This window comes from Eublepharis macularius, chromosome 10 (genome assembly GCF_028583425.1).
Source record: "Eublepharis macularius isolate TG4126 chromosome 10, MPM_Emac_v1.0, whole genome shotgun sequence".
NCBI lineage: Eukaryota > Metazoa > Chordata > Lepidosauria > Squamata > Eublepharidae > Eublepharis > Eublepharis macularius.
In genome coordinates, this window is record NC_072799.1 from 23,481,081 (window position 1) to 23,549,042 (window position 67,962).

Here is a 67,962-nt window from a genome sequence, read left to right on the forward strand (position 1 = left end):
GTCTAGTTCACCTATATGGTCAGGCTAGTCTTGAGTTCCATGGTATTTTAAAAGCCTAAATACAGCAATGGCCTGATTGTAAGAATGTTAATTCATAAGCTTGTCCTAATGTTTCCATTATTTAGCAATTCAAAAATTAAAATCCTGGGACTTGTTCACAAATAAACATGCAAAGGACTGCAGCCAATGGTGAGCAAAACAATTGCATGTTAAGAGGAACAAGAAAATTATTAGTACATATTGGGGGTGGTGGAATGTTACAGGCAATTTATGGCAGTCCCATAGGGTTTTCAAGGCAAGAGATGTTAAGAGGTTTCCCATTGCTGGCCTCTGCATAACTACCCTGGATTTCCTTGGTGGCCTCCCATCTAAGTACGAAATACAAATGACCCTATTTAGCTGACCAGACTGGGCTAGCCTGGGCTATCCAATTCAGGCTTAACAACAACAAAAACATTTAATTTATATATCACCCTTCAGGACAACTTAACACCCACTCAGAGTGGTTTACAAAGTGTGTTATTATTTTGACACTGAGAGATCTCTCTTTCGGTGCTATACCTTTGAAGATGCCAGTCACAGCTGCTGGCAAAATATCAGGAACTACAATGCCAAGACCATGGCGATACAGCCCGGAAAATCCACAACAACCATTGTGTTATTATTATCCTCACAACAATCACCCTGTGAGGTGGGTGGGGCTGAGAGAGCCCCGAAGAGCTGTGACTGACCCAAGGTCACCCAGCTAGCTTCAAGCGGATGAGTGGGGAATCAAACCCAATTCTCCAGATTTGAGTCTTGCCACTCTGTCTTAACCACTACACCAAACTGGCTCCAAATACATATTGCCTATATTAAAAAATTAACTGCTTCCTTTTAGCTTTGGATTTAACTGTTATCTGAGTCTCTCTTACAGTGTTGCCTTCCAATTGTTTGCAATGAACATAAAATAATTTGGTCATTCCTCCCTTTCTTCCTCCCAGGGAGTATTCTTACTCACTTGATAGATAGTAATTGTATTAGGAGAAAAGCTGGGAGCAGAGAAGTGGATTTTTCCTTTTCCTGTATGAGTTGTAAATCATTCTTCTAGAAGAGAATTTCGCTTTCCATGGGCCAGCACCCAAATGTTCTACCTGCCGCTTACAAATAGCATCACGGCAGTTTTTTAATTCTAGTGACACCATTACCTATGATCAGGCTCCATGCTGCATAAGGCATTTGATTAAACTAATTCTTGTTATGTTCACTCTTTATATAACAGATGAAATGGAAAATGTTGCCTTGAAATTTTAAACGGTGACTTATTTGAATCTACTGTTAGTGGAAAGGCATTTAATATTTTTAGCTTTATACTCCGATTACTGATGCAGACCAGTTAACATCCTATGGCTTGTTTGGAATATGAAGCTTAGAACCCCAATATAGTGACTGATGATACAATCCTAATAAAATTTTCCTGGGAGTAAGCCCACTGAATAGACCTAAGTAGGATTCTGAGTAGACCTCCTTAGGATTGTTCCCTGAACCTTTTAATAATAACCCCTTTGAAAGATTCCTGTTTTTATATATGCTGATTTAATAATGGTCTTTTTATTAATAATACTAATGGTTAATTAATAAATTTCTTTTATAGAATCATTCTTACTGTTATATTGTTAAATTTTACTTTTTTAAGAAATAAAGTACAATAGCATGTCTATAGTACTTGAGAATATTCTACGTGCTTTATATGTGTGTGTTATGTGCCGTCAACTTGCCTCTGACTGATGACGAGTCCCAATGAATGAAAAACCTACATTAACAGATTTGCTCAGATCCTGCAAACTGGAAGACGTGGCTTCCTTTATTGAGTGAAGCCATATCGTTTTAGGTCTTCCTCTTTTCCTATTGCCTTCCACTTTTTCTAGCATTATTGACTTTTCCAGAGAATCTGTCTTCACATGATATGACCAAAGTACGATAGTCTCAGTCTTGTCATTATAGCTTCTAGGGAGAATTCAGGCTAGATTTGATCTAGTACTCATTTATTTGTCTTTTTGGCTGTCCATGGTATCTGCAAAACTCTTCTCCAGCACCACCATAAGTTTTCTTCCTGTCATCTTTCTTCACTGTCCAACTTTCACATCCATACATGGCAATAGGGAATACCATAGTCCGGATTATCTTGATTTTGGTTCCCAGAGAGACGTCTTTATCTTTAAGGATCTTACCTAGCTCCCTCACAGCTGCTCTTCCAAGTCTTAATCTTCTGATTTCTTCATTGCAGTCTCCCTTTTGGTTGTTGATTGAGCCAATGAATAGAAAATCTTGAACTATTTCAATTTCCTCATTGTCAACTTTAAAATATTATCTCAAAAATGCATGCAACAACCATGAAAGGATTTTTCTCACAATTTTCATGGAGAAGTGGATTGAGGCTTAGAAATAGTAGCTTGCCTGAGGATAAATTTGAACTAGGGAATTTCCAGCCCACTCTCTTTGTCCTTGAGTATAACTCTACTGGGGAAGGAACATTACATATATAAACACAAGGAAACAAAATTTATTTATTTATTTATGTCATTTATAGTCTGCCTTTCTCACAGACTCTTTATCTACTTTAAAGCAAAATGTTAATCTCTAAACCACAGAAACATATTAAAAGGGTTGTTCTCTTTCTTAACCTTTTTTTTACAGCCAAACAGCTTGACTAAAGAGGAATCAAAAGTTTGTTTTTATGCCAGGTGTAAAATAAAAACTACGTATCCTAGCCCAAAATCACTATTTATTGTCCTTTAGACTTTATTTGAAATCAGTGTAATCACTCTTGAAATAGTCAAATATATAGAGATCAGAAATATGCAAATAGAGGTTCCATATGTAAAACATATGCATACATGTCATAATCCCTTGTCTTAGATCTAAAATACAATTTTAAGCATCTCACCAAAGCACATTCTGAAAGATCAGACAACTAAAGTCCGGGAGATTCAAGGGGCTTGGGGTGTGTGGCTATCTAATATAGACTAAATGATGTGAAACCATGATGGTCATACAAAAATTGACCAGTTTGTCACTTCCAATGGCCTGAGATGAGTTTCTCTCTGAGCTTAAGGCTTGTCTCATGGAATAAATTACAAATCAGAGGTCTATTTGTTCTTCATGTTTTAAAGTTTTATTCTGGGCATCGATCCAACTATAGAAACTTATCTGTTCAAGAATTTAACTGAGCAACTCGCCTTGCAAATATGAAAATTAAGCAATTATCAAACTTACCTTTTTTCAATTAACATTTTATTATCAGACAAGGGTCTGCAACATCTTAGTGTCAAAGTGCAAATTAGAAAGACTGTTTCCACACAGGGGAGGGGAAGGACACTCTGGCTGTTGAAGCAAGCTGGTGTGATAGAGTGATAGAGCAAGAGTGATAGAGGTAGCAAGGACAGCCAGGCCTAGTGCAACATAAGTTTCATGACTCAGAGCCAAGCTACAAGTGACACCTGACCCAGGCTGGACACTTGTCAGCTCCCCTCAAGTTTTGATGGGAAATGTAGGCGTCCTGTCTTTACAGCTTGGCTCTCCATTACAGCTGCAAGACCAGGAGGCCTACATTTCCCATCAAAACTTGAGGGAAGCTGACAAGTGTCCAACCTGTGTCAGGCATCACTTGTAGCTTAGCTCTCACTCAGGCCCAGCTTCTCACTACTGTTCATTAGCAGTCACCACATGGAATCCACTGAGATATAGTGGTTAGAGTTTCAGACTACAATCTGAGGGACCCGGGTTTAAATCCCTACTCTGCCATGGAAGCACATGGGGTGACCTTGGGCCAGTCACACGCTCTCAACCTCACCTACGTCACAGGGTTGTGAGGATAAAATGTAAGAGAATTAAGTAAGCTACTTTGGATCCACATTATGGAGAAAGATAGAGTATAAATTTAGTAAAAATATAATAAAGCTGAAGATGGGGGAGGCAGATAAAATGTAGGTGGGAAGGAGAGAAGGAAGCAGGAAAGGTAAGAATGGGGGGGGGCTGGAGGAAAGGAAAATGAAATAGTGTGGGGAGGGGGGTGCAGGGGAAACTGAGGTGCCCCTTGCAAGTCCTCACAGTTTCCTCACTATACTACTGGGCTTGGGCCTGGCAGCCAGCACTGCACACTTCAGCCCAGGGAGAGGCTGCCAGGGGTAAAGGAGGGAAAACTAAAGATGGGATGGAGATAAAGGTACATTGTTATGTGGGTTAAAGGACAGAAGGAAGCAGAAAAATGGGAGAGGCTATGGGGTCTTTCAGGGAAGTGGGAGGGGGAAATGAGATGCCACCTTCAAGTCCATGCAGGTCTCCCACTTCCTTGATCTATGCGCTCCTTTCATTTCACTGTAGACTATAGGATCTGGCTCAAGATTGAAACTCTGTCTATTACACTCAGGGCTTTTTTTCTGGGAAAAGAGGTGGTGGAACTCCGTGGGTTGCCCTCGGAGAAAATGGTCACATGGCTGGTGGCCCCGCCCCCTGATCTCCAGACAGAGGGGAGTTGAGATGGCCCTCCGTGCCGCTCCAATGGCGCGGAGGGCAATCTCAACTCCCCTCTGTCTGGAGATCAGGGGGCGGGGCCACCAGCCATGTGACCATTTTCAAGAGGTTCCGGAACTCCGTTCCACCACGTTCCAGCTGAAAAAAAGCCCTGATTACACTAATCATTCTTACTAGGAACTGCAGTCTGCTGAACTCAGTGGGATTTCTAAATAAGCATATTATGCTTGGATTGTAAAATACCAGTGAAATGTTTCCATCAGTGGTTTTCTTAGGAAGCACTCATCCATAGAAACTTTGATTTTGGTGTATTCTAAAACTTAATAGGAAAGGTCATGCATTTGAGCTTTGTCAAGTCAGCTGCTACTATGTTATTGAATTGGGTTTTTAAAATCCAATCTCTCTGTATGCCCTGACTTTACATAGAACAACATCAGAAAGCAAAATAAGTGACCTTGATGAGCTGCAATGCATTTTGCTAAATGTAAAATGCTTTGTGTTCATGCTCATATAAATTCACGAACACAAATTCTGTCAAAGTCATATTAGGATGTCTTTGAAAGGGATTAGGAAACAAATGATTGAACACAGTAGTTTTCCAACTGCCAGCATGAAATGAAGAAGCATAAATGGAATTTATTGTTCAGATAGAAAACACATTCACCAAGTACTGGTAAAAGACACTGTCCCCCAATTGCTATGAATTTCCCAAGATACTGTTGGCAACCCTATAGTTGGGCTACAACACAAGTACTTCGAAGCAGACATTCAGTGGGGATTTTGTGCCTCCCAGCTGGAGCACAGAGGCAGTGGCTATCTTTCCCCTCTCTGCTGCTTCTAGTCAAATCATCCTGCAGAGCAAATAGTAACTCTGAGAAATCATGTTATTTATGTAGCTACACACAAATGTTGTAATGGAGCCAGTAGCAGCTTCATTTTTTAATAAAGGGAATTTTTAAAAAGTTTTGTAATGGTTTTTGTTTGTTTGAGATATTTTTTGTTGTATTGATAGTTTTTAATTTTTGTAATCCATCTTGAGTCTCAGTGGGAAAAACAGACTATAGTTTGGAAGGTCACAAATAACATAATTATGGGAGAACATAAGTCAGATGGTGCACAAGAAGCTTAGAAGAAACTGCTAGGACTGCCACAAACCTGTAATAATCTATCATTAACATGTTTCAAGGAATCATGTGCTAAGGTTTTTAAGAATTTGGATGAATGTGGCTGCTGCCATAAGGAGACTTTCCTCGGAGTAAGCCCTTTTGAATAACATGAGACTTCTGAGTATGCTAATTTACTTAGCTTTTGAAATTTTGTAGCAAAGTTCCTATTGATCTCAGCTCCTTGGCCTCAATATGGACTGATTCTCAGAACAATTTTTCCATAGAAAAGTCACTCTAGTGTGATTGTATCATAAAACAGCTTTCATGTGGAGAAGTAATTTGATTAACATGTTTTGCAGTAGACAGCCCATCTAATTACATCCCAAAATTGGCTTTACTTTCTGAAAGTTGCCTACAAGATTAACTTTGTGCCCACATAGGGTTGCCAGCTCCGAGTTGGGAAATTGTTGTTTTCCAGAGTGACTGCTGCTATTCCTGTACTCTTTCTTAGACTAGGCTATGTCCATATACAAAAGAGCTGGACAGCTCTTCTGCTGGGAGATGAGTCATCCCGCCTCACTTTTCCTTTGGAGTCCTCTTATGTGTGCATTCGTGTGTGTGTTTGTGGGTATGTGTATTTGTGTGTGTGTGCGCATGCACATGCATGCTCACATGCCAGCCATGAGGTCACAGCCAACCTATGGTACCCCCGTAGGCTTGGGTAAAATTTAGACCCATTTATAGCAAACGTTTATGGGAATTCTAGGTGCAAGGCATTTCTTTCACAGTTGGTTTTACAGTCCCTGTATCTTTCAGGATCTGTGTACATTGTTTTACCTTGTTATTAACAGTTTACAGATGAGGTATTGGGATAGGAGATATTTATTTTAAGAGGCCAGGGGTATTTGTCTTGTTTTTGTCATGCTCTACTAAGTTAATGTAGAAATGCAAAATAGATTTTTAAAAAATGCAACAATTCAATTGTAAAATGTGGGGGAAATCCAGCATAAAGAATACTATCAACAGCAGTATACTAGGAATCTTGCACACAAGGCCCCCAAGAGAATTCTAAGATGACCTGTAATTTGAGCCCACTTCCAAGTTAAGTGTTTCATTCTCCCAATGAATCAAATGTTATGTCTTTCATGCTTTGTTATCAAAAACCATAAAGGATTTAGTGGGCAAATTAAATATGTATCCAAAGCTTCTTTAATGGCAGGTACAACATTGATTTCAATGGCAGCTCCAAATCTGCAGACTTATTAATGACCTGAACCAATTTTGCATCTTTTGATTTCACTTATGAAAAGTGTTTGGATTTCCATTTTTTTACAGCCTCATTTTGTGTGTGTGTGTGTGTGTGAGTGAGTGAGTGAGTGAGTGAGTGAGTAAGTGAGTGAGTGAGAGAGAGAGAGAGAGAGAGAGAGAGAGAGAGAGAGAGAGAGAGAGAGAGAGAGAGAGAGAGAGTAGGGGGGGTGGTATTTGCAAGAGATGCTGCTCAAAGGAAGTTGCCTGTCATTTTCCACTCTGATAACAGCAAGGGGAGGGTTTGTTTGTTTTTTCAACTGGTAAAACCATGTAGGTTTTAAGAGTTAAACCCCTTTCCTCCGCTATCCCTATGATCCCAATCCTAATTGGGACCTTGCATCCATGAATGCATGTCCTAATACTTGCTCCTGACCTTGCTGTGTTTGCATGGGGAGTGATTAAATCCAAACAGGCCCTGAGAGACCATTATTTTTCATTATAGATAGGAAACTCATGCGTGAATGTGCAAGGACAGCATCGTCTGGGTCAATCGCAGCTTTCCCCTGAGAGCATATTAACTCTCCTTTTCCTATGAAAGAAGCAGCACATGTTCATGGTGCATATTATAATAATTCATTTGACTTACATACAAATCCTCGAGGAGAGCTGTATCACATGCTTGAATTATTTCCTTCAGCAAAATGAGTCTCTCTAGCACATTTTTTAATCCTTCTCTTCCTCCAAGGGGCTACAGGGTATACAGGGTTTCCATCTGTTGCTTTATCCTCTCAACAACCCTGCAAGGTAGGTTAGACTAGAGAGAAAAAGTAATGGCCTAAGGTTACCAAGTGAGATAGGGCCAAGCTACAAGTGATGAATGACACAGGTTGGACACTTGTCAGCTTCCCTCAAGTTTTGATGTGAAATGTAGGCATCCTGGTCTTGCAGCTTGGCTCTCCAGCTACTGTCCAATGGCCTTTTCAACTGTCACTTGTCCAACATTCCACCATGCTGCCTACATTTCCCATCAAAACTTGAGGGAAGCTGACAAGTGTCCAACTAGTGTCAGGCGTAATTTGGCCCATAGGTTAGTTGAAATCCGAACCAGTGTCTGCCCGATCCTAAAATGATCTGATACATAGCACTGACAATCATGATTATTACCATCAACATTTGGTTTCCTCTGTTGCTTTCTTTCAGATACAGAATATGGAAACTCAGCACCGAACCAAAGTAGATGTTCCTGACCATGTTCTTTACACTGTAGGCTCCTGTGTTCTTGTAATTGGCTCTATTGGAATTACAGGAAATCTCCTGGTTCTTTATGCATTTTACAGGTACTGGTTTACTGGGTTAGGGATTATAGTGAAGAATGGTTTTTGTACTGTATAAAAAGGGGGTGAAGAACTCGAAGAGCTGTTTGGACAAAACTTTCCTGCTCTCATCCATACATGTTAAGATGAATCTTGGATCGTTGCACTCAGTTCAGTGGGTTCAGTACCATGGGAGATCCCATCTTGGATCTCCTTGCCCAAGGAGTAAGAGGCATTTCCAGTTTGGTGTAGTGGTTAAGAGTGGCAGGACTCTAATCTGGAGATCTGGGTTTGACCTTGGGTCAGTCACAGCTCTTTCAGATAGAGTTGCCAGGCCCCCTCAACCTCCCGGTGGGGGATTGGGGCCTGGCACTTATCTGCGGATGAGTGGGGGGGGGGTGCATGCAAGCATGTGTACGCTCCTGCAAGTGTGATGATGTCACTTCCGGGAAGTGACATCATCACACTGCCCCTGGGAGCATGCCCACGCTCCGCAAGGGACCAGATTGGGGACAATACGGAGCACAGAAGCTCTCCTGCCCTCCACAGCAGCCCAAAACATGCCTGTTTGGGCCCAGTTTGGGCTCATTTTGAGCCCATTTTGGTGCAGACCAGGCCCATTTTGAGCCACTGTGGAGTGGGGGAGTGCTCCTGCGCACCGCAGTAGCCTGAAATGGGCCCGATCCATGCCAAAACAGGCCTGAAACAAGTCTGATCTGGGCCGAAATGGGTGCGTTTTGGTCCGCTGTGGAGGGCAGGAGCGCTCCTGCACTCCACAGCAGCCCCAATCCGGGCCTAATCTTGGCCAAAACGGGCCCAATCCAGGCAGCTGCAGCACACGCAAGCGCGTAGCACCTCAGGGGAGCATGCATGGAAGGTGCGCTCCCCCCCGCTGGCCAGGTAAGTGGGGGCGAGGGGTGGGAGTGGGGGCAGGGGATCCCCAACCCCTGGCAGGGGTCTGGCATCCCTGCTTTCAGAGCTCTCTCAGCTCCATCCACCTCACAGGGTGATAGTTGTGGGGATAATAACAACATACTTTGTAAACCACTCTGAGTGGGTGTTAAGTTGTCCTGAAGGGCGTTATAGAAATCAAATGTTGTTGCTGTTGTTGTTATTAATATTATTATTATTATTATTATTATTTCTGAACTTATCATATCGAGAGGAAGAGCATTTCTGCAATACAGAGTGCTTGAATACCTGTTGATTGTTTGACTTATGTGCATCAGCAGTAGGCAACTTTCTTTGGTATAAGTACCCCCCTCAGTGCAGTGCCTTCCTGTGAAGATGTTGGCACCTGGGGAAACAAAATAGCAGTGGGGGTAGGAGATTATTGCACTTGGCCACATATGCTTGGGTCAAGTCAAACCTCAGTGGTGCTGCCAGCATCTCAGGGATTTGGCTTGTACTTGTGCTGTGCAGGGCTAGGAGGTGATAATGGGCATAAGCCATTCCTATTGCCTTTTCTCTCACTGCTGGCCCGGCAGTCATGCGAGTACCTTGGTTGCTTAGGTGGAGATCTGGCCTTGGATGGCAGGCAAAATGGCCTTTGTGCCCTCTGTTCTACTTTACTGGGTACTGATTAAGAGTAAAGGCCAAGAGCTGGATCCCGTGGATACGTTTTGCTAATGTCGATGCCCTGGTGCAAGAGGGCTCTTCCTTGTGCAAGAGGAAGAATCATTGCTAGTAGAACAGATCTGTGGGATGCATCCCATATAGCATAAAAGTGTGATGAGATTGTTTGAACCCAATTTGGGGGGGGCATTTGTCTGGGCATTTGTTTTCAGAGCAGAGAATCAATGTTGGGCTTTTCATGAGTTTAGACCTAAAATAGCAATGCTCTCCATTGTACTGAGGAGGTTATCCACAGTATCTGCCAAATCAACTGGCCCTCAGTTGCCATGTGCATTCCGTATTAAGCTTTTAGGGCAATTGTTTTGGATAGGAACTGATGTGCATTCAGCAAACATCCATCCACAGCTACCCTTGCCTTGACTCCCAGGCCATAGAGGTCTCTCAGTGTTCATCCTTAACACAGGCAATTGTAACATGGACAGGCCAGTCCACTTGGCTAGGACAGAGACAATAGTTCAAAGAAAGATACCTGCAGTTTCTTGCAACTCAGTCCATCACTTACTTGTGCTTCTGGTTCACTAGGACTCATTGAACCAAGAGCACTGCAAGCTGCTGCCATCTGTTTTTGGCCAGCTGTTGTGTCAGGGGTGACTCCACCTCTAATCCCCCATTTGCCTTTAATGAGGAGGAAAGATAAGTATCTGGTAAGCAGGTGCCAAGAGCTTTCATCTTTTTCGGCATAGAAAGATCGCTGGGGTGGAAGCAATAGGGCAACAGTGTGAAGTTTCTTAAACTAGAGCTGAGCCCAACTTGAGTGCAAGTCCTTTGCCCTTTAATAAATGTAAAGTAAGCAGTGCTGGAATCCTGTGTCAGGGTTAGCTGCAGGTAACTGAGTAGTGGGAGCTGAAGTGTGTATTGCAACTGGATAGGGACTGGAGGTGGGTACAGTGCAGGAGTTGCCAACAACCAGGAGAAAAATGTCCTTAATAGAAGCATAACAAATGTTATTTACTTCCACACCATGAAAAGCTTCACCGGTCCCTTTCTATGCATTAAGGTTCTTGTAAAGGGGCCAGGACATTTTTTTTCTCCCAGATGTTGGTAAACCTATACACTACTGGTACAAATCAGCTGAAGGATTAGGGCCTGGAACAAAGCAAGTTAAATCAGGACAGCAAGCAGGAACTGAGTTAAGGTGAGTTACTGCAGGTCGAAGGCCTGGACACAGTTGCTGGCGCACGGGAGTACCAGAGTCCATCAGTGCCCAGGGTCCGAAGCCAAGTACCCTGTCCTAGGAATAGGGAGTAGGAACTGGGTAGCAGAGAACACTCAATGCAAAAATGGAGAGCAGGAATAGGAAGCTTTGTGAATCATTCTTTGGGGAAAGGCCCAGGACAGTCATGGAAGCATTTATAGCGAGGCCGTGTCAGCAAGAGCCATGCTGTGACCTGGCAGAGCCATACTCTTCATCACAAGGGGCACCAGCGCAAGCCAGGAGCCCATTAGTTTGAATCTCAGTTTGAAACTTAAACAAGCCGTCAGATGACTGCACTGGGGTGCTGGGACTTGGCAATATACCTGAGCATCTCAGTTTTCAAAGGCAGCAACCATAAGTTTAATCAGTGTCTTCTGGAAACTCTAATGTGGCCCACTGTAACATGTATGTGGGAATCAGAGTCACAGTGATCCATCCCTTAGTTGTTGTTTTTTTAAGTCATATTCTGGGGAAGAGAATATCCAGTAACTCTAGGTTTCCCTGAGCTTCTATACTGTGTGTTTTTGTGTGTGTTTTACTACAGAATTTCTGTAATAAAAATGGTCATGGAAACTTAAGAGTTCCAAATTGTAGTCTTTGGATTGATCTTAGTGCATGGATTATACTAGTCCTGCCAGTATCTACACAATTTAACAGCTCACCTATCTACATACGCCTGCATCAGTCATTTGTGGCCTTGAAGAGCCTTTATCATGAGGCTCAAGGAGGGTCCCCCCCCCGCCCCCGAGAGTCTCCCATCCAGGCACTGAATGGACTTGCTTAGCTTTTGGAAAGCTATGAGCTTTCAGATCATGTCTTGGAAACTTTTGAAAAAGTTATCTGCTTAGTCATCTGATGGAAATTATTTTTCATTCCAGATGATCAAGTTAGTAGTTATCTACAAATCTGATTTATAGAAGGGAAGCAGATTTTTTTAAAAAAAGGTCTTTCAGCTGGAGATTTTGCACACTAATAGTGAGAGCAAATATTGGGTATCTGACAGTGTTTCATTGGTCCAAAATATATTGGAGACTTTGTGCCACAGCTTGTAAAACGAGGATAAACTAGTCCCTAGATTATGCCCATTGATAAATTCATTGTGACAAAAGGTTTATGTACAGATTTTACTTCACTAGAAGTCTGTTAAATGTTTAAAGCTGACTACCTGTTCAGTAACTTGAATACTGATCGAAGAGAACCTAACAGGCATTTCTCTCTTTATTTTTACATTATTATAAAGCAACAAGAAGCTGAGGACACCACCAAACTATTTTATTATGAATTTAGCAGCAAGTGATTTCCTGATGTCTGCAACTCAGGCTCCAATTTGCTTTCTCAACAGCATGCACAGGGAATGGATACTTGGAGACATAGGTAAAGTTCTAACACCATTGCCTCTTGCTCCTCCCCATGTTGCATAGAACTTGTCCTAAGATAAGCTTGTGGCATGGCAAAGTTGGTGAAACTTGTTGATTAACAACAAACAGGTACTGAGCAGAATAACTATGTCCTCCTTTCAGGTGGTCCAGCCCTTCTTTTGCTTCTGTAGAATGAAGGACATCAAATCTCTAGCATTAAAGCTGATATACTGATCACACACATACTTGAGGTATAGCATGTGGTACCATGAATGACGATGGGTAGAAATTTTACTCAGTAATATGCAGAGTGCTAGTACAACCATCAAAACAAAGGAATTGTGCCATGCCTTTTAAATAGAACCAATCAATATATCACCAAAAAATATCATGTGCACCACAAATCGGGAGCCAAGTTTGTGAGTTCTATAGAACTGTTCATCAGAAAGAATGCTCAGTACAATAAACAAAAAGAGGGTGGGGCAGAAGAACCAGCGGTGACTCTTGGGTGGGGTATAGGGAACATCCTATCCCCACCAATGAGCACTACTGAAGGGGGAGAGTGGAGACAAGTGCCCTTAGTGGCAGGCTGCAGGTGGAGGTGATGGAACTGATAGGGACACAGCTGCAGTTCACAGTAGCACTGGAAAACTATATGAAAACACTGTGAGTATTACAGAACTAAGAAAATAAATAAAATATATGAGGCTAACTAAGCTGTACAGCTGGTGGTGGTGTTACCTTAGCATTCCTTTCCCTGGAATGGACACAAGATTGTAGGAACTTTGAAAATGGAGGCTGGTTGAGACAAACTTCAGTTTATTTGCTTCCCTTATTCTCCAGTTCTTTGTTTCTGTGATTTCGACGGGGTGTCCAGACATTTTAACATTTCCTGTCTCAGGTGGGAGAGTTTTACTTTAGCCTATCATGCAATATGGAACAGGTCCCATATGTACTGCTCTGCATCCTTTCTCCAATCAAATTAAGGTACACATCCCCAACCCTTACGGCCCACTCAGGATGTCTAAATAGCCATCTGTGTTGCCCCTTCCTGGCAGGTGGGCAAATAGTTTTCATAGTCCTGTCAGTTTTCTCCATAAAGGAAGCTCATCTCCTCTCCTCCTGTAATCTGAGGTGCTTTATTGTGTCATTTCCCAGGAAAGAATATTTACCTTGAGATCAAGGCCTCTCTTGAGTGTTAATCAAGGGATCCTGCATCTCTTTATCACAACACTGAAGGCCCTTAAAACTACAAAATGCCCACTGAAAGTATTCAAACTTACAGCCTGAAAGTTAATTGTGGGAGGTTTCCACACATCCTCAGAGAGGCTCTCAAAAGTTTGGGGCCGCTATGGTAAATGCCTGCCATCAGGCCCAGCTTTCTACCTTTGCACAGCAGAGAATAAAGAGGAGCAGTTGTTGTCATGCTGGAGCTGCTGCATGGGTTCATTCAGGTAGAGGTGAGTCCTTCAAGTAAAGGATCCCAGGTTATGAAGGGCTTTAAGGGTAGGAACCACCACTTTGAAATGAACCCAGAAACTTGCTGCCTCTTGCACATTACACTACCCGTGCAATTTCTAAAAACACTTTCTGGGGAGTAAGCCGCATTGAATAGACTTCAGCAGGATTGTGAATATTGGTGCAATGTACATCTTTTGGATCTGAAAATAAGCGATACTAGTGCTATTTTAACCCTGACCTGGATAGCGCAGGCAAGCCTGATCTCATCAGATCTCGAAAGCTAAGCAGGATTGGTTACTAATTGGATGGGAGACCACCAGGAAGGAAAAAGGTTGCTGTGCAGAGCCAGGTAATGGCAAACCACCTCTGTTAGTCTCTTGCCTTGAAAATGCAAGCAGGAGTCTCCATAAGTTGGCTACAACTTGACCACACTTTCCACTGCCACCAGTGATTCACAATCATAAATGTATGTTTTTACAATTAAAGTCATTACATTAGGCATCTTTCCAGGAAAATGTAACTTTAAATATATTGAATATTGAAGGCAGTTTTCATTAAGTGAGTCTCGGTCACCACGTGTGATAAGATATGGAACTCTTTTCTGTTTAAGTATACATTTAATTTTATGTATTTTCTTACCTATGTTTAAGGAAAACTTTTAACTGTCTGGGTGATTTCAGCCAAAGTTATTGATGTTGTCTGCTTTGGAAGCTAACTACAAGCTGCTTTCGTTCTGCTGTTTTAGAAAGTTTAAGGTCAGAATTGGGGGGAGGGTTATGTTTTATAATTTTATAAAGTTTTAATTTTCATGTTGTGAGCTACCTTGCATGCCATTTGTTCAACAGGAAGGTGGGGCATAGAGCTAGTAAATAAATCACAGATACATAATGTGGAAAAGAGACTACTGACGTATAGATCCCGTTCATCATGCTAATCCAAACAAGTCTAGAAGACTTTGATAAAATGGATAGAGTTATGATATTTTATATGATTACGGTGGCCAGAATGTGTTATGCACAGTTGTGGAAGACTCAGGAGATACCATCTATGGAAGACTGGATCTTGAAAGTTCTGAATATGGCAGAAATGGACAAACTAACGAGGAAATTGAAAGAGCAAGAAGTACTGGAATATACATTAAGATGGGAAAAATTTAAGAAATATGTGGAGAAAAAGTGGGACATGAAGGGGAAATTGTGGTCTTTGGATAGTTGTTAAGAGGGAGACAGAACTTTACTTAAGGTTAGAAGGGGGTATATTTTATTATATTCTATTGGATTAGTATAGAGTTATAGTATTATAGTATTATAAAGGTAAGGGTAAGACAGTGTATTCATATGGGAAGAAATAAGGTTGAATAATAAGGTTGAATAGGTAATAGGGAGTATATATAATATTTTAGTGATGTATTAGAAGCAATAGATTTATAATATAGATAATAGGTATTTAAGTATTAGTGTGTATATATATATATATATATTGTAGTTAGTATATGTATCAATTATATACTTATATATATTTTTACACTCTTAATTTAGATAAGTATTATATTAATATAGTTAATACAATTACATAGATTAGATTAGTATGTATTATATAGATATATATTATATATATATTATTATAGATTTTAAGAGTTTATAGTATATATTCTTTAGGTTAAGTTGGGTATGGAAAACTGCTGGGAGTCATTAGATAAGGGAGGGGGGAAAGGATGGGGAAAATGTAATGGGGTGGAAATGATAATGATTATTATGTTTATGTTTGTTAACCCATCCAATAATTTAAAAAAAAAAATAAAAACGAAACAAGACTGTACCAGGATATGAAAAGATAAGTATGAGGGTTTCGTTGTTACTATTTCAGTACTAATTTGAAATGTGAAAATCTTACTCTCTCCTTCTTCTTTTAGGCTGCAACTTATATGCTTTTTGTGGGGCGCTCTTTGGAATAACTTCCATGATGACTTTATTAGCTATTTCAGTTGATCGCTACTGTGTGATTACGAAGCCTCTGCAGTCAATAAAGAGGACTTCAAAGAAACGCTCATGCCTGATAATTGTCTTTGTCTGGCTCTATTCACTGGCATGGAGTGTGTGTCCGCTGTTTGGGTGGAGTATGTTGTTTATTCTCTTTTTGCCTACTCCTCTGCACTGTATATACCGTCTCTTGTCCCTGTGCTTTGTCCATGTCCTACATTCCTCTCAATTGCAGCAATTCTTTCTGAATCCTTGAGGGGTTGTGGGACTTCTTTTCTTACCTTCCTAAGTACATAGAGAGAAGAGCATCATTACTGTTCCTGGTTTGTTTCCAAAAAGACAATGGTTTTGGTTTCTTTTGAGTTCTGCCATAGTAAGCAATATACATATTACCAGAATTGCTTTGTTCAAACAGAGGATTTTATAACATTAAAAGAGTCTCAAATGTTATATGTAGTAAAAATTATAATCTTAACTAGGTCTGCATTTAATATGCTTAGATTATTTTTCTTTCCCTAGTTGTATATTTCTCCTAAGTAGCATTGGCATCTGAACGTTCTATCCAAAGAACATGAGTATTTTATGGGTATGGAAATGCAAGCAATGTGAGAGCTGCATTCAGTGGTATTGCTTGCAAAGGCTGATAAAGGGGGAGGGGAAAATGCAATATTTTATCACTTTCAAAGGAACAAGAATGACCTTGTTCCCATCATTCTCTTTCAGCCTAACTTATCTCAGGGTGTTTTTCTGATGAAAAAATAAAGGAAGAGAGAATCATATATGCTGCCTTGAGTTTTTTGGAGAAAGGACAGGATAAAAATGTACTAAATAAATAATTCTGAATTTGTGAGTTTAGAACAGCCTCCCCCCAACGTAGTGCCCATGGGTGCCATGGTACCCACCACCAACACCTTTCCTGGTGTCTGCCAAGTGTTTTTAGAAAGTGGGTGGGGCCAAGTGGAGTTTTTGCCCCACGTGGCTTTCAGTTGGCTGTATAGATTTTTAAAAAGTGTTTCAGCAACAGCTAGCACCACAACACAAGGCTCTTCACTGCAAGACTGAAGGTAATACAAGAATATGTTTTCTAACAGTATGTTAATTTAAAAAGGCATCCTGTTAAGAAAGCTTCTATTTAAAATACTGAAGAATTACTGTTAGAGTTATGCATAACCTCACTCCCGGACACTTTGTAGTTGGCTCCACCTCCAGAGGCAGCCATTTTGTAGCTGGTTCACCTCCTGTGGCAGCCATTTTGTGGTTGTGCTCACCCTGCGTCAGAATCCCAAAGGATTCTCCAGGCTCCTGAAAGTTGGGGACCCCTGATTTAGAACACATGAACATTCTGTACTATGCTAAAATAAAAACATTACTAACTTCCAGGCTCATACATCTGTCTTTATGCATATAATAAATAATACATACATGTGTATAGTCTTTGATGGATAGTTGTGTTGGTCTGCAATATTTGAGTCCAGTGGCACCTTAGAGACCAACAAGATGTTCAGGGTGTAAGCTTTTGAGAGTCAGAGTCAGGAAAACACATGCATGTGTTTTACTGTTCATAGGTTCATACGTACCTGAAGGTTTGATGATTTCCTGTACATGGGACTACATAACCTATTCTCCAGCAAATAGAAGCTACACCATGATGCTATGTTGGTGTGTGTTCTTCATTCCTCTGGTCATAATCTTCCATTGCTATGTATTCATGTTTCTTGCCATAAGAACTACTGGCAGGTAAGCAAAGTTATTTATTTGCAATTCAATAATATTCTTCGGAAGCGGTAGATATATTCCCAGGAGTGGGCCAGTTAAAATATTCACAAAACAAAAGCATGTTCTATTTCAGTTGTTTGGAATTAAACCAGGACTCTGCTCTTAAAAGAATATTCAGAGCCTTATTTGTCTCAACATATGTTGATTTCATCACCTTCAGCCCCCCTGCCCAAGTGATAGCAGGTATCTCCTCCTGCATTTGGACAAGGGTGGTACAATGGAACAAGTCAGCATTAAGCTAGGATATCTGCATTCATACATCATGCAAAAACTACAGTTTAGATAGTGTTGGTTAAAAGCCAACTTCAAACCATGGTTTCAGATCTTGGTTGGGCATACCTAGCTAGCTATAGTTAGTGGAGCAGTTTTCATCCAGTTGATCATGCTAATCGTAGTTTGTTTAATTAATCATGCTTTTGCATGATATCTGAACTGAGGCACTAGGTTTCTTAAATGTTGTAACAATTACAGATCTGTTGCCTATCTGTGACTTTATCCAGAAACTGTCTTGAGGAACTGAGATTGCCAGTTGTGTGTGGGGGTGGGTGGGGGGGAGGGTAGATTCCACTATATCTATTCATCTAAGAATCATAGAAACATAGAGCTGGAAGGTACCATAAGAGTCATCTTCTCCAACCCCCTGCACAATGCAGGAAATTCCCAGCCACCTCCCCAAATTGACCGCTGCTCTATGCCCAGAAGAAGGTGAAAAACTTCCAGGATTCCTGGCCAATCTGGTCTGTAGGAAAATTCCTTCCTGACCGCAAAGTGGTGATTGGTATATAAGAGGGGGCCATGAGAGCCTAGCAGCAGCTTATCCCTTCAGGCCTTCCCTCTCAAAATCTGCCTAAATTCATACTGAGTCATGGAATTAGCATTGCTGTCAGTTGGTCATCTAGCCTCTTCTTAAAAACTTCCAAAGAAGGGAGAACCAACAACCTCCTGAGGCAGCCTGTTCTGCTGAGGAACTACTCTGTCAGGAAGTTCTTTCCTTTTTAAAAATTTTTTAAATTTATTTTTAGGAAGTTCTTTCCTAATGTTTAGTCAAAAACTCTTTAATTTCAACCTGTTGGTTCTGGGCTGACCCTCTGGGGCAACAGAAAACTACTCCACTCCATCCTCTATGTGACAACCCTTCAAATACTTGGAGGGCTATCATATCACACCTCAGCCACTTTCTCTCCAGGCTAAATATTTTGAGCTCTTTCAACCTTTCCCCATAGGACTTGGTCTCCAAACCCCTCACCATCTTTGTTGCCTTTCTTCAGACACGTTCCAGCTTGTCAACATCCTTTTTAAACTGTGGTGCCCAAAGCTGAACACTGTACTCCAAGTGAGGTCTAACTAGAGCAGAGTAAAGCAATACCATCACTTTGCATGACCTGGATACTATACTTCTGTTGACACAGCCCAAAATCTTACTTTCCTTTTTAGCTACAGCATCATACTGCTGACACATGTTCAGGGTATGATCTCCTAAAACTTCTAGATCCATTTCACATGTACCACTGCCAAGACAAGTCTTCTCCATCCTATAATTATGCCTTTGATTTTTCCCACCTAAATGCAGAACTTTACATTTATCTATGCTGAAATTCATTTTGTTAATTTTAGCTCAGTTTTCCAGCCTGAAGATCAACCTGATTCTGTCTTCTCCTTTATTTGTTACCCCTCCCAATTTAGTATCATTTGTGAATTTAATTATTTCCTCTATTGTTTCATCCAAATCATTTATAAAGCTGTTGAACAACACAGGGACCAGGACAGATTCTTCAGGCACTCCACTTGTCACTCCTCTCCAAGAGGATGAGGAATCATATAGATCTATCGTTTACCATATAGGTTTCATATGCCCTTCCACTGAAGCTTAGAAAACCTTGACGCTTCTGGAAGGAATAGAATGTTCCAGTGGTCTCAGTAAGTTTTTAAAAAAGAGTTTGTAGTTGTTTGTCTGGTACTTATTCTACTGATCTAAGAGAATGAGGACACAGGTCAGCATGGTGACGATTGTCATCATCTTGAAACCATTCTGTGAGTGTTCATACCTGGAAGAATACACATTTTATAAAAATAGGTTGAAACCCCATGTCTTCCATGCTGCTGCTGCTTCAAACAAATTTTTAACAAAGACAATGGACACGGTCATCTCACCCAACCCAGTGAGATGAGCTCTTGGGAGCTCACACATCTAAATGTGAGGAGTAATGTAAAAGTTCCATTAGCAAAGACTGTGGAGGGACCTGGAAGTATCAGTCAGTTGCATTTCCTCCCCTCCCCCACTCACTCACACAGAGATGCATTCACATGTGACATCCATTCTCAGTGTGATCTTCCTCACAGCAAATGATAAAATCAAAGCATATTTTAACCTTCTCTGAATCCTCTGAAATAAGAAAATAAATAAATGCATCATCTCCCCCCATCGCCTTTAGAAAGATTTATGATTGCATTGATTGCTAATAATCCTGACTAAATTCCTGCTGTTGGCAATACCTCTGTGCTCTTTCTTCTTCTAGGAATGTTCAAAAGTTACAATCATCCTCTGGTCGGAAATCAAACCTCTCACAATCCATAAAAAGCGAATGGAAGCTGGCAAAAATTGCTTTTGTTGCCATTGTGGTCTATGTGTTGTCCTGGTCTCCATATGCTTGTGTTACTCTCATTGCGTGGGCAGGGTAAGTGACAAGCCACCAATGAAGCTATCACAGTCAAGAGTAGTTAAAGATGTTGAGTGGAAAAGGTAGTCTAGCCTGAAACTTTCATTCCCTTTAGATGTGAAAGACCTCTCTCTCTTAACAAGACAACTGCAATACGCATTAACTACAAGAAGTAATATGAAGAAGTTAAAATAGAAACCAAGTTAGAAGTGTTCTTTCCCTTTGTGGCAAGAATGGAACATTCATTATTCTACTTGACATTTTGAATGAATAATATATGGCTACTTTATTTTCTTACAGAAGACTTCTCTTTTTATTTGCATTTAAAACAAGAAGATTGTGAGCAAGAGAAAAACATCTACCACCTTTTCCTTAACACTGACCATATCCATAAGGGTCACATGCAGATTGAGATAATTAAAAGGACAAGAAATATACAAATTAGCTGGAGAGCAACAGCTAATAAGAGCTCTCCAATTTGGCCTTAGATGTTCGATGTGGGCTTGTGGCTAGGGAGAGCTTGTGGACCCAGTAGCAGGATACTGTATGAGAATGGAACCTGATTAGCTCTTTGATCAGACATTGCTGATGAATACTGTATGTCTACTGCATGTTTTCTTATAGTAGTTTTCTCCCCTCCTATATGCAACTCAGCAAATTAGCTGGAGAACAGCAACTGATGAGAACATTCCGCTTAGGCCTGCAGTGTTGAAAGTATTTTCCACTCATGGTGTATGGCTACATATAGGTTGTGGCTTAGTGAGAGCATAAGCTATGCATAAAGGAAGTCTCAGTTAAATACTTGTTATTTCCAGTTTAGGCAATAGATATCAAAAAAGACCTTCCAGTGCCTGAGGCTCTGGAGAGCTAAGCAGAGAAGACAAGAGTATGGACCAGTAGTCTATTGTACATCTTCTGCTGCACTGCCTATTCTACAATAACATCCAATCGCACGATTAGAGATGGGCATGATCCAAAAAAAATTAACGATCCAGCTGATCGTGGATCGGCGTCGGCAATGATCCCAAATTAACGATCCACACCGGGCATCTCCCGTTCCCGATCCGTGGATTGTGGATCGTGGAGGCCAAAGCGGGGTGCACTGCTATTCCCAGCTATGTGGGAAGGTGGGTGGTGGCGGCTGGCAGGCATGGGGAGGCGGGGGGTCTGGCTGCTTGCCGGCGGCACCCCCCATGTGCCTGGCCACCAGGCCAAAGTGGAGCGCACTGGTATTCCCAGCGATATTTGAATGGTTGGTGCGTGGCGGTGGCCGCCAGGCGTGGCAGGCACGGAGAGACGGTGACGAGCTGCCTCCCCTCAGGGGGCGGGGGGGTCTGGCTGCTCACCGGCAGCACCCCCCATGTGCCTGCCTGCCTGCCAGGCCGAACTGGAGCGCGCTGGTATTCCCAGCGATACATGAATGGTGGTTGCTGGCGGTGGCCGCCGGGCCCGGCAGGCATGGGGAGACGGCGATGAGCCGCCTCCCCTCAGGGGGTGGGGGGTCTGGCCACTCACCGGCGGCACCCCCCATGTGCCTGCCCACCAGGCCAAACTGGAGCACGCTGGTATTCCCAGCGATACATGAATGGTGGGTGTTGGTGGCGGCTGGGCCTGGCAGGCATGGGGAGGTGGCGACAAGCCACCTCCCCTCAGGTCCCATTCAGCAACACAGGCCGTCAGAGCTGCCTATCACAGTTTGCAGGGATGAGATTGGAGTGCCCATGGCTACAGAACACCCCCTTCCCCCTCCCTCCCCTGGGTGTCTTCTCCCAACTTGTGACTGCTTTGCTGCTCCATGGTTGGAAGGAAGCCCTGCTGATCAAGGAAAGCTGGGCTTCCATTCGGGTTTCCAGGGTGACAAAAGGAGGGCAAACAGAGCCAGGCTTTCCCCTGGCTCCATTGCCAGGGGAATAGATTGCTGGCGCCTGAGTGTCTGGATCCCCGATCCGAGCCCGAACCCAACGATCCAGGCCTCTCCCGATCGCTGGATCGTTGGCCGTGGATGATCACGATCCGCTGGGTCTCGATCGCGCGATCGCCATTATCGTGGGTTTTTTTCGATCGTAATGCAGATTGTGCCCATCTCTACTCATGATACAGCTCCAATCTTGTCAACTTTACAAGTAGTCAGTACAGTAGTCTGACTTAGTATAAGGAAGCCTCACACATACTCATCTGAGCAATATCCAGATATCTTGAGGTGTAATATAAGAGTGAGACTAAGAAGATACAGGTTCAGATCTCCACTTTCACTTTGTCTCTTGGCTCAACATACCACACAGGAGTTGTGAAAACAAAATAAAGCAGAGGAGAACCAAATTTGTTGCCCACAAGTTCTTGGACAGATGTAACAGATTAGTAGAATCTTAGCAAAACATACAGTTGTGAAGTTTGATTATACTCAAAGATAGCTATCAAATCATTGCAGCTGAGGATCAACTAGGAAACAGTTGTGCTGTTTTGTGATTAGTTAACAAAAAGGTTTATAAAAATAATTATTGGTTTCTTCTTTATAGCCAAGCCAGCATCCTGACTCCATATTCTAAATCTGTACCAGCTGTTATTGCCAAAGCTTCTGCGATCTACAATCCCATCATCTATGCAATCATTCACCCAAGATACCGGTATAGTAAATGCATATTTATAATAGAATATTATACAAATTTATGTACTGTTTTAAATTAACATTGGCTGAATCCACACTTACCGGCACAGCACTAAGCAGGCGGAGTGAGAGCGTCTTTCTGGCACATTTTATGACATCATCGTGCCATGATGCTGCTCTCGTGGCACTCCACCTGCTTAGCGCTGTGCCGGTAAGTGTGGATTCAGCCATTGTTGAATGGCAAAACAGGCAGTTTTGCTCAAATCAATGCTTTATGATGTCTCCTGTCCCATATTGATTTAATTTTTTTAACTATCCATCTTACCAGTTAAGTATGGATGGTTGAAATGAATTATATTGCATACATTTCAGGGGATCTAGCAGAGTCCTAAACAAGATGGTTATCAGAGTTTATTTGGTTCCTCCTGGCATTGTGTTGTGCTAGGCTTTTCTATGGACCACAAGCCAATGATGTCATCAATAGATGCCAAAGCCACAGATCTTTGCTCTACAGTCCTGTCCACTGCTCTGTGGAATGGAATAAATCATTTTGCCCTTTAGGTTATAGTAGTTGTATGGTGCACTCTCAAGAAGAGCTCCACCTTTCTAAGCCCATTGACTTCAGTGGACATAGAAGGAGCCAAGGATGGCACTCCCACAGTACAGTACGTCCTATGATGAATTACTCCAGTCTAAGCCCACTAATTTCTGTCAGAGAAGAGCTTTCAAGGTCACACAGCATAACAGAATTGTAGAAAATTTTTAAACACTAGTGTTTTATCCAGTGCAAGAAGCAGAATGTTATTGTGTGTTTGGAAAGAGATCAGTCTATCCTAGGAGGATTTGCCTAATTTGCACAATATATTCATCCAGAATGTTGGTTACCTTGAAGTAGACCCCTTTTCAGAGAGTAAGCAGCTTGTCGTTCTTAACTAGCAATGGCTGAGCTTTTAACCTGTCATTGCTGAAAGGATTCATGTTATTTTCATTTCCCCCTCCCACAATCCACAGTCACTCATACACATTTAGATTTCCATAATCTTTTACTAGCATAGGTGCCATTGAAACTGTCCAGATCTGACCAGATGTTGCCAAATTGTATTGGCATGGAAATAGGATTTCATGATCATTCACTAATTTTATGACAGCTCTTAAGCATGGAGATCATTATTACTCAAAATGGATTATGTTTGAACTGTGTAAGAGTGCGGCAGCACTTCTGTATTTGACGGGAAGAGGTTTTGTATTTTAAATTAAATCTATGTGCAAGAATTCCCTAACGTCTTTGGCACAGCCTCCGCAAGGCTAGCCGTACCAGTTCCCTATTTCATGCCATAATGATTCCGTTTGTTCTTAAATCTTTGACAGGTGCTTAGTGCTTAACACTTTCTGTTTACACCCAGTGTATCTCGAAGGCTGAAATCAAAGGAATCATGGAAACTTAACATAGAATAAAACTCAACCAATTTCTCAGTTGGTTAGACAGCTGTTGATTTACAAGATTTATTAGCCACTCTTCAAAATTTCAAAGTGATGTACAACAAAGTTCAGTGATCATATAGAACTATTAAAACATATCATATTTGATAACTTTTGCACTGTTTCCAGTTGTAGCCTACTCTTGTTGTATTGCTTATGAGGTATCTCATGCTATTGAATTGCATTGCTTTACATCATGTAATCTGCTCTGAGTCTCACTGAGAACAATAGGCTATTAAATAAACAAACAGATAAATAAAAAACCAGGCTTAAAACAACAGTAGTTAACTTAGAAGATAAATTATCAAATGAAAGTGGCAGCATAAAAACAAGCAGAGTGTAAACATTCAGTCTGTCAGTAATTACACCTGTTAAAAGCACTAGAAAACAGGGATGTTTTCACTCCTTGGTAGAATGCCTGTAAAAATGAGGCCGAACAAATCTTCTTGGGGCCAGGAATTCCAGATTTCTGTGGTAACTACAGAGAAGGCCTTGCTACACGTGGAGGGCAGCCTCTCATCTCTGTGAGATGGAACCGTATGTCTCCCCAGATGATCTTAGTGGGTATCTGACTAGGAGTAGGAACCCTGGGCCCAGGCTGGTCCAAGCTTTAAAGGCCAACTTAAACGTGGCCTTGACTCAAACAAGAAGCCGGTGCGTTTGCTCATACCAGACAGAATTCTAACTGCAGCATTCTGCTCTAGCTTTCCTAATCTATCTCTTACAGGGCAGACTTTTACAATTCTGCCAATTTGGGGCAACGTTCGGTTTTTTGCACCTGATCTGACCATATTACAATAACATTTCTGAATAACATACTCATTAACAGGCTTCAACAAAATGGGATTTGTTGACAGCTTGGCACCTACTATCTACTTTCTCTGTGTCCTAATTTTCCACCAATAAACTTGAACCAACTGGGCATTGCTACTACATACGTATTAAGTCTGCTTAGACTTGTCCACATTCCTCACATTTATTAGAATCACTCCCATAAATTTCATTTAATCGCTTGGGATTTAACTTAAGTATCCTAAACTTTTATAGCAATTTTCACATACGTTGATACATGTTGTGTTATGGAGTCTGAAAGTAAATTTCTTTTCCCACACACAACCATTAACTGCTGTACTTAGAACCGTTTTCAGTCATTTTTTAAATCATACTTCAATATCTTTAGGTTTTCAAAGATTAAGCTTACAGAAACCACCATAACTGCATAACCTGTTCTGTTGAGTCCAGAATGTGGTCTGAAGGTACGTGATGCAGCAGCCTTGTCATCAGTGCCAGGACGGAAGATCTTCCAGGAATCTGTCATTTACAGTTCCTGAGGAAAAGCTGCAGTTTTACCACAATTAATCAGCAATTCCTTCAGATAGACTCTTTTAAAAACAGAAGGATTGTATATATCTTCCACAATCATTGGACATAAGCACACTTGCTTTGGATCGTGGCCTTGATGTTTTAATGTTGTAAATAGCTATGGCTTTACTTTTAGGAAAAGCAGCGCATAACAAAATACATGTATGTGTACACACCAGTAGATGGCAGCATAAACCATCAGTGTGGATTTTAATCTTGTCATTACACAAAGACCAACTCGCAGCTGATCTTTGAAACAGCGAGAAGATAGTTATTGTATTATAATTATATGGAATGATTTTTTTTTGTCATTTCATTTCATTCTTGGCTTGTCAAATCTTTCATTCCAAGCCCAATTCAAGGTGTATTAATTTTTAATAATAACATAATAATAACATTTGATCTATATACCGCCCTTCAGGACAACTTAATGCCCACTCAGAGCAGTTTACAAAGTATGCTACTATTATCCCCACAACAAAACACCCTGTGAGGTGGGTGAGGCTGAGAGAGCTCCAGAGAACTGTGACTCGCCCAAGGTCACCCAGCTGGCTTCAAGTGGAGGAGTGGGGAATCAAACCCGGCTCTCCAGATTAGAGTCCCACGCTCTTAACCACTACACCAAACTGGCTATATATAAAACCTTATATAAACCTTATAAACTCTATATAAAACCTTATATCGCTTGGAATCAGCAGGGTTCATTTCGAGGGGGAACATGCAGGAACGCAGTTCTGGCAGTTCCCCAAAGAGGTCACATTTCAGGTTGCCCCACCAACCTGACTTTCGGCCATTTTGGGCCCGTTTCGGCCTGGATCAGGCCTCTGATGGGTAGTGGATCACTCTCCTGCTCAGCAGCGGACCGATCCTGACCATTTGGGGCCCCTTTTCGGCCATTTTCAGCCACTTTTTGCCATTTGGGGCCCAATTTCAGCCCTGAATGGCCAGGATTGGGTCCAAAACAGCCAGGATAGGTGATGTCAGGGTGTGTGGCATATGCGAATCAGTTATGTTAATGACACACTTCCATTGATGTCAAGGGGCATGACATATGCTAATGAGTTATGCTAATGAGTTCCTCCAGCTCTTTTTCTATGAAATGACCCCTGGGAACCCGCATACTCTTAAGGACCACCTTCTCCTATATGAAACTACCTGTCCACTCTGGTCATCTTCAGAAGTCTTGCTGTGGTGCCTCCTCCAACTGAGGCAAAACACCCGGAGTATTCTGTGTACGTGGAACAGTAAAAATAAAGAAGAAAAATCCCTCCCCTGTGCTATTTTGACAGAGGGAAACGGCTTGAGGGAGGAGGCATTCCTCCCCCTATGGAGGCATTCTGAGGCTGTTTGGGTTCTCCTTTATTTTTTAACAGCCATTCTCCAAAACAGCTGTGTGGCTGCAGGGGAACTCAGACCCAGCTCTTTAAAAACCTGCACATATAGCTTGACCCTCAGTCATGAGGCCAAAATGTGGCAATCTCTCCCCAGGGAGATTCATCTCTCTCCCTCTGTCACTTTCTTCTACCAGCGGGTAAAGACTTTTTCCGTTTTGTTTGACATTCCCACAGTAAAGTCTTATTGGACTCCTCCCAGGTTTGTATGTGTGTTTATGTGTCCATATGGGTTTTTTTGTATGTATATATGCATTTTAAATGTTATGTAATGTTTTAAATGTTTTAATATTTGTTGTTCGCTGCTTTGGGGACCCTAATTTGGGTGGAAAGGCAACATACAATTTTTAAAAATAAATTAATGAATTTCCGAATGCCAAGTTTCTTGGATTTGGGGTGAAAAAATTCTTAGTACTTTGCTGTGTGTGGAGTGTTTTGCATGCCACTCACACCAGATGACACCCACATTTCCTGTGGCTGTGGCATGATTGTCAGAGCCATATCAATTTGATTTTGTTCAGGAACCTCGGCTCATCTCTTTTAAGCCTGGTGAATCATTACGGAAACGTTGCAAAGCAATTTTCAGACTGAATGTGAACTTTTAATGCACATTGTAAGAAAGCAGACTCAATCTTGTGTGATTTAACTGCAACAGAAGTAAAGAAAAAAAACTACATATAGCAAAGGCCAGGGGGAGACAAAAACTTTGAAGATATACATTGGAAGAAACCTCAGAAATAGCTCAACCCTACAAGACAGCCTTATAAAAGAAAAGAACATTCGTTGTTTTTTTCTCTATTGATTTTACTTTTCCTGCCCTCAGCAGGAAAAAGGAAAGAGCAGGATATGTAGCATCTCCAGTGTTCCTTTGTGTGCAGTTCTTTGTGTGAAAAAAGAACAGGGAGAGGACACAGGGGGGCCTCTTCCTCTTTGCAGTGCGGCATTGATTAGGAAGGGGATTGGCACTGTGTCTTTGCAGCCTCAATCAAGCACACATTAGATTGGGCAAGAGAGAAACAGGTAATTCCTGCACAGCTGTTGTCCTCACTGTCTTAAAGAATCACCTTGTACACTCAGAGGACCTCTGCTGCTGTGTTTTGTAGGATGCGACGCAAGCAAATGCAGATATTTAGCAAATTACTTTGTTCCCTCCGGAGCTTTCCTTCCTTACTACTGCATGTGAAGGCAGCTTGAAAACTGAGTTATTGCCATAAAGTCTGAAAGTCGCTTATCCATGTGAATAGTCTCTGGGCCAGCGCTAGCAGCCACGAGGCAAAACAAGCATAGAGACTTTACATATGATCAAGATGATCCACGTAGCGAGCGGCTTCCAAACCACGCACTGTCCCATGGAGAAATGTTTCTAATGCCTTCCACACTGCAGCCGCAATCTTTGAATTGTCCTTTAAGTGTGCAAAGCTCAAAGAACCAGGATGCACCTTTCCATGCTGCGCGTATGATTATGATTGTGCACAGCGTCTTACTTTTTTTGCTCTGTCTTTCAGGAGAACCATTCACAGTGCTGTTCCCTGCTTGAGGTTTCTAATAAGGATATCCAAAAGTGATCTTGCAGCCAGTTCCATGAGTGAGTCATCCTTCAGGATGTCTTTGTCCAGTCGTCATTCTTTCGCTTCAAGGAATAAGAACAGTTGTGTTGCTTCCATTTCTGCCATAGAAACGGTAAGTCACGTTTCCTTGGATGTGTGGGGGACCATTTCCAGGGACATTTAAACGCAGCAACCTGACTAACTTCTTCTGTTGTCTTCAAAGGGACTTAGTTATGATTTAATGCATCTTAGGATCCCCATTGAATCCAGAAGCACATAATAGCAGGTGCATCATACCAGTTTACCTCTCAAATGCTTTGAATGTGAGACAGGAATCAAAGAGCCACTTAATGCAGGATCCATGGGGTGCTGGGCAGCTACAGTAAGATAAAGCTATTTCAGACATTTCCTTTGGGCTATCTTATTTATTTGTATTTAATTTTTTTTAACCTTGCCTTACTGTCACAGTATAAGCAACTTATATAATAACAGGCACAAAAAATACTGTTTAAACGAAGAGATGGGCTTTTAACAGGCTTTTTGTATACTCTTGGACCAGATCATCCCAGGCTGCTTGCTGGTTCTGCCGGCTCAGCTCATGCAAGACCACAAGCCAAGCAACATTGAGCCCTTTGACTCTTGCCAAAGGTTTGCATCTCTGGCAAGCCCAGGTTTCTTATACCTGTCAAAAGAGCAGAGGCAGGAACAGGTTTTAGCTAACTCAGGTGTTCCCAGTTTCTTCTCCCCATCAGGACAGGATAGAAATATTAACAAGTAATTCAAATGTATTATTTTATAGGAAAGTTGTATCCCCTTTTCAACTTCATTAATCACTTTTCACTCCTGTTGATGCTGATAACAAAGCTATGTGGGCTTAGGTTTCTCGCATTGACATGTATAGGACTTAAAAGTGCTTTATATTGGCTCGCTCGTAAGCTTTGTTTCCTATTATGTTCAGGGCTTTTGTTCTGGGAAAAGAGGTGGTGGAACTCTATTACCACATATGCACGTGCGAAGTGTGCGTGCACTCCCGGAAATTTGTGCTGATGTCACTTTTGGAAGTGACATCATTTCCGGAAGTGACACTGCTTCCCATAAGTGACTGCTTCCTGGAACACAGCACAATGCATTACAACAAGATAAATGTTAGTAAGCTTGGGAAATTACACTATTACGAGAGAGGGTTTTTTCCTTTCTGTATCCTCTACAAAAAGTGAAATCTTCCATTCCCTTTCTCAAACATTTCATTTCTTTGGAATCATATTTTATTTATTTATTTATTGCATTTCTAGACCACCCTCGCCGTCAGATGGGCTCAGGGTGGTATAACAACATATAATTTATGACGTACAGTTTAAAAGAATAAAAACATTATAAACATTTAAAAACATTAACAATGTGCAATAAAATTTCTCAGATGGCGGATATAAGTATGTGTCACACTTTATGAGCTCCTGCATGGGTGGCGGACGGTCTTCAGTGGTATGGCCGGCAAGAGGACAGCCTAGCCCCCACCAAATGCCTGGCGGAACATCTCCGTCTTGCAGGCCCAGCGGAAAGAACAAATCCCGCCAGGCCCTAGTCTCCTCAGACAGAGAGTTCCACCAGGTCAGAGCCAGGACTGAAAAGGCCCTGGCTCTGGTAGAGGCCAGACGGACCTCCCTGGGGCCAGGGACCATCAGCAACTGCTTATTAGCTGATCAAAGTGACCTCCGGGGAACATATGGGGAGAGGCGGTCCCAGTTTGCATAGGGCTTTATAGGTCAACACCAAAACCTTGAACCAGACCTGGTACTCAACTGGTAACCAGTGCAGTTGACGGTGTTATATGTGCCATGACTGGAGCTCTGGCAACCATTTGTGCAACTGCATTCTGAACCAGCTGCAGTTTCCGGATCATGCCCAAGGGAAGCCCCGCGTAGAGTGAGTTACAGAAGTCTAATCTGGAGGTGACCGTTGCCTGGATCACTGTCGTAAGGTCATCGGTCAACAAGTAAGGGACAAGTTGCCGAGCCTGTCTTAGGTAGAAAAATGAGGATTGAACAACTGCTGCGACCTGTGCCTCCATAGACAGAGAAGCATCCAAGACCACCCCCAGGCTCTTAACTCTTGACACTGGGGTAAGCAGTGCTCCATCGAGAGCAGGGAGCTGGAGTCCCACACCCATGGACCCCAGACCCACATGCAGGACCTCCGTCTTCATGGGATTCAATCTCAGCCGGCTCTGCTTCAACCATCCAGTCACAGCTTCAAAGGCACATTCCAGGACATCTGGGGCAGAGTCAGGCCAGCCGTCCATCATCAGATACAGTTGGGTGTCATCTGCATATTGATGGCACCCAAGTCCAAAACTTTTAAAATATACAAGGAGGGGGCCTCTAAAAACCCAAAACCCATCTCACAAATCTAAATTCTAACAGATTCCCTCTGCCAGTGTAGAAAGAAAATCCAAAATTCTTTCTCAAAATTCCACAGAGTCTGAAATTCCTAATATAATGAATATTGAATTTTCAATTTTTCAGGGAGGGTTTTGCTTTACTGGAGCAATTCAAAAGAAGATACTCAACTTTAGCTGCATTAGATTTATACTTAGTTTAAAATGGCTTTTTTTGTTGCCTGCCAACTCTACCTTACCAATGGCTAAGCTGTTGTGACATTATGAAATGCTCATAAATATTCCAATGTCCTAGACAAACAATATTCATAAAAACTTCCTTAACACCCATATGTCCACTGCAATTTTAGTGATGTTAATCAGCTGAGGGTGGGGAGAACCATTTGAGTTACAGCTATTAAGACATAAGAATATCTATATGCTGATGAATATATTGATGAAAGCCTTCTGTGACTTGGACACAGCTATCCATTCCTAACATAAAACTGGAATAACCATAACTGATATTTTAACTAATACAAATAACCTTAACTGATATATTTAATTAACACAGAACAAAAGCTGTGGGAGCCATAACAATGTCCACTTCAGTCAACAAAAGAATGAAAGCAACACACACACACACATACATGCATAGCCCCACCCACCCCCATGAAAAGAATGCAGAATGAACCCAAAGCAGCACACACACATACACAGCCCCACCCCATGAAAAGAAAACAGAATGAACTCAAAGCAGCACACCCACATACACAGCCCCACCCCATGAAAAGAAAGCAGAATGAACTCAAAGCAGCACGCACACGCACACAGCCCCACCCCCTGAAAAGAAAGCAGAATGAACTCAAAGCAGCACACATACACACACCCCCAAATGAAAATAAAACAGAATGAACTCAAAGTAGCACACACATACACAGAAACCGCTGACGAAAACAGAATGAACTCAAAGCAGCTTAACCTCCTCTGCAGAGCCTGCACTTGGGCCCCAGTTTGCAGTCTCTCTCTCTCTCTCTCTCTCTCTCTCTCTCTCACACACACACACACACACACACACACACACACACAGAGGAATGAAAAGAAAGCAGAATGAACTCAAACCACCTTACCCTCCTCTGCAGAGCCTGCGGGGCCGAAGGAGGAAGGAATCACTTGGGCAGATTCCAGAGCTGCTGGAATGCTGTTCCAGGGTGTTCCCCCTGAAAAAAAGCCCTGATTAGGTTTCATTTGTTTATGAACTATTTGGAACTGGACGGGTGATATAGTGGCCAAGTTTGCAAAGGGTGGTAAAAACCAAGACAGATAGTGAAGAGCTCCAGGAGGATCTCTCTAAACAAGGTGAGCAAGCAACCACCTGGCAAGTAAAGTTCAATGTTGCTAATTGTAAGGTGATGTGCATCGGAATTTTAAAAAAATCCAAGGAATGCTGATAGGATTTGAACTGACCAAGACTGAATAGGAAAGGGACTTTGGGATTGTTGTGGATAGTGCAATGAAGGTGTCAACTCAGTGGGCATCAGCATTGAGAAAGCCAAGTTCCATGCAGGGATTTATTAGAATGAGAATAAAAGGCCAGTATATTGTAATGCATGGCCTCATTTGGAATGCAGTTCTGGTCCTCATATCCCAAAAAGACACTGCAAAGCTGGACTAAGTGCAGAAGAGGGCAACCAAGACGATTAAGGAGTGGGAACACTTTTCTTTTGAAGAAAGGCTGAAGAGTCTGGGACGTTTCAGTTTAGAAAAAAGACAACAAAGGGGGGACATGAGAGGGGTTTATAAAATTAAGTTTGGAGTGAAGAAGGTGGGCAGAGGGAACTTTCCCCCCCTCTCCCATAATACTAGGGGCAATAGATTCAGGACAGACAAAGGAAAATATTTCTTTACTCAGTGAGTGAATAAAATGTGGAATTCACTGCCAGAAGATGTAGTAATGGCTGCAAACATAGAAGGCTTTAAGAGGGATTAGATTCCTGGAGGATAGGTCCATCAGTGACTACTAGTCATGGTGACTAAACCTCCACATTCAGAGGCAGTAAACCTCTGAATACCAGTGCTAAAAAGGAGCATTGGGCCTCTATTGCCTCTTTGTTGGCTCTCCAAAGCAATTAAATGTAAAACAGGATGCTGGACCAGATGAACTTCTGGTCTGATTCAGCAGGGCTCTGTGAATGTTCTCTGTTTTCATACACTGTTTCATGGGCCTTTACTTACTTACTTACTTTATTTATTTATTTAAAATATTTATATGGCTGCCTCTCTCCTGAGCATCTTGGGATCATCCAAGGTGGTCATTTTGAGCTATACTGTATTTATAGTACCTGCTTTCCTCTTTTTCCATTACTGTTTTCTTAACAGGTGCTTATTTTTCCTACATTGAAAAGGATGATTTTTTTTTTGCAAGGTGCCAGCACAAACACAGTGATGATAAAAGCCGTGTTGGATCAGACTAAAGGGCAGGATAGTCTAGCATTCTGTTTACAATTGCTATCAACATGTCCTTGGTATCTTACAAGTAGGGTAGGAAAATGATGGCCATTTCCTATTGTTTGTTCCCAGCAACCAGTGGTATACTGCCTCTGAGCATGGAAGTTCTGTTTAAATGTCATAGATAATAGCCATGGATACAGCTTTCTTCTATGGTTTTGTAAACCAGGTATGTCTCTCAATTCCAGACCCAGCAGTCAGCTCCTGGATTTGTTCTGAAAAGTCAAACTTGACTACAATGTGTGAATCTTGATTCATTCAAGCTAAGAGAGAGGGCAACATACAGGTTCAACAAAATGCTGCTCCTCTGTTTAGAAGGATGAGAGCCAAGCTACAAGTGACGCCTGACACAGGTTGGACACTTGTCAGCTTCCCTCAAGTTTTGATGGGAAATGTAGGCGTCCTGGTCTTGCAGCTGTAATGGAGAGCCAAGCTGTAAAACCAGGACGCTTACATTTCCCATCAAAACTTGAGGTAAGCTGACAAGTGTCCAACCTGTGTAAGGCATCACTTGTAGCTTGGCTCTGAGTTAGCTGAGACAAGCTAGCTCTTTAGGGACCAGCCTTATTTAGCATAATGCACAGAAGGTGGATTCTGAAAGCTTAGTCAGCTCTTATTAGGCAGCTCTTCATAAAGATCTAAATCACAGTGATGAACTGAACTCAGAACAAACTGTGCTTTATCTCTTGGCTGTCCTTCCAAAGCTCTGTTCAACTTAAAAGCCTTGCTTCCCACCCCCGCTCCACTTTGATTACCCAACACATAGCTTGAAAACTCTACATTCCCCCAATCAATGATGGGTAGATTTTTGTGTTAAAAATTCCACTAATGAACATGCAGCTTATCCAGGTTAGCATGGTTTGAACAAGATCAATCATTATATATAGAAAGAAATGGGAATTACTTCTAGTTTGAGGAGTTATGTACTTATGAACTGAATGAGTACTAAATGGGGAACATCTAGCAAGGCTAGTAAGATTGTAAGTCTAGCAAGGTCTTTTGTGTTGTGGGAAGAACATTATTATCATTTCATCCATTTTTATCCATCCCTTCCTCCACGGAGCTCCATTGGGGGAGGAATAAACATTAATAGTGTAGCCTGTTTATAATAACTCTGTGTTTGAGTATCAGGTCTGACTGCCTGGCAGAGTCTAGGGTCTGTTGTCAAGAACAGCGAAGCATCGTATTTCACCTTACAAGGGGGCCAAGCCAGCCATAGAAAGTTGTACTCTAAAACATTTCCTTAAACTGATTGAAGAGTCCACACTTTGGGCGTAAGGCATTCAGAAGCTACAAGGGGCCTGATGTTTAATGCACAAAGCACCCTTACAGGTGAACTCTGTGCTTTGTTCAGAAGTTGGTCATGATGGAAAGTGCTGTTGAGTCATGGCTGACTTATGACACCCTCCCTGCTGGGGTTTTCAAGGCAAGATACTAACAGAGGTGGTTTGCCATTGTGTGCCTCTGCATAGTGACTCTGATGTTCCTTGTAGGTCTCCTATTGAATTACTCATCAAGGCCAACCCTGCTTAGCTTTCAAAATCTGACAAGATCAGGCTTGCCTGGGCTACCCAGGTTAGGGCATTTAGAAATTAAGCCCAATGAATTCAGTAGGATGTTTTCCCCAAGTAAGTATGTATAGGGGACTACAGATGGAAGGTTGGATCCTAGGAACTGTGTGTGCAAGATGAGCACAGAAGTAGATTTCCCCCCCACCTTCTCTAAGCAGCTGCTTTTAAACCCCAAATGGAGACAAAATGCCAAGTCAGCACAGGGGGGGGGGCTGTAGTAAGGAAAGGGGAATCAAGTGAAGTCAACAGAACAAGGAAGAACTTGGGTGAACTTGTTCACTTGCTTTAGCTCAGTGCAACATAGATGATAGGCAGCAGTACCTGACTATTGCTATTTCTCAATGGATCTTGTTCAATTTCTCCTTAGAATTGGAGTGAAGTGGAGCTTAATCCTGTGGAGCCAGTCCATAAGAAACTGCAACCCCCTAGAAGTAACTCTTTTTCATCACACCTAAAACCAGAAGATGAGAAGAGTGAATTGCTCCTGAAGGCTCCCAGCTGCAGTGTAGCCGCTGAAGAAAAGGTGAAAACATTTTTATGGCTGTTTCTTAAAGTAGCAGATCCTCTTTAGGACATGCATAAAACCTGGTGTCATCGTGTATAATTATCCCTAACCTCGGCCACTCCACATCTTTTGGTACTTGGTTGATATTCCTTTCTGCTAATCCGTTTCACTGCAGTTTCGTCTTGTTCTTCCAAGATGAATATACCTAGAAACAGGGCTTTTTTTCTGGGAAAAGAGGTGGTGGAACTCAGTGGGTTGCCCTCGGAGAAAATGGTCACATGGCTGGTGGCCCCGCCCCCTGATCTCCAGACAGAGGGGAGTTTAGATTGCTGTCCGCACCGCTCAGCAGTGCGGAGGGCAATCTAAACTCCCCTCTGTCTGGAGATCAGGGGGTGGGGCCACCAGCCATGTGACCATTTTCAAGTGGTTCCGGAACTCCGTTCCACCGCGTTCCTGCTGAAAAAAAGCCCTGCCTAGAAAGCAAATCAGATTGCAGGCACATTTAGATGAGTCAATCAGTCCCATCATTTCCTCTCCACATTCCTCTCTTTGCCCTTTTTTCTTCATACTCCATTAACTGAATCTTAAAAGTTGTGATACTTCCTTCAAATTCCACTTGAGAAATTGATTCAAAAGGTTGCGGCACACTTTATATTTCAATGTCATCTCCTTGAGGGGAAATGTGAAAGAGAAACTCATTGCTCACTGGAAGTGAGAGTCTGGTAGATGCCCTCTCATGAAAATGAAGATAGCCAATGACAGTTTTATCCATTGCAGATGCAAAACAAACTCCAGGGTGATTGGTTGCAGTTAAATATCATGCTCAGAAGGCATCCTTTCTACACGTTGTTTATTTTATTTTTTATTTACAACATTTTTATGCTGCCTTTCCATCCAAACGGGGTCCCCAAGGTGGCAAACAGAAAAACATTTGAATGTTAAAACAGGATTTAAAATAATATATAAAACAGTTCAGTAAACGAACAGCACCAACCTAGCAAGGAGGGCCAATAATTGTTATTGGGAGTGTGCCAAACGAAACAAAGTTTTCACTCGCTGGCAGAAGACAGCGATAGAGAGAGACAGATCTTCTAGAGGAGGGAGTTCCAAAGCTTCAGACAATGATTTCCTGGCATGTGTCTGCACACACATAACCCCATGTCTAGTTGGATAGAGTTTCCTTGTCACATGGTGAATGCTAGGCCATCTCTGCTAGTGGTGAGTCTGTTGTTGGCTTGTTGATTCCCAGAAATCATACGGTGGGGCCACCAACTGCACAGAGTCACTGCAAAGGCCATTGTGCTAGGAGGTATATTCGTCTGTTCTGTTGCTTCACAGACAGAAGATTAAGTACAGAGTGTTGATTCTTCTCTCTTGTAGCTTGCACTATCATCCATCAGCCTAGATGAAGCACTTGGGAGATCCCTTAGAGAGAACTCCACAGAACTGCTGCTCATTAGCAGTTCTTTGAGAGCAGCTTCTCTCCCATTTGGTCTGAATAGCAGCAGCAGTGCAGAGGGAAGCACAGACACTTCGAAAGCCGAAGCAAGCCGAATCAATGGAAGTTTGGACTCCTCCATGAGGTCTCCCCTTCCACAAATTATTATCATTCCCACCTCAGACACCACCCTTGCTGAAGGGCAAGCTGAGCAACGAAATACTGCAGAAGAAGACAATGATTTGTTCTTCTCTAGAAGCAAGAATCATCTGTTGGATATTGGAAAGCTTAGTTCCTCCACGGACGTCCTTGAAGCAATTGAAAAGCTTCTGTCATAAACATAAATGGGGAAAAAAACACCACCTGTTTCTTTGGTTGCTGCTTTGCATTATTATACCAAAAATGGAAGTCTTGTAGATGACTTAAACAGATGACTTCTTCTATTTGTATTTTTTAAATGCAATCCTTAGGCCATTCCTGAATTTTAGGCACTTTCTGGATGCAAACTACAGTGGTAGACTTTGAAGACAGATCTAGTTTAGGTAATGTGGTTGACAGCCAGAGCATCTAGTCTCTCTCTGGGTGTCTGGGATAGATTTTTGTGTGGATAATATTTCCAAGCATTGTTGTTTCAGGAAGGTTATTCTTTCTTGAATGACCAGAAAATATGTGCTGCAATATCTCCAAATGCTAGATTAAGTCTCTGAAATAATTCTAGAGAGGTCTTTGGCTGTGTATCCCCAGCCCATCTCTGAGGACAGATTTCAGCTGAAAACTGTTTGATCACTGGAGATGGATGAGGAATGTATGTTACAGTTGCTAGCAATTACATCTCTGTCTGCTTTTTGCCCTAACTGTGGCAAAATGACTAGTTTGCCATCTATCCTAGCATTTAAGTTGAGAGGGGATGAGAGTACTAAGAAGACTGATGCCACCAGATAAATTTACCAGTTTTTCTACTGGATTATAAACACTGAGAATACTGCCCTTTTTAGTGCCAAAACTATGCACAGGCTATAGAGTATACTGTACCTGTTGAGTTCTGATGTGGTGATGCCAACACTTAGCAGTCACTGGCAGTTAAATGTTTCCCTTTTTTCATCCATAGTAAAAGCTGGATGAAGAGAAAAGGCAAAAGTCACTCCTGCCTTATTCCTGTAGAATTCTTACAGTGGTTTTAAAAAACATCATCTGAGATTGTGGTTAACAGTATATGTCAATAGTTCCAAACTTGCTGTTGGATTCTTCTCACAATAAGCTTTAAGCCTCACTAAGAAAAATAAAAAAAAATAAACTGACTGATTGTCTCTTTGCAGTTCATTCTAAGTTTTGGTTGTTTATGAGGGAAGTGAAAAAAGAGAGTGTGGGTGCGTGTTTTATTGTTTAGGGAAGAAGATGGGACAGCAGTTGTGTTCCTAACACTGCACAGCTGCCTTAGAAAGATGGAGGATCAAGTTGCTGGTTCCCTTGTAATTGGAAGTGAAAATTATTCAAGCTTATGTGGAGAAAATATGCCATGTAGCTTTGAAATGATTCCGCACACATTGGATAATGCACTTTCAATGCACTTTATCAATCGTTTGAGGTGGATTTTTTGTTCCACACACACAAAAATCCATTCAAAATGATCTATAAAGAGGATTGGAAGTGCATTATCCAATGTGTGCGGAATCTACTAGTTTCTCACAGGGTATTTGACAAGACAAATCCTGAAGGATGGATGTCATTCCTACAACCACATCTGCAGCTATGTTTCCCTTTGCATGTTGCTTGTTACTCATCTCACAATACAGCGGAGAATTTTCTTGCCTCAAAGTTATGGCAGAGCATGACTGTACCTCTTCTAAACCTGATTCATAGAGGCAAGCTTTCTAAGTATGTGGTAACCACTTTAAGTGTAACCACACCAGTTCAGCCTTATATAACATAGGGAAAGAATAAAAGTACATTCACCAAATTTCTGTACAGAAAACAAAGCTGGCTGTAACACCAGCCCCGCAAAAGGTGAGAGGAAGCCCCTTTCTCATGTGAGGAGACTTAGCGTTAGTTCTATCCTGATGGGGAACCAATAGATATTGGAAATCCACATTCACTTCCCCCTTCTACTATCTTTGCTTATTAACTCCTGCCTTAAGAAGTCCCTAAGGCTAAACAAAAACCGTGAAAGCCTTCGACAATACATTCTTGGGTACCTTTTTTGAGTGGCATCACCTGTTTGTTGATAACAAAGCTAAGTGCACTGGAATGCTCATCTGAGAGATTCTACTTCAGCAAAACTTCGGGGGATTTCTTGATAATTTTATATTTGTACATGGCTCCAAATTATCCAGATGCTGTATTCTACTCTAGTGCAACTTTGACCGTGGTCCTTCAATAGTCCTACAACTACAACACCGAATTTAATTTCCTTTCTAAAAGCTAGTGAGGAAATGTCTCCTAAATAGTTGAGCCTGATTACATCATCCCTTGGAAGCCAGAATCAGGGCCAGTGAGCCTGATGCAAACTCTTACAAGACGGAATTTGATTTCTCACCAAGAAGTTTCCTTGAAATCTACTAAATATACCTATGTGTAGTTTTTTGGCTGATCAACCCTTAAGAAATTTGGATTAAAGTATTTAGAGAATTTAGATAAGTTTAAATAGGGTCTCTCAGTACTCCTTACCATTTTCTGTACATCATGTTCAATGCAAGTGATTGATTTGTTTATGCTAACTTCATTTATTTCCATGAGGTTTATTTCCAAAAATAATTAAGACTTCATTGAAATCAGAATGAGTCTGGAAACATCTAGCAGGTAGAGAAAGATTGGCAAGAGAGAGGAAAGGATGTTGTTTGATATCTAATCGGCTTGAACCTTTTCCCTTCACTGTCTGCCAAACTTGCATCCCCACCCATGTTTATGATGCTACTGCAATATTGCAGACCATGGATTCACAAATATTTATAAATGATTACCTTGAAGATGCAAAACTTTCTACCTCGGTTATAGGACTGTGTGGTAAGAAGTAGCTCAGAGAGGTGCTTTGGTAGGGACAGGGAGTATATCTCTGTTGGATACTGTCTGCTGATATAGACATGCACCTACCAGGGAGTTTCCACATTGTTAAACTTACCATGTAAATTGGTTATGCTTTATTTCAGAAAGATTTCACCTTTATACTTATTTTTCAAATTTTCTGCTACTATATCCTACTGTATCACTTGCACTGAATGTCCTAACTATTGTTCATCACTGTAAGTTGCTCAGTGAATGTCCTAGTTGTCAATTATATTGTATTGTGCTGTGTAATCCATCTTGGACCTCAATGAGCAAGGCAGGTTATAGGCAAACCTACCATCCCTGTTCAGGAACAGATATTACCCACTCAATTGTGCTTTAAATCAGGGAACCACTAGATGTCACCAGTGAGGTTATTTTCCAATTTAGATTTGCGGCACTTAATGATATCTTTCCCCTTAAAAATAGGCAAAGAAGCCTTTGGAAGACAAGCAGATTTAAGGTTTTAAAATGTAAATATGAATTCTTCTGCCTCTCATGTGGGCAGAGAATCAGAGCCAGCCCGGCGCAGATGCTATTGTAGCCTTTTACTTGACTGAGCAGTTTTTCCTGATGTAGTAATCTCTGCTTTAGCTCAAAGGTACACACTCTGTGTCCATAGAAACAATTTCTCAGAAAATGTACGAATGAAACATCCAGAGTCAAAAGAACCACATCAGTGCAAAACGGTTCTTTCATCTAGAGTTCAGTCTGAGTGACAGGACTAATTAGAGACATTTTGTTTCCAGCTAAAAATAAGTTAGTTGAAAATTTACATCAGTGAGCTTAGAAGGGTGTTTGTTGTACTGGTGCAGATCAAAAACACGGATATGGGACTGGAAGCAGCAGTAAGAAAGATGGTTGACTGGTATCTTTCAGTGGAATGAGCTGAGAAAGTTCGTACAGTTCAAGTACAGTTGACTATTACACGCTTGGCAACCAGCAGTCGAACATGTGAATTAATACCCTGGGAAACTATTGCATTGTGGGAGATATAAGCAGTTCACTTTTGCAGTGTTATCTCCGTAACAGCCCAACCACACACGTCATCACTTGATATTCCAGTCAACAAGTGATAGCATGGATGTGTGAACCAAGCACAGGAATGCCTACATAAATAGCAGTTAAGAGCTGTTATTAAGTACAAGAAAAAAGCTTATATAATAGGTTAGAATAAATAATATACATTCCTGGCCTATCTCTGCCTGAAGAATTTGACCTTATAATACAAATGCTTAATCACTAAAATGAATCGCTTCTACTCTGGAGTTCCTTCGGTCGTGTTTGCAAGGTACTCTCTTGTTTTTTCAGTGACAGAACATCTTAGCTCTAGCTGTAGCCACCCTAGCTTTCATGGGTGGGAAACAGAAAAAGTAAGGGGGGGGAATTAAATCGTCCCATGAGCCCTTGCAAGTTCCCCGCTTGTACATTAATAATTCCTTATAAATAGAAAAATTAGCATAGCATGGAAAAGGCTAGGCTAGAACTTTTCTACCTGCTGTGGTAATTTTTTGTAGGGGGCTTTTTACATGGAAAATAATTACATTTTACTTTTTTTTACCTACAGTCTGAAGCGTTAGGGGCCATTCAATAATTCTGGGATTTTACCTTCTCATTCTTCTGTACATGTTGACCAGTTCTATTAATCTGGCAAAACACTTACGAAATGTCATATAATATAGAAAAGTAAAATAAAAAAGAGTCCAGTAGCACCTTTAAGACTAACCAATTTTATTGTAGCATAAGCTTTCGAGAATCACGTTCTCTTCATCAGATGCATGGAGGGCAGAAGGAAACTGGTCAAATATAGAGGAGGAGAGGGGAGGGGGAGGGGGGAGGAGAGGGGGGATGTAAATAACTCCTTTGATATGGAGATGCAGACAGCTCCTTTTGGTGTAGGGATCTCTTTTTGGTGTAGAGTTCTCTTTTTGATTTTGCTGCTACAGACTAACACGGCAAACTCCTTTGAACCTTTACACAAGCAAACTGATCCCCACACCAAAAGGAGCTGTCTGCATCTCCATATCAAAGGAGTTATTTACATCCCCCCTCTCCTCCCCCCTCCCCCTCCCCTCTCCTCCTCTATATTTGACCAGTTTCCTTCTGCCCTCCATGCATCTGATGAAGAGAACGTGATTCTCGAAAGCTTATGCTACAATAAAATTGATTAGTCTTAAAGGTGCTACTGGACTCTTTTATTTTGCTACTACAGACTAACACGGCTAACTCCTCCGGATCTATAGAAAAGTAAAATACGTATTCAGCTGGGCTGGGAGCAAAACATTGAAAGAAACATAAAGGAAAACAAGGCCAGAGGAATGGAACAGAAGAATCTTTCTGACTGCAGTTTCCCCATCTGGTAACGTGTGGAAAGAATTTCCCTTTGGTTATTAATCCTTTCTGTAGATGTGCCTCCTCCCTCTAATATGAATAAAATCTATCAGGCTTTGTAGTATCTCATATTATAACAGTATGGTTTCACCTGCAACAGAATGAAGTGTAAATGATGGGGGCTGTTAAACATTATCCCAGCTGCACAGCAGCCACTGAGAATAAACTGGTTCCCACGTGGTTAAATCTCAAGATGGCAATAGAAGAAACTGCACTACTTCAGAATATAAGTAGCAGAGAATCACATTGTTTCAAAGGTCCCACTTTGTGTAAAAAAAAAAATCTTGTGTAGTGACTAGGGTGACAGACTAGGATCAGTTCTCCGTTTTGCCATGTGACCTTGGGCCAGTCACATTTTCTCAGCCTAACCTAACTCAGAGAGTTTGTTGTGAGGGAAAAAATGGAAAATGAGGAGAGGAGAATGAGGTCCACTTTGGGTTCCCATTGAGGAGAAAGGTGGAGTATAAATGAAGTAAAATAAATAAAAATGAATTAAATAAAAACATCTTCCTGATAAGCAAACGTTTAATTTATAGGAAGGTTTTTTTTAAGGGTATGTTTAACATTGGGTATCCCTTAACTAAGGCCAAAGCTTGGCAAGTGAGGGGAAAAGATATATTTTAGCTGGGGCCAAGGGGTGTAACTGTGAGGATGACCGAGGCTGCAAACCCATTACCACCGGAATTGCTTATTTATGCCTTTTTAGAAATAGATTTTTCTCATTTGTAAGTCACTGTGTGTATGGAATAGGATTGGAAGGGTATGTCATAAATTGTGCCCAGAAAAACTATGCTTGAATGTTACCTTTTGTATGGTGAAGTTTTTTGGAACCCTAAACTGAGTGTATTTCTGTTCTGTTGTAGCTCTTGTGGCTTTTGGCTAGTTTGGTGGTGTGGTTAAGAGCACGGGACTCTAATCTGGAGAGCTGGGTTTGATTCCCCACTCCTCCACGAAAGCCAGCTGGGTGACCTTGGGCGAGTCACAGTTCTCTGGAGCTCTCTCAGCCCCACCCACCTCACAGGGTGATTGTTGTGGGGTAATAATAACACTTTGTAAACTGCTCTGAGTGGGCATTAAGTTGTCCTGAAGGGCGGTATATAAATCGAATGTTATTATATTATTATTTTGACAGTAAAATTAAAGTAAAAATTATGCTCCAACCCGACCCCCAGCTATAGTCTGAAGAGGCATTACCATCTAAAGATTCTAACACCTCATTCCACTGACTACCTTGACCATGCCTAATACCCAAAGCTACAAAGCCCGAGAGCCAAAGCTACAAAGCCCGAGAGCCAAGCTGCAAGTGACGCCTGACACAGGTTGGACACTTGTCAGCTTCCCTCAAGTTTTGATGGGAAATGTAGGTGTTCTGGTCTTGCAGCTTGGCTGTCCAACTGCTGTCCAATGGACTTTTCAACTTTCATTTGTCCAACATTCTGCCAAGCTGCCTACATTTCCCATCAAAACTTGAGGGAAGCTGACAAGTGTCCAACCTGCATCAGGCGTCACTTGTAGTTTGGCTCTGAGTGTGTCTGTTGAGAACTCTGAAGGATACCTGAGGAGATTGCAATCAGTAGCAACCGACCACCTTTCTCTTTCAGTTCTCCCTTGAGCAGCAGAAAAGGAACAGGGAATGATGACAAGGAGCTTCTCATCTTTGTTTCTCTGCTTGTAGGAGGAAGTAGCCTTCAGAATCCTTGGCAGACAAAACAAAGCTGCTTTCATGAGTTCCAAGTTCTGTTAGATGGGAAAAGATGGGCAAGGTAGTTGTGTGGATTGCCACCCCACCCCAACATGTCAGGAATGTTGCCAGTGTAAAAGCAAATTAGCTAGCCTGGCACAGTCTACTCACTAAATCTGATACCGGCTGCATGAATACAGGTTGGGGAAACTGATTTGCATTTGAAAACAAGGTTGTCTTGATCTCATATCCCCAAGACAATAAATGGAACAGAAAATCCAGCGCTGCCTCAGAAGCAAGGGCATTCATAGTTACTTAAGATCAGGTTAAGGTTTCTACTCTGGGACATTATAAACCTTATTTGTAGAGTTGTTTTAATGGTTTCTGTGATTCTTCTTGAGATTTAGAAAGAGCATGGAATAGCAAAGCTGATATTGCTGTTGTAGATAAGCAATTATATTGAAACTAAATATTTTCTTGAAATATGGTACTTTTCTAATTGCATGGGAGAAGTTTCAAAATATATCTGCACTACAATCTAGCATGTGAGCTTAAACTGGAGCTGTTCCTTGTAGTTGAAGCCTTTTCCTCTTAATGGCTAAAGTATAACCTGAGCAACCAGTGGTTTGAATCTCAACTCAGACAGGTGTTCACTGAGTAGCCTTTGGCAAATCGTGTTCTCTTACTTACTGGATTACCACAAAGGATAATTGCAATGACTGCTTAGAATACACATCAATAACCACACAGAATTCTGAGGGGGAAACCCTACATAAATGTTAAATATTATATTACCACCATGCTTATTCTGGGACCCATTTAAGTACCAGGTGCAAATATTAAACTACTGTCTACAGACGTTTACATACTATGATATTTTACTATCCACTGTACTTAAGAACAGTGCTGCTAAGAACTATAAGGATAAGAGAATAACAGAAAGCCACTGTGTTGTACTGATTCAAGTGTTGTACTAACAATGGGACAACCCAGGTTCAAATCCCCATTTATCTCTGAAATTCACTAGGCAACCTTGGCCAGTCACTGTCTCTCAGCCTAACCTATTTCACAGTAGTGTTGTGAAGATAAAATGAAGGCGAGGAGAACGATGTACCCTGTCCTCAGCTCCTTGGAAGGAAGGGAGGAATAGAAATGTAGTCACTAAATAATTAGAGGACAATCCTAAGCTTACTTGCCTGCCCCTGTGACATCAGCTATGGCTTATTTTCAAGCGCCAAACTATGTGTCATTGGCAGTTCTATGACTCTTTTTCTCAGTTGTTGGTTCCCTCCCCTTTCCTTTTTCCTCCTTTTTCCTTTTCAAAGAAAAGCAGCAATGGGAGTGTACCAATGGAACCTTATAAGCCCTTTCCCTTCCTGCCATTCCTAGTCCTTTTTTCTCCACAGGGAAAGTACATCCCAAATAATTTCCCCCATACAGGGCTGTATTATTCATAAGGCTGACTAGGCTGAAGCCTAGGGGCCCCACAGGGACTTAGGGCCCGTCAATTCTTTTTTGCTGTGGCACTGTTACCTGTGCCTTAGGGCTCCAGTGGTTAAATGCACTTTGCTATGTACTGTGGTCTAGTACCTACCGTACCAGGGTCAGGCTGTCAACTATAGTGGAGTGGAAGACTGAAGTGCCAGAGGGCCCCCGAAATACCTGAAAGCCTAGGGGCCCGGCCATGGGTTAATACAGCCCTGCCCCCATGGGTTGGAAAGTTCTCTACACCCAGGCCCCCAGGATTGCTTAGGAGTAAGAATAACAGAACGTGTTGCTGGCAGATAAGGATAAATGGATTACAATGCAAGTGGCAAAGTTTGTAACATCAGTAAACAAAATACAGTGAAGACTATGGAAGTAAGTTTTATTTTACTTAAAGGTATTAATAAGTTCCCTTTAGTGGTACTAAATACATTACATGATCGTATGGATTTTATGGATTTAAATGTCTTGATGGAGTTTGTCATTTTTGGTTTAAATTTATGATGTAGTAATTTGTATTAATAATTTTGTAATTTCCTTGTTATTTGCTATGGCTGTGCTGAAGCAATAAAGATATATGATGATGATGAATAACAGAACTTTGCATAATATGTTCTTTAGCCATAGGGCCAAACTACAAGTGACGCCTGACACTAGTCGGACACTTGTCAGCTTCCCTCAAGTTTTGATGGGAAATGTAGGCATCCTGGTCTTGCAGCTTGGCTCTCCGACTGCTGTCCAATGGACTTTTCAACTGTCACTTGTCCAACATTCCGTCAAGCTGCCTACATTTTCCATCAAAACTTGAGGGAAACTGACAAGTGTCCAACTAGTGTCAGGCGTCACTTGTAGTTTGGCTCTCAGACAAAATACTTAGGGCAAGGCTATGAGGATAATGAGAGTGACTAAAGTAAATAATACTTAAATGCTAAGGAGAAGGGTTAATAACCTAGGGATAGGCTGATTCTCTTCCTTCACCTCTTCTCCATCTCCAGTCTGCTTTCTCCCCAAATAGTAATAACAACTTTAGTTCACATAATTGCCCTCAAGTGAGATATGAATGATGGTATCTATATTTGAAATGTTAACCATGGGAGTGTCTCATTTGTTTGTTTATGCTTTGGAACTGAAGTCACCAAGGACTCATTTCATCCTGAATTAAAATTCTGTACGTGGGTGTGATTGACAAGGCCCCAAAGTTTCCTTAACATAGCAATCATCGTCAACTCTTTTTAAAGATTTGGGATTCCACAGTCTCAAGTTCCTTATGAGGCGCAATACCTGGGAGGGGCACAATCTCTTGTCATGAGTACCTCAGGAACATGTCTTGGTTGCTCCATTGGTGGAAGGAAGACCAAGTCTCATTTCAGACATATTGTGAAGCCATGGTTTATTTAAACTATAGTTAGTTGATAAAACCAGGATTCAGCTTGAAGATGACCACTCAAATTCTTGTTTGCCTCAACAAATGCTGGTTTCTTCATTTTTTCCACTGACCCTCCCCCCAACCCAGCTGGTATCTCTTCTTCAGTTGTGATGAGGGGAGTACTGGAGACCACGCCAGGATTAAGGCAGGATCGCCACATTTGTATATCATGTGAAATCATCATAAATCAACAAGCTTAGACCAAAATTCACAATAGACTATATCAAGCAGAACATTATCGGAAAGAAACTGACTTTTTGACAAAATGGTCATTTTTTGAGTATATAACTGAAAACAATCTACAACCTCCCAAAAATCTACTTTATACTATTTTAAATCAATGAGAGACTCGGTAAAGTAACACACAATATAAATGAGTAACATAACATTGTGATAAGGAACAAAGACAAATTATATTTTAATTATTTTATTGTATTATGATTAGAGATGGGCACGAACAGAGAAAAAACAACCATGATGTTCATTGTTCGTTGCCATCCACGAACAGGGACTCATGAACAACTGTGTATTAACAACTGTATTTTAACTGTGTAAATTGGATGTTTTTAGAATTGTTAATTATAACAACTGTTTTATATATTTTAACCTTTATGTATTTTGTAATCCGCCCTAAGCCTGCTGGAAATGTGGGGAGGGCGGAATAAAAATTGAAAATAAATAAATAAATCATCCAAGTCAAGATCCCTACTGCACCACTCCCAGAAACCTGACCTGAGCAGGCACCAGGAAAGGTACCTATAATAAACAATAGCTTGGCTCTGAGCCGGGCAGCAGCCCTGCAACTTGAAGGGGTAGATCCCTATCCCACCACACACAAAGAAAATTCAAGCTCCAATGCACACTCTCTATCAAAATGCCAACAGCAACTCTCTCCCTCTCCACTGTCTGCAAAGTCAGAGCTGGGAGCCCCCCTCCTTCCTGCTCTTTGCTCCCTTGATGTAACAAATTTGGAGCTCCACACTTGAAAGGAAGACCTGCCTATCAAGCTAAATTGGGCTTAGATTGGGGTTTCCAGGGCAACAGCAAGAGTTCAGAGTTCAGACAATCCCTGCCTAAGTTGCCAAGGGAATTGATTGCAGATGCCAGACTGTCTGGCTTGACGAACAGCAATGAACAGCAACGAACAAGGCTTACAACGACCACCTGTTCGTTTAGAATGGGGCCTCACAAACAGCTTGTTCACCAACAGCAGATTGGGCCATTCGTGGCTTTTTTTTTTGTTTGTATTGCTGTTCGTGCCCATCTCTAGTTATGATCAGTTTTCATACACGATATATGACTTATCTCACTGGGAATCATAAGGATTTAATTGTTTTGCTTTTTTACTGTTGTCTGTTTGTTATGTATATTATAGTAAAACCAATAAAATAAATAAATAACCCCCCTACCCCCGCAGCTTAGACCAATATTTCAGAACCTAGTTTGATATACCCTAGCTGACTGTCTTTAGTGGAGTGATCCTTCTTTGAAATGATTACACCATAGTTATGGTTGTTGTGGATTTTCCGGGCTGAGAGATCTCTGTCTTTTGGTGCTACACCTCTGAAGATGCCAGCCACAGCTGCTGGCGAAGTGTCAGGAACTACAATGCCAAGACCACGGCTATACAGCCCGGAAAATCCACAACAACCATCGTTCTCCGGCCGTGAAAGCCTTCGACAATACACCATAGTTAGTTTCATTAAATCATGATCTTGTATGGCATCTGACCCAAGCTAAAATGTTTTTCTTCAGTCCAAGGATAAATAGTTGGGCCAATTGTGAGAGGCTGAAAGTGTCACCTAGGATCACAAATTTAAGGATGGCAAATTTCATCCAGATTTCAGAGAGAGATTTTAGCCCAAGATTTTCAGCTAGAGTTAAAGGCCCAGTCTCAAATATATCTAAATTCAATTGGCAAAAAGGAATACGTTGTTGAGGTCACCCATGGTACGTTACACCTTGTAATGTCAATAGCAAGCCAGTTAGTTGTGCTTTTGGCATACTTACTCGGTATACAGGTTTTTAGAATATCAAATGTGCCAGAAATATTAGGTGTTTCTCAGAATTAATCACTTGTCATCAGAGACTTTGTGGTGGCGCCTTTCCCCTTCCCTCAGTAATACTCCTGACTGCTTAATCTTGCTCCCAGACCACGTAGCTTTTTATAAACAATTCATTACACACCTGCTTTGGATATTTTGCTCATGCAAAACAACACTGGAAAGTAATGAATGTGATTATGGTAACAGTGAATCAGATGTCATTTCCTCCTTGGGCACATTCTAAATGGAGGGTTAGGGTATCTGAACTTGGTCTAAGCATGATAAAGCAGAGGACGATAACGAGACTGTGGACAAGGTCACATTGCTGTGGCCTGGGGCTAGTATGTAGTTAAACATCTCTACAGAGGAAGGGGGAATTAAAAAAAGATAACAGTGGGATCAAATGGATATGGGAGAAGAGGGGTCCAGGAGACTTAGGGCACTGGATACAGTATGCCAATCATTCTAAAAATTCTTTCCAAGTTAACAAAGCCTCCATAAAATTATAAGGTAAATAAATAATACAGTTCATGACAAAGCTATTCCTGAGTGACCTTCCACACAGGAGCTCAATCCAGCATCAGGATTGGCCCTAAAAGCTTATAATCCTGGAGCAATGTTCCTGCTTCATTACTCATGGTTTCAAACAATCCTTTTATGTTGGTGGAGGCAATCTAGAGTTCCAGTTAAGCTTCATGTGGCGAAAGGTCAACAAGGGAAGGACATATCTTCTGTTTTGTTTGTAGTTTATGCAGTGATGGTTTCCCCCGCATTTATAGTAGAGTTCTCATTTGCCGATTTAGCCATTCTGCTAAAGAGTTCTCATTTGCCAATTTAGCCATTCTGATGTGGCCCAACAGATACGAACTTTTTACCCTCTAAAACAATAGTACAGCATCACATTAAATACTTGTGAACATGAACATAGAGCTTCCTTAATACACTCAAGTTATATTTCAATCAATGCTTCCAAACAATTTCATTTTTATTTACATCTGTGTTTATTAAAATATTTTTCTCCTATCTTTGGCCGAATTGGCTTCTAACATTTTCATAAATTTCACAGAATCACACAATAAAAATATTCAAATCAAACTAATAAAAATTAAAACACCTTAAATCAAGATGTATAAAAGCATAATCAGAAACCAGAGCACAATTAAAGCACGAACAAAAGAATGACATCCCAAATATTCTTTGGGAAGGCCTTGCCAACCCACCAAAGCCTTTACTCAGGGCTGGCTCCAGCGTCACCGGCACCTGAGGCAGTTTAAAGGCTGCCTCTATGTGTGTGTGTGCGCGTGCATGCCAGACCGTGATGATGTCACTGTGTGTGACGTCATCACGCAGGGGCTGGGTGTGCGCATGGGGGCGCTTTCCAGCCCTCCTGTTCAGTTGTTCTGCGGGCCAGGCACAGCTGGCCGCCCTGGCCACCGGTTGCGCCTGGCCTGCAGAGCAACTGAACAGGAGGCTGCCCGCTCAGCTGCCCCACACTCCTGCCACCAGCACGCGCTCCTGGATGGTGGCAGCAGCTCCGTGGCACGCACCCCTGCCCCTGGGCCAGCGCCCCTCCGGCGCCTTAGCACCCTGAGGCAGCTGCCTCACCAGCCTCAATGGGCAGGCCGGCCCTGCCTTTACCTTAACCTTTCCAAATGGCAATCTCCTGCTCTGTTATTTCTGCTACAATTTTATGGTTATATGTGGCTTTTATTACTGCATTACTATTTTTTTCTTGTATGCTGCTTTGAAATTTTTGAAAAGTGGCACAGAAATTCTTTGAATAAATGTGATACATGTACTGTTTTTTCTTTTTCTTTCTTACTCTACTCTTCTGACCTATAAGTCTTAATTAGTAAGTGAGAATATGAGGAAGAAAGGAAGAATTCAGGCCAGAGAAAGTTAGTCCATAAGCTACAAAAAAGGGTGATTTCTTATTAGTTGCCCGAATTCCCATGACCTGAACTAAAAATTTGGTTAGCATTAGTAAATTTTCCACTCTTGAGTCTGTTAGCAATTTAGGGACTAAAATATCTGGTGTAAAATCTATCTACTTCAATGTTAGGGGTTTGATCCATTTCTGTCTTGCCTTGTTGTACCATGTAAGTGTGATACATGTACCATTTTCTCTCCAGGACTGAGTTTAGAAGAGACTTACAATTGCCAATTCTGGGCTGGGAAATTCTTGGAGATTTGCGGGGGGGGGGGGGGGGTAGAGCCTGGGAAGGGTGGGGTTTGGGGACCCTACTCCTGTTGGGAGGGTATAGAGACCTGGAACCCTAGTAATAGCTCTCTATTAAATATAGCCCTGCTCACCCATGGATGGCTCCGATTTAAACTTGAATTCACAGCAGGAAGAATAGGGGCCGGCAATCTTCAAAGCAAATAGGACAAAGAAGACAAACTATGCATTATGCAGTAGAGTTGCCAGCTCTGGGTTACGAGGTTCCTGGAGATTTGCGGGAGGAGCCTGAGGATAGCGGGGTTTGAGGAGGGGAGGGACCTCAGTGGGACACACACCATAGAATATCCCCCCCTCAAGCAGCCATTTTCTCCAGGGGAACTGATCTCCAAATGTGGAGGTCAGTTGACACTCCAGGAGATCTCCAGGGCCCACCTGGATGTTGGTAATCCTATTATACAGAATTCCATGCTCGCTTGAGGCAGCTGTTTTCGGGGCAGGGGGTGCATTTTAAGAGGCAACTCAAATAAAGAAAAATGGGCTTCTGAAAAGGTAAAGTTTCCTCTTTTCCTTGCTTCACTATCAACGGCAATCAGAAGCAGCTGCTGCGGGGTGGAGGGTGATTTTTAAAAAAGCTTGGAGAAAGTTTCATGGATTTCCATGTAAAGAGTTGCATGGCCTTATACAGAAAGCATTATTACATTAATATGAAGACATATGGAGTTATTTGCTCCTCCTTGGTGATTGATTCCATTCTACTCCCCTAGAGGACTGTCTGAAAATGGTTACCAGCTGCAAAGTTGGTTTGTTGGAGCATGCAAATGATGATTAGTCTGGTCGTAAAATCAAATCACTGACACATTCCCTTCAAACATTCAATCGCAACCTCAACAGATAATGCAAAAGACTTAAATAAATGCTCTCTCGGTCTCAGTACATTTTCCCCAAGGTCAGGATTGATACACATTAATAAAATCTATGGCCAGCCCACAATGTACAACCGGGGAGGATGGGAATTCTCATGGCATTCCAAAGTTTCCCAAGTCTCTGTATAAATTTGGATGAACTCTTTCACATAAGCAAGCAGGGGCACTTTGTTATTATCATGCTTTAATATCTGCATGAATCAAAATAGTTGCCATATTTCCTAACAATTACCTAATACAAATGGGCCACATCAAGAGAAAGATCTCAGGATGTACAAGCTTCACACACAATTTTTTCTGAATCTCATCTGGATAAAACCTGCCAAATATATATATTCTGCTCTGACAGCACAATAGTGGAGAAAAGTAAGTCAAGATGCACCAGGAGTTTGAGCAGCAAGATGCCGATTAATCTGAACGTTGGTCAAAATGTGTGTACGAACGTTATCTACAGTCTCAAATAGGTCCTATTCACCTTCATGATATGATTACGTAATATGCAGTTACTAAGTACTCACTTGTAACTAGATGTTGTTAACTATATTAGAACTTTAGGAAACAGGCAAGAAAGGCATCAGAACAAATCTGTGGGTGATGAGATAACGTCTTCCACTTGGTTGTTGTGGATTTTCCGGGCTGTATAGCCGTGGTCTTGGCATTGTAGTTCCTGACGTTTCGCCAGCAGCTGTGACTGGCATCTTCAGAGGTGTAGCACCAAAAGACAGAGATCTCTCAGTGTCACAGACCACGGCTATACAGCCCGGAAAATCCACAACAACCATCATTCTCTGGCCATGAAAGCCTTCGACAATATATCTTCCACTTGATTCAGTCCTGAGTGGTACCTTTTTAGCCTGCTGTTTCCACAAGTGTATGTGAAGCTGCCGTATTCTGAGTCTGATCTGAGGTCCATCACGGTTAGTATTATCTACTCTTCAGTAGAGATGGGCACGAACAGCAAAACGAACCAAAAAAAGCCACGAACAGCCCAATATGCTGTTTGAGAACAAGCTGTTTGTGAGGCCCCATTCCAAACGAACAGGTGGTCGTTGTAAGCCTTGTTCGTTGCTGTTCATTGCTGTTTGTCAAGCCAGACAGTCTGGCACCTGCAATCAATTCCCTTGGCAACTTAGGCAGGGATTATCAGAACTCTGTCTGAACTCCTGCTGTTGCCCTGGAAACCCCAATCTAAGCCCAATTTAGCTTGATAGGCAAATCTTCCTTTCAAGTGTGGAGCTCCAAATTTGTTACAAGGGAGCAAAGAGCAGGGGGGAGGGGGGCTCCCAGCTTTGGCTTAGTTTGCAGACAGTGGAGAGGGAGAGAGTTGCTGTTGGCATTTTGATAGAGAGAGTGCATTGGAGCTTGAATTTTCTTTGTGTGTGGTGGAATAGGGATCTACCCCTTCAAGTTCCAGGGCTGCTGCCCGGCTCAGGGCCAAGCTATTATTTATTATTGGTACCTTTCCTGCTGCCTGCTCAGGTCAGGTTTCTGGGAGTGGTGCGGTAGGGATCTACCCCTTCAAGTTCCAAGGCTGCTGCCAAGCTCTGGGGCCAAGCTATTATTTATTATTGGTGCCTTTCCTGGTGCCTGCTCAGTTCAGGTTTCTGGGAGTGGTGCAGTAGGGATCTTGACTTGGATGATGGCTGGAGGAGAGCCTGCTGGCCCCCACGAACAGCCAACCACGAACATGTTCATGAACAGGGCCATGTTTGTGGCTGTTTGTGAGTCTCTGTTTGTGGATGGCAATGAACAACAAACATCATGTTTAGGTTTTTTTCTGTTCATGCCCATCTCTACTCTTCAGTGCCAGAGGCTCACTGGGGTCTCAGCCAGAGGTCTTTCACATCACATTGATCCTTTTAACTGGACCTGAGCATGCATGCAAAATGGATGCTCTGACATTAGCCATAGCTCCACCTATGATCCTGCCTCCCCGCTGCGCTGATGTGCTATGTGGGGTGCTGGTGTTCCATTTCAAAAAGTTTGGGACTCATCTATCACTTTTTAACTCATCCTTCCTCCAAGACGATCAGGGTGGCATACATGGTTCCATGTTTTATGCGCACAACAATCCTATGAGGTAGGTTAAGCTGTGTGTGTATGTGTGAGAGATAGTGTGTATGCAACTGGCCCAAGCAAGCATCATGAATTTTAACCCAGGTCCCCTTGTCCTAATTTGACACTCTTACCTGTACACCTCTTATCTTTGTTGTGCAAAGTAACAAAGGTATACAGAACACTTTGGACTCACAAGTGCAAATATATTCTGGAGTATACAGACCTGCTGCAGAGAAATGTTATGCATCAGATGTATGAAGAGAAATGTTTAATGTGGTGTCTCTTCCTTAAATGAAAAACACTACACTGACTTTATCATCTGATAAATGGCGGTTCCTTGAAGAAGAGTTGCAGAGTCTAGGCTTGAGGATTTCTCACTTCTCTGTCACACACTCACAAATTCTGTTTTTAAAACAGGGGTTCCCACTTATATTAACAGGAATTTTGACTGTCACTGGTGTCCTCAAAAATTAGCATAAAAGGTATCTCAATGGGATGGTTCCCTTATTGGATTGTCTCTCGGTCACTTTATTTACTTTTTATTCACAATATATATATTTCATCATTTTTTTTCTGTCAAATGTCACAAGAATCCATTTAAAGTATTTCCAGCAAGACGCTGACGTTTTTATTAGAAATTTCTCTCCCTTTGTGCCTCATTCCCAGTGTTACATCTTGTAATTACATGAATGGTATAATCTAATTCTTGAATGGTAACATGAAACAAGAAACTTTTTGCCATCAATCAGTTTTTTCCTCAGACTTGTAATAAACAAAGAAGCTGAGGGGTTTCTTGTGAACTCTTCACTGCCTGCCAATTTTTTCCAACACATCCATACCCTTGGGCTACCAGTGGCTTGAACCATGTTGTTTTGTTCTTAATAATAAACATGCTGAATTGTGTAAAAAAAAAAAGAGCTGCAGTCTATTAAAAAAACTGTTTCAAAATCAGGCCCTGAGGTCCTATTTAAAATATACAGTTGGTGCACTTCATGAATTCAGCAAACCTGAAATTTTAATTTTAAACAAAACAAATGCAATGATTATTTAGTTAATTTAACGTAGACTGTCATTATGTAGCAGCATGGTTTTGGGATGTTAAGGGACAATCCAAATGTTTATTTCCTAAACTGGTGCAGTATGGTATTAGTTTGTTTTAAAATGCCTCTATGAAAATTGTCTGTACACAACAACAAAGGAGACATCACTATGAAGAACAGAATTAACTGTACGTGAAGGAATAAATCAATAAATTTACCATTTAATCACATTTAAATGCAAATAGATATAGCAACAATGTAGAACCACTTTCAAGATATTTAGTCAAGCAAACTTCAACTCAGTTATGAAGCAAACAATTCCAGGCTCAAGCTGCTTTCAACTGAACAGTCAACATAGTCCACCAGGTAAAGTCCAATAAGTCAAGGTAAGTCCAATCAATAAATTTTCTGTAGAGCACTGTACGTTAAAGTCCTTTCTTCTTATTTATTACAGGTGCAGATGGTGCCAACTTGCGGCATGTCCAAGCAGACGGACCCTGCCGCCCAACACTCAGGGCTGGCAATGTGACCTGATGTTTTGTATGCTACCTCCTCAGGAGCGGATATACTCAAGCACCTAAGATATTAAGCAATAAATATAAATAAATATAATAAATATGATTGAATAAATACGGAGTTTATATGTTACAATAAATATTACGATAAATACTATTATCAACACCAAATATATCATACCAAAGTTAAAACTCACCCATAAGTTCAAACAATGTATCTCATCAAAAATTCAAACAGTCAAACTCAGCAGTTACAAATCAAAGACAGCAGCTAGGCAATTGACAGCTCCAGACACTCACTATTTAAAGTGTTAGTCGTTACATGTAACAATTACCTTAAAGAAATATACATCACATCTGAAAATCACAGTAACACAATTACAAAAAACACAAAAGACCTAATTCATTGTTTAAACCCTTGGGTTTAAGAGAACCCAAGATGAATATCCAGTAACTCTCTTTCTGCAGTAAAATTCTCTGTAAGCTCCAAGAAGACACATGTTGACTTGAATGTAGGACCATAAATTTAAAGTCATCCTCCCTATGTTTTACTTCAATGAAATGTTCCGCTAGGGAGCTTCAATGTTACCATTTCGAATGCAAGAAATGAGCTCTGATAAACGTGTCGTAAGCTGCCTAATCAGCTACCCACATATAAAAGATTACATCTGCGAATTATCAGATAGACAACATCTATAGATTGACAAGTGGTAAATCCCTTTGTATATATTGTAAAATTAGTCCCTGGAATGGTGATATGTTCTCCAGTTAAAGTCAGGGGACACAACTGACACCGCCCACACCTAAAGTGGCCAACTGGAAGACGTGATTGCTCAGATGTTTATTTATTACATTTATTATATTTATTCAGATATTTATTATATTTATTCATATTTATTGCTTAATATCTTAGATGCTTAAGTATATCTACCCCTGAGGAGGTAACATATGAAGCATCAGGTCATGTTGCTGGTCCTGAGTGTTGGGCGGCCGGGTCCATCTGCTTGGACGTCCCACAAGTTGGCACCATCTGCACCTGTAATAAATAAGAAGAAAGGACCTTAATGTACAGTGCTCTACAGAAAATTTATTGATTGGATTTACCTTGACTTATTGGACTTTACCTGGTGGACTATGTTGACTGTTCAGTTGTAAGTGGCTTGAGGCTATGAAAATTGTGCCTGATTTTGAAAATAACCACTTCAGAAGAAGACATGAAAACTAGTAATTTTTAAAGTTGTAAATTTGGATGTGTAGCACAATTTTCACACAGGAAGGAATTCAAAACAATAACTTCCATGTGCCTATAAAATTGCAGTTGTGCGGGAGGCCTGTTTTACCTCAGTTTTTAACATTTGAATTTGGCAATGACATATAGTTTCCTCCTGAGGTCTGAGGTCCTTGGAATGAGATTGAAAGGTAGATGTCCCAATTCAGTGATTCCCGATTTGGCATTTGCTTCTTCAACAAAATGCCTCTTCAAAGAGCCAGTCTTAGCTTTCTTTTACCTCATTAGAGCAGGTGATGCTGCAGAAGACTCCAGGAGGCATCTCCTTTGGCAGGGACAAACTGGCCATTATGGCCCCTGGGTAATTTCCCTGTGAGTTGATGGCTTGCCCCCTCCCTCACCTTGGGTGAATCAGGCACTGCCCGGGATAGAAGGATGGTGCCTGGCCCTGGGAAGGCAGCTCCCGCTGAAGGAAAGCAGGTTCAGACTGGCTTGAGCTTAGGGTTGCCAGGTCCCCCAACCCCCTGGGCTGGAGGTTGGAGGCCTAGCACCTACCTTTTGGTGCCCTCTCATGCGTGCGTGGGAGCGAGGAGCTTTTCCAGGGCCATTTCTTCCTTCTAGTCCACCTCTGACCTTTGGGTTTCCAGGGAGTACCCATTCAGAAATAGCTGCTCCCATTATGGGAGAACACTTGGCTTGGAGCCTACAAATGTTTCCCGATTGCCCCTCATTTTGTGATTTCATCTAAATATATTGGCCATATTAACAAAATGTATCCATTTTACGCTTCTTGTTATACATGTTCTTAATTTCTTTTCTCTCAAGGCCTATAAAATTCAAAGAAAAGAGTGAAATGGAATTCATTGCCCATCCATTACCCTTCCTCCATGCCATAGTCCTAAACCAAAATCAAAACCCTGCACACTTGAGATTTTCAGAGAAAACCCTGCAGCTAGGCAACCCTAACATCACATCAAGACAGGCCTGTAGGCAGAGTAGCCTAAAGAATTGAAAAATGAGATATTGACTTGAATATCTTGACCAATAACTTGAATTATTGACCAATATTGACCAATAACTTGAATTAGCCTAGTCTAAGGGAAATCTCTTTTACACTGGACTTCCTTGATTAGTCTAATTGATCCTCAGCCTCCCCAATTCTGTAGCTTATTTTACTCTCTGCGTTGAGTTGGGTCTTCATCTTATCAAATTGCGGGTGTGAATCACTGCTATTAAGTACTGGCTTCACCTCCATTTTATCCCGCCCCCCCCCAACAGTTATTGCCCTCCTCCCTGCTGACTATATTTCTAAATGGTCACAATCTATAGTGTCTAAAATTTGATCCCTTGGTGTTGACCTGGATTCTTGGGTCAACTCTGGCAAAATGGCCATTTTTTGGGCAGTCCGAAGGAGGATTTGGGACATTGAAACCCAAGTAATCAGTGCTGGCTGCTGTGGAGTTTGTTCCCCACGTTTTTTTGGCCTTCCCTTTTTATATGACTCTATGGCCCAGTACTCTTCTAATCTGGAAGTCCCCTCCTATCGTAGAGCCTTCATGTTGGCCAGGTTCAATTTCTTTCCCTCTTAACAGGCAAATATAATTGTATCCCCTATAAAGAGTTTCTTCTTGCTCATACAATGAACCTGATTCAGTTCAACATATCCTTCTTCATTGTCCCCAATATTCCTCTTTAAGTCACCATCTGATTTGCCCTCTTCTGTCTTCTGCAAAATCCACGACTAGTAACGAAACTATTTTTTGTTATCTGATAAGTTCCCTGAAATTACTGCATCTGTCGCTGAGTTCCTTTCACATGTATGTAAATTAAGGGAAGGCGTTTATAATACTTAGACTTTACTGTGTACCGTTTTATTGTGTTTTTTATCTTACCACGGTCTTTGACCGGCTGAGATTTCATATTACCCTTTTTTTTATTAGTCTAATCAACAATTGATTTTATTGTAAACTTCTTTAGGTATATTTTATGGAGAAGCAGCACACAAATTGTTGGAGTATACCAACAATTTGTGTTCAAAGAAGAAAAGAAGATCCTTCAGGGGGCAACAAGTTAGACATGACTTCAGGGGGAGTACCTGCTTTTTAATAAGGGGTTTTCTCCTTGTCTATCTGCAGCTAGGCTTATTTCTTCTCTTTTCTATCCAGTTTGTTAGTTCTGTTAATAAAGCTTTTGTAATCACTTCAGTGTTCTGACTGCTGCATAGACACTCTGCTAACACAGACTGCCTTAATAAATGAACAAACAAGTTCCCCTGCAAATAGTAGCAATAACCTGGAATGAACTGACTGAGTTTTACAACCTGAGATTTTGGGGGATTTCCAGATTTCTTTGGAATTCTTCGTGTATTTTTGAAGCTCCATCCTAAGCAGAGTTACACCCTTCTAAACACACTGCATTCAATTGACTTAGAAGGGTATAACTCTACTTAGCATGGTGGGTACTGTTAAACTCTTAACTGGCACGGTCTTCTCTCTTGCAGTTACAGTCTGCTGTAGCTTGATACCCCCCCAGCTGCATTTCTTTACATGCGTCTATCTGAAGAACATTTGTCATCCCTCTCTTAGTCCCCTGGACGCCTGCACAAAAACCATCTGAGGCCTGCTGTGCCCAGTTAAACTACAGGAATCTTTAAAGGCCTGTTTGTTTGTCCTATGAAACTAGGTAGCTAATTCAAGAAGAATGGGAGTTATGGCATTACCTGTTTTCAACGTGAAATCAGCCAACCTGATAGCAGGAATGATGTCACTCTTTCGGATTTGATAAAAGACTGATCCAGCGATCTCTGGAATGAGAAGCATTCTAATAGACTTCGATGGAAGAGGACTGTGTGTTCTATTAATATACCCGGTACTTGAGTTCCATGGAGTATTCTGGCTCTTTTGCTGAGACATTATTTTCTCCTTTCACAATACTGGAAAGAAAAAGATAATTTCTTCAAACAAAACACAGCATAGCAAGAAATAGCATATTTCCAGGGTTTGATATTTGTATAGCAGTATGACTGTTGCAGCTTTTCCTGGTTTACCCAGAATTTATAAAATACCGTTGCATAAAAAAGAGTAAAAATCATTTTTTCAAACCTCTCAAGTGGAGTTTATCCCCCACTGTCTCATGTCTGGGTTGTACTATTTCGTTTTTCTGCTGCTATTGATCAACAGGTAAAATTCCTTCACAGTTAGCTACTTCTGTTAGTTCTGTGGGACTATGGGCCAAGCTACAAGTGACGAATGACACTTGAACGGCAAGTGTATTTCTCCCTGTTCACTTGCCCTCCACTCAATCCACTTGCTGTTCAAGTGTCATTCGTCACTTGTAGCTTGGCCCTTAGAGTTGCCAACTTCTGGGTGTGGCCTGGAGATCTCCTGGAATTACAACTCATCTTGAGACAACAGAGATTGGTTTCCCTGGGGGAAAAATGGCTACTTCGGAGAATGGACTCTATGGCATTATATCCCAGGCTCCACCCCCTTAAATCTCTAAGAATTTCCCAACCCATAGTTGGCAACTATGCTGGGACAAACAAAACAAGTCTTTACCAATTGTCTAGCAATCTCTCCACCATATGGTACTCAAATAGTTTCCAGGTCTGAGGATGTGTTCTACTAGATGCTTTTAACCTTTACCCTGGGACCTACTCTCCCTGTTGCATTCCTGGAATAGGTCATCTATCAAGGTGACTAGCATAGTTTCTGTACTAAGACCAGGCCTTGAAATGAGTCCAGATAATTTGTCTGTTCCAGAATTGGCTGAAATTGAAATGCCACCACTGCTAATGCACTCTGCCCAGAAAAGGAATATTGGCAACAGGCCCATTTATGGTTGCCAGGTCCCCTTACCGTCCTGGTGCAAAATACAGGAGTGCTCCTGGACTCTGCATGATGACATCACTCCCAGGAGTGATGTCATCATGCCACTGGGAATAGGCCTGGGAGGTTTGTTCCCCCTCCTTTCCCTCCTGCCAGCCAGATGAGTGGTGGCAAGGGGTGGAGGGTAGGAGCGGGGGATCCCCCGTCCCTACTGGGGGACCTGAGATCCCTAGGACCCATAGTTGTCCTAGATATCTGAATTTAATGAAGAATTCTTTACAAAAATTGCCAATCAATCGCTTGTTTTTAATGGGACCACTTCGGTCTTCCAAGAAGTAGTAACAAGTTCCGTGATTAATTATGCCATACTTTCATGGGTCTTAACATTGAGGTTGCTCAGGATTCAAGCAGGGAATTGGTGGGAGGTTATCTCCAGGATGACTTCTGCCAGCAGTTTCATGTACATGTTGAATGCTATCCTTCAGCATCAGAGTCACTTACAGGTGACTGGGCAAGTCCTACAGCCACCAATTGGCCTGAGCAAGTTGTGCAGCTGCTGCCTGGAATAGCCTGAGTGAGTCACGTGGTAGCTACCTCACCTGTCCAGCCAGCCTAGTGGGTATGCAGCAGCCAAGCCAGATGCCCCATGTAACTCACCTGGGCCAGTTTTCCTCCATTGGGGTGAAGGGTGGTGGTGTGGTGGAGGGAAGGGCCTTTCCATGAAAATTTTGACCTCTTAGTTTGTTCTGAGCATCATTTTCTGGAACAGCTGGGAGAATAACCACCACATGGTGCCTCTGATCTGCGTGTAGGCCAATTTGTCCGAAGGATACAATTGTTAATTGTATGAAAAGCTAACAAGAAGTCGAGAAGAACCAGCAAAGTTGTACTGTTTTTCTAATATAATTCTGTTCCATTACTGGCTTGTTCTGGGTCAGTCAATGCCTGCTCAGAACTGATCCATTTGGGTTTTGTTTTGTTTTTATGAGTTGTGACCCGTTGTGCACATGTTGACTGCGCATGTGCAAAGGCATGCTCTTCTTTTCAAGGATGGGTGGGGAAATGAGATTCTGGGTCAGCTGTTTTGCATGCAACAACACTAAAATTGCACAGAACACAGTCTGCCCTCTAAACTATTAATCTGCTGAGTTTGAGAGCAGGGTTCAGTGTTTATGGACCCCAAGGAATGCTTGTCCCCACGCATCAGGGCAAGTGTTGTGCTGTGCAGTATGCACATGCTCGTGTGTGCGCGCGCACACACACTTCTTTTCATGGGGGGAGTTGGGGAAACCAGGCTATATTTGTGCTTAACCGAAACTACATTATCCAAAACCCTTTGATCCAATTAGTTTCTCCTTAAGCACATGAAAACTCACACAACAGTGGACCCCAAAGAAGGCAAATGTAAGTGGGCTCACACAATGGTGGGAAATGCATTGGCAAAGTGGTGCCGGCACTGCATGGCAGCATGGCAAACAAGCAGGAAAACATTCCATCGCTAACCAGCACAGTGCAATGAAAGAAAAAAAATGCTTCTTTATGATAGAAAAGCCAATAAATCATTACCTTTGAGTCCTGCTGTTATGTCATATTTTCTTGTGCCTTTAGTTTCGTTTCCACATTGAGGGACGAATCCTCTTCATCCTAATCTGTTTAGCAACAGCCTGGGACTCCCTATTTAAACCCACTGGCTGCCAGGCCAGTCTGTCCTTACACTGTGTGTAAAAGCGCACAGAAAGGGATGGCTAGATGTTGGTTTTTCCTTCCCAGGAAGGGAACTAGACAGAGGAGGGCCCTCCTATTTTTACTAGAAAAAGTGGAAACCAAACAAGTTGCTGGCTGCCGGTCTTCCTTTCAGACTACAACTGTTAACCCAGAGTTGGCAAAGAAGAAATCACAGGAGGATAAGCAGAAAGAAAAAAACCTGACCAGATCAGTCCTTCCACATGGCATACTAATTTGGAAAGACTTGGGTGTGCGTGCGTGTGCAAATGTGCAATGCACACACCTGCTACCTCCCTGCTATTTAATGCTAGGATAACTGTTTTAATCAGAGAAGCCCCAAAAGCCAAAAAGCTTTGTGAACAAGATGAAATTCCTCCTGGAACCCACTATCTTTGGAGGGCTTCTGAAGTCACAGTGAGTGTCTCTGGGGCACCACGGCACCCAAGGGAAGGGCAGCGGCAGCAGAAGGCCACTGAGTGGGCATGCTTGGAACCTCCTGTGTCTCCTTTACTAATTGTTTTTTCTTTCCAATTTTCATCCTAATCTGCATAACATGAGCCTTTGTGGCAGCCGGGGTCTTACAGGATGAAGGAGACCCCTCCCTCCTGAAACCCAGATGTGCACACCCATGTGGATGTTGCTGGGCTGGCCTTTCCGTGCATTCTGCATAAAAGCGCACAGAAAGGATGGCGATGGCTATGCTGGTGCAGATGGCACCATGCCTTATGCTGCTCCCCTCCCCGGGGCAAAGCAAACCTTTGATCCCTACGAGCCACTCAGCGCCAATGCCATAACCCCATTGTCCAGGAAGCACTGAGAAAAATGCACTCATATGCACTATGCACATCCCATTCCCGCCAACGGCGCTAACACTAGGGGCTCAGTCTCTCCCCTCTGAAGCCAATTGGTTGCATATGCAGATGGATTTGCCATTAAGGAAGACAAGATGCTGCTGGACAGCCCCCCCCCCGCCCCCAACTGCCTGGCCTACCTGCACATCCTCTGCCCGATAAGCACTGAAAAGAAACGCACAAAGTTTTCAGCAGGGGGGAGTCGTAACAGCCTCATTTCCTGGATTTAGTTAAGCATTCCGGAAGCTGCTTTAACAAGCCGAACCACTGAGTTCTGTGTGTAATTTCAGCTCATTTCCCCCCCATTATGCACACCCCTAGTGGGCGTTATGGCATTATACCCTGCTGAAGTCTCCCCCTTCCCCAAATCCTGCCCTCTTCAGGCTCCGTCTCTAAAATCTCTAGCAATTTCACCACCTGGAGCTAGCAACCCTGTACAGAATGAATGTTTGGCAAAGCTGGTTTTTCAGGAAAGCCAAACAGAAAAGAAAAAAAAAATATTCTGGGACTGACTTCTAATTTGGCACTTTCATGAACTTGCTGGTCCTTTCATGTATTGGCTGGTTGAAGTGATATCCTTTCATCATTCTCCAGATTCAACATTTGCTGTTCACTTTTCCTCATGAATACTGTGTGAGAATTATTTAGAAGTACCTCAGCCTAGACTGAAGAACCTATAGAGCATGATGTCATTCCTGGTGCAATGTGGGGCACTCCAGAGCACGCTTGTGCTTTGTGAGAGCATGTGGTAAGTCCCCCCCCCTCCCCGCAACTCCTCCTGCACTTCCCCATTCCCCAGTTTGGCTCCCCAGGGACCTGACAACCCTATATATGAGGGAAAGTAAATCCTAAATTTCCTTTCCCCAATAGCTCTGGGCAGTGGCTGAGGGGAATTAAATAGAAGGAACGGGCTAGCTGTCTGGTGGAGCCTCTGGAAGAAGAGAGAGGGGACCCTGTGAGGATTTGGGTCAGGGCTCTCTGCCTGCTAAAGTGCAGGCTAGATAGGTGGCATGTGGTGACCAGCCTTTACTTGCCTGGGAAGCCCCCAGACCCATGAAGGGAGGTTTCTGGTGGGTGGCAATGTGAAAGGCAGTCACACCATATATTTTAACTTAATGCTAAAAGAGCATTTTAAAGATATGTTGAGGCCAAAGGAAGGGCATTTCGGGTGCAAAAAGAGGTATGAAGTGTATACAGATCTATCTTTAAATAGGACTTGATGCATTATTTCTCCTCAAGAGAGAGAAAGAGTCTTGGGAGCAGAACCACAAGTGACAAAAGGCACAGATTGGACACTTGTCAGCTTCCCTCAAGTTTTGATGGGAAATGTAGGCAGCTTGGCAGAATGTTGGACAAGTGACAGTTGAAAAGTCCATTGGACAGCAGTCAGAGAGCCAAGCTGAAAGACTAGGATGCCTATATTTCCCATCAAAACTTGAGGGAAGCTGACAAGTGTCCAATCTGTGCCTTTTGTCACTTGTGGTTCTGCTCTGGGTCACCTTCCTCTCTCTCACCTTGATACATTTAATGATACACTTAGTAGATCAAATGCTGATCTCATGATCTGTCTTGCTTCTCCCTTCTCACCAATTTGGTGGGGTGTCTGCATTGTTTATATTGTTTGAATATCATAGCTTTTTTTTAAAAAGGAAGTTCCATTTAAAAAGAGCTCCCAGTCTGCTGTGATGACAGGAGGGAACAGAGGTTTAAGACATCGCAGGTTTCAGTCAATAAGTGCTGAGTAGAAGCAGCTTCTGTAGAAATCTGGCAAAACTGGTTTCTCCTGAGCTAGATTTTAGCTTGTGAATTGTTTATCAGTACACAACAAAGATAGTGTGCTTCGACAGTACGTAGCTAGGTGGCTCAATGTATATCTGTATGCTCCTGAAAGTAAGAAGATTTATCATCCCAGATCTCTTGTGAGATGATAATGTCCGGATGCCTTCCTGCATGTATATTAAGACAGCTTTATTTACTAGGTTTATATCTTGCCCTGGCACCAAGGATCCGTCAGGACGTTCTTTGACCTAGTGCTAGAGCGGATTCCAGCCTCCACACAGGATGACTATCCTCCTGCAGTACCTGTCAAACCTGAGGACAAAGTAAAACTGGTCTCCCAGAAGGAAAATCGAGGAGGAAGCTCTGTCCAGGGAGCCAGTTCTTGAGTGACCCAGGAGGCCCTGCTTAGACCTGTCCAACTCTGGAAATCTGCATCTGGGACCCACTGAAGTCAAGAGCATGGCTCAACACACGGTATATCAGTTCCCTGACATACAGCGCAATCCTAAGCAGAGTTACACCAGGCTAAGACAATTGATTTTAGTGAGCTTAGAGTGGAATAACTCTGCTTAGGATTGCACTGCAAATCTTTTTCTCTGGACCACCACCTCTGCTGGAAATATATCATCTTCCTCAGTTGCAGCTGTGAGTCCCCAGTAGCCAGTCCATATAGAAGTGCTGCAGGGGCCTGATTGATTCAGATCGAAACGGTGGCATAGGGGGAGGAGAAGCTCCGGCTTCCTCCCCACATGCTGTTTTCCCAAGCTGAAATGGCCTGGAGGCATTATTTGTCCTATCCAGGGGGAGGGCTGCATGTGCCTCTCTCCTGATAGGGCAAATAACACCTCCCTGGGGCCAAACTGAACGGGCCCCTGCGGTGCTTCTGCACAGAGATGCCACTGGGGGACACACAGCAACAGTTTGGCTGCTGGACAGTCCCTGTTGGGAACTCATGCAAACATACTGATGTGTTGATGGGGTTTTGTGGTAATTATGAACTGGAAATGGGAGAGAATCTCTGGGCACAACTGTATGGAAGTTTTATCCCAGTTTATCTTTCCCACAACCCTGTAAGACGGGTTAGATTCAGAGACTGAAAGTGCAGTCCTATCCAGAGTTACTCCAGCCCAGGGCTTTTTTCTGGGGAAAGAGGTGGTGGAACTCAATGGGTTGCCCTCAGAGAAAATGGTCACATGGGCTAGTGGTCCCGCCCCCTGATCTCTACACAGAGGGGAGTTTTGATTGCCCTCTGTGCCGCATGGCACGGAGGGCAGTCTCAACTCCCCTCTGTCTGGAGATCAGGGGGCGGGACCACCAGCCCATGTGACCATTTCCAAAAGGTTCCAGAACTCCATTCTACTGTGTTCCAGCTGAAAAAAAGCCCTGCTGCAGCCCATTGATTTCAGCAAGCTTAGACGGGAGTAACTATGCATAGGATTGCACTGTAACTAGCGCAAGTTGAGTTCATGGCCAAATATCTTCTATATCACACTTCAGATTCTGTAAGGTATTGTTTTGATTTTCCCCAAGCACATGCCAGCTAATAATTTTTACTGGCTATATTTCTGGCCATATTCCTGAAATTTTCCAATGTTGTAGATCAGCTATGGAACCAGTAATCTGAAACATGATGCATGCATTTTCTTGCCAATGGTAACACCTGTAGCTAACAACAATGGTAATAGATGGAATCAGGATCTGGCAGTTGCTGTGGGAACATCAACAGTAATCAATCAGAGAAGCAGTTCTCCAATGAGTTTGACACAAAATAAATATGCTGTGGTAGGTTCCAATATTGTGCCAATTAGAAGACTAGATTTAATATCTTAGAAATACCCCAGCTCAACCCTGCACATTCATCTCACAGATGAAAAGAGGAACACTTTTGAGCTTTTAACAACCCTCTGCACACTCCAAAGATCCTTACTAGAGCTTGATGGCAAACCATGCGTTGCTTAGTGTTCTTCAATATGCATTAGTGTGCCTGTGCATGAGTCAAGATGCACCCTTCACCAAGCCTTTTATTTTTAATTCCTATAGATCCAAGGGGTGGAGGAACCTGGAACCAGAAGAATGGCAACTCCAATGCATGTATGTGTGAATGGGCAATTTTAAAAAAAGCATTTCTCCAAATGCAAGATTAGACAGTGATTTATTACAGTCCACTAAAAACATAGGAGTTATTCCTGAAGTATGTAGATACCAGAAGCCCCTTCTATCAGTATAGGTTTGCAAGCTCCAGGTTTGGAAATTCCTGGAGATTTGGGGAGGGAGCCTGGAGAGGGTGGGGTTTGGGAAGGGAAGCGGCCTCAGTGGGGTATAATGCCATAGAGTGCATTCTCCAAAGCAGCCATTTTCTCCAGGGGAACTGATCTCTGTGGCCTGCCCTGGACATCAGTTGTAATTCTAGGAGATCTCCAGCCACCACCTAGAGGTTGGCAACGGTATCAGTGCCTACAGAAGGCTGTTGCTAGCTCAGCACAACTGCAAAGAATCTAGTATTTCATGTGAATCAAGTGTCATTTACTACTATGACTGTCATTATCTCAAAAAGAAATGGCCGTATTGTGTTGGTGACTCTTTGACAGTGATTAGTTGAGCATCCCATAATGTCACAGCAGATGAGGCAGACAGAAATGCCTAAGCAAGGGAAGGTAGATGTAGAGGCCTAGGAAAAGAGGACCTGGAACTCTACAGAAGGCACCAGGCTATGAGAACAGAAGAGACCCAAAAGAGGAAGGGGGGAA

At 42.1% G+C, this 67,962-nt stretch overlaps 1 protein-coding gene across 1 annotated transcript; it reads left to right on the forward strand.

Annotated features, from left to right (window-relative positions):
• Positions 1-8,069: 8,069 nt before the first annotated feature.
• OPN4 (opsin 4) lies at positions 8,070-37,358 on the forward strand. The gene is made up of 9 exons (XM_054990217.1): positions 8,070-8,203; positions 12,250-12,383; positions 15,741-15,944; positions 17,373-17,544; positions 20,100-20,258; positions 22,757-22,864; positions 28,583-28,757; positions 35,445-35,600; positions 36,963-37,358. Exons 1-9 carry the CDS (start codon positions 8,076-8,078, stop codon positions 37,356-37,358), a joined length of 1,632 nt encoding a protein of 543 aa, XP_054846192.1. The 5' UTR covers positions 8,070-8,075.
• The last annotated feature ends 30,604 nt before the right edge of the window (positions 37,359-67,962 follow it).

What these genes read in the sequence shown, in the direction of transcription:
- OPN4 (XM_054990217.1), top strand. Translation starts at nt 8,076, where the DNA reads ATGGAAACTCAGCACCGAACCAAAGTAGATGTTCCTGACCATGTTCTT. An exon ending in GTTCTTTATGCATTTTACAG is followed by an intron (nt 8,204 to 12,249) that starts GTACTGGTTTAC and finishes ATTATTATAAAG; the next exon opens with CAACAAGAAGCTGAGGACAC. An exon ending in ACTCTCATTGCGTGGGCAGG is followed by an intron (nt 20,259 to 22,756) that starts GTAAGTGACAAG and finishes TCTTCTTTATAG; the next exon opens with CCAAGCCAGCATCCTGACTC.